Source organism: Mchenga conophoros, linkage group LG3, assembly GCF_057382185.1.
Source record: "Mchenga conophoros isolate Kocher_MC1m ecotype Shallow Benthic linkage group LG3, M_conophoros_male_GT1.1, whole genome shotgun sequence".
In the NCBI taxonomy this organism is placed as follows: domain Eukaryota; kingdom Metazoa; phylum Chordata; class Actinopteri; order Cichliformes; family Cichlidae; genus Mchenga; species Mchenga conophoros.
Window position 1 is genome coordinate 40234774 of NC_140528.1, and position 71287 is coordinate 40306060.

The 71287-nt window shown below is 39.7% G+C and overlaps 5 protein-coding genes and 1 long non-coding RNA gene across 8 annotated transcripts in view; 1 reads left to right on the top strand and 5 right to left on the bottom strand.

The window, feature by feature from the left end:
- Positions 1-3533: 3533 nt before the first annotated feature.
- Positions 3534-5047, bottom strand: LOC146578624 (high affinity immunoglobulin gamma Fc receptor I-like). The gene is made up of 5 exons (XM_085269009.1): positions 4989-5047; positions 4561-4596; positions 4124-4390; positions 3799-4044; positions 3534-3712 (listed from the first exon to the last, which is right to left on the bottom strand). The coding sequence occupies exons 1-5, from the start codon at positions 5017-5019 to the stop codon at positions 3534-3536; spliced, it is 759 nt and encodes a 252-aa protein (XP_085125135.1). The 5' UTR covers positions 5020-5047.
- A 6602-nt stretch (positions 5048-11649) lies between these two features.
- On the bottom strand, positions 11650-17783 carry LOC146578625 (uncharacterized). The gene is made up of 3 exons (XM_085269035.1): positions 17052-17783; positions 12910-13245; positions 11650-12671 (listed from the first exon to the last, which is right to left on the bottom strand). The coding sequence occupies exons 1-3, from the start codon at positions 17107-17109 to the stop codon at positions 12430-12432; spliced, it is 636 nt and encodes a 211-aa protein (XP_085125161.1). The 5' UTR covers positions 17110-17783; the 3' UTR covers positions 11650-12429.
- Positions 17784-27708: 9925 nt separating this feature from the next.
- LOC146578626 (Fc receptor-like protein 5) lies at positions 27709-45172 on the bottom strand. 2 transcript variants are annotated; one of them, XM_085268963.1, is made up of 7 exons: positions 45109-45172; positions 44279-44314; positions 43835-44098; positions 43510-43755; positions 36846-37022; positions 36037-36135; positions 27709-27752 (listed from the first exon to the last, which is right to left on the bottom strand). In XM_085268963.1, exons 1-7 carry the CDS (start codon positions 45137-45139, stop codon positions 27709-27711), a joined length of 897 nt encoding a protein of 298 aa, XP_085125089.1. In that variant the 5' UTR covers positions 45140-45172. The 2 variants fall into 2 exon arrangements, with proteins under 2 accessions (XP_085125089.1, XP_085125090.1); XM_085268964.1 differs by lacking the exons at positions 27709-27752; positions 36037-36135; positions 36846-37022 and adding an exon at positions 43218-43423.
- LOC146578627 (uncharacterized) lies at positions 30291-33092 on the top strand. 2 transcript variants are annotated; one of them, XR_014891570.1, is made up of 4 exons: positions 30291-30587; positions 32004-32149; positions 32246-32338; positions 32489-33092. It is a non-coding gene; the product is annotated as an uncharacterized LOC146578627 (long non-coding RNA). The 2 variants fall into 2 exon arrangements; XR_014891569.1 differs by having other exon boundaries at positions 32246-33092.
- A 3341-nt stretch (positions 45173-48513) lies between the features above and the next one.
- LOC146578628 (junctional adhesion molecule-like) overlaps positions 48514-71287 on the bottom strand; it is a 23139-nt gene continuing 365 nt past the window's right edge. Inside the window, exons 2-5 of the mRNA XM_085267830.1 lie at positions 69778-70138; positions 50006-50341; positions 49658-49767; positions 48514-48588 (exon numbers count right to left, since the gene is read on the bottom strand). Coding sequence (XP_085123956.1) covers positions 48514-48588; positions 49658-49767; positions 50006-50341; positions 69778-70138 — 882 coding nt within the window. The remainder of the gene's footprint in view (positions 48589-49657; positions 49768-50005; positions 50342-69777; positions 70139-71287) is intronic.
- LOC146578629 (Fc receptor-like protein 5) lies at positions 63031-66912 on the bottom strand. The gene is made up of 5 exons (XM_085250188.1): positions 66849-66912; positions 64408-64443; positions 63669-63932; positions 63344-63589; positions 63031-63257 (listed from the first exon to the last, which is right to left on the bottom strand). Exons 1-5 carry the CDS (start codon positions 66877-66879, stop codon positions 63031-63033), a joined length of 804 nt encoding a protein of 267 aa, XP_085106314.1. The 5' UTR covers positions 66880-66912.

A 71287-nucleotide genomic window follows, 5' to 3' on the forward strand; every position in this document is an offset into this window, starting at 1 on the left:
TCCAGCAATTGTTTGTGATTTCTTAGTGTTCTGTCCTAACAACCTTGTCTTCTCTATATTCAGACTTCCTCTCAGGAGACAGAAGCTGGAGGATGTTTGGTCATTTACCCTGACACAAGCTGTTGGGAATCACATAATATTTTTAATCAGCTTATGAAAGAGTTTCCAAAATCAAATTTGTGTAAAGTTGCAAATAAAAATTTCCTTTCATGAAACCAATTTTGCCAGGATGTTTTATGAGGGGGGTTGTCTTCTCTAATCTTTTAGTGAAAGCTTGCAGATTATTTGAATGTCAACTTTAATAAGGAATGCTGGCCAAAAGCTGGTGGAAAACAGGGTTTTGGCAGGATACCATTTTTCTCAGAAATTAAAGTATAAATGTATTACATTCCATGACATAACATTCGCTAGTCTCAGTACTCAGGGATCAGTCTGCCAGCGTTTCCACCCTTTGCCATGGATGAATGCCCGGCCATGAGGCACTCACCCACTGGTACCCTCCACAGGGTAAGGTAACCCTATCCTGGACAGGGTTAAAAGTTCCCTAGATCTTTCACTCGTAGGGGTGTTCAATCACTCTTTGTCTGGTCCCTCTCCAAGGGGCAGTCAATTTTACGTAAGAGAATCTAACAAGAGGGAAAACGCCCCCTGACAACATAGCCCGTGGGACATACTGATCCCTCCACTATGATAGAGTTGTGATTCAATGAGGGGCATTTAGAAATATTTCTTAATAATTCCTCTTTTTCTTGTATATTTTCCATTCATGATCAAATAATGAATTGCTGCATGAATGTTTAATAAGGCAGCTATGTTGGGCGAGTAGGTTAATCTTTGATGTCTAGTTTTTCCATCTCCCAAGGATGTAATTCAACAGATCTCAGTGGGATATATACTGAACTTAGGAATAGAATCCAAACATCAGTCCTTTCCAAGTAGTTTCAATTCAATACCAATATTAGGGGCAGTGTCAATACTATTGAGCTTGAGCTCTCCTGTAACAGTCATTACTCCAGTAAATTGCAGCAGATTTTAAGTGGTACTTATTGTTTTATAAAGCTTCACTGAGGTGTAACACAAGGGTCTCTGAGCTGGTTCAGGAGATAAGCCTGCCGTGTCCGGTCTGAGTCACATGTTCATCAGTTTGTAGTTCATCTCTAAACTCTTCAGCTCTCTGGCTTCATGTTAAAGCTCTGAGTGTTACACTGTGAATGTTCCCAGATGGAGGAATGATAAATGGACACTCAGTGACTTTCTAGTCCAAGTTAACACAATTAGATTATTTTTTGTTTAGCAGACAAAAGTTTCAAATGTGAAGTTTGTAATCAATAATAAAGATAAAGGTAAAGACTCACTTAAGAAGAATGTTTAGGCTGTTATTTGTATTTTAACATTGATAAGTTAATTAACGAAAATAAAATGTTCTGCCATGAAAGCAGCTGCTGGCTGGTTTCTGTGTGATTTAAAACAAAGCTCTTTGCGTTATCATTAACAAACACTAAATTGTTTTTGTTGCTGTGGTTTAATGCTTCTTTTTTTCTTTTTAGCCACAACCAAACCGGAAGAAGTCAAATTTTCCATCTGACATCTTAGTGAGACCCACAAAACCACACGTGGAAAATAAGAAAGAATAAAATTTTATTAAGGCAGAGAAACTAAATTGTTGATGGGGAAATACAAACGATGGTCTGAGACATATTTTTGAATATAAATAACAGGGAACTTACTGTGGCCATAAGAAACATTAACACATTTATATTTTCATTGTTGATTTTGCAGGAAAAACACTTTTAAAACTCCAGTTAAAAATACATATTTGTGATTTTTGAATTGTAATATTCTAAATGAGAAAAAGACAAAGAAAAATAACAGCATGTGGATGTCCTCTGGTCTGAGGTGCTGGGGGGACCAGTTAGAGACCAGCAGCTGGACGTCAGTGGTTGGACTGGTGGGCTACTTCAGTGAAGAGTAGACGACATCTGGCTCTGGTTTAATGTCTGAACACAAACACACAATTTTAAGATTATTTTTTTGTTGATTGTTACACAAATTTGGAAACTAGGGGGCGGTTGCTTTTTGAGGGACATTAGTTGAAAAGGATTCTGGGAAATCTCAAATGTTCCTGGTGGTTTTTCTACAGTGAATATCTCAACCCCTAAATTATGTCAGGCTGCATAATTAATGCTGAAGCATAAACAAGGGTAACATTAGTATGTGAACGAAGCCGCAGCAGAGCTGTTGGGACTTGAATCTGTTTTTAGCACAAGGCTTTCAAATTGAAAGTTACATGCTATAGCACAGAGTAGCAGCTTTTAGGAAAGTTGTTCCACTGATCATCAGCTAGCTTGCATCTGTCTACAGTTAAAGATACAGAGTAGCTGTACCTGGGTCTCCTTGGTCTGATGGTTGTTTGTTTCATGACTTCTTCAGTTCTCACAGCTGGAGAAATTGCAGCTAGATCAGCATCTGCAGAATAAAACACATTAAGGTTACTGAAGATAAAACTGCAACAGTACTGGTTTGAAAAAAAAAAATGTTGTTTGTAATGTTCCATTATAAAGGGACTTTGGGATGATTGTTATACACAACAACACCTTTTTACAGACTTATAAATACCTGTGATACACAAAGTGACCACGAAGAACTACTTATGTGATATGAATGTATGCTTTCTTTCAGTGCAGTCTGACACCTTTAACCACAGAGCAAACATGTTCTCACAACATGAACACTCTCATTGGCCAGATCGGAACACACTGCAGTGAGAAGTCTCATCAGCTTCAGGCTACAACTACAGTTAACTAAAATCATCTTCAAGATGAATGTTAAACATGTCAGAATGCTACAGAAACTCCAAAATTAGGTTTTATTGAAATACTTTTTCAAAATATGTCTCCACGATCCTTCGTATTTTAAAATGAGCAGCTCTGTGTTGAAACACCTGCAGCTGAAGTGTTTTCTTTCTATCAGAAACAGGATGCTGGACGTCTGCAGAGCTGTTCGCTTCAGTTAACCACAGACCACAAACACAGTCCAGCTCACAGTGAACAACACTCAGTAAGTACAGAGTTAGACTTAAATATTGGGATTTTAGCTTTTGATCAGGCAAACATTTTTAAACTTCTGATCATCCCTCTGATTCTACATGTCCTCATAATCCATCAAAGTCAGCAACAGTCTTCATGACTATAACATAATACACAACTATTCTATTTTCCTTATCTATTTTCACAATGTAAAGCTGCACAAAAGTCCTTCTAGAAGCAAATTTAACATCTCAGTTATGTTGTATATGTTTCAAAGTACTACCTCTGTTTTGTGTGATTGGCTGTTGATAATTTGGTGTTTTGACAAAAGAGTACATGACATGAGTGATGATTTCATCTTCTTCAGTTTCTTCTTGATCTGTTGAAATGATCCAAAATAAACAATAATATAAGTTAAATAGCTAAAAAAAGATCACATTCAAGAAAGTTACTGTGATCATAATTAATGTGAACTTTATTCTACTAAACAAACTCGAAAATGAAAGATCAGGAAGTCTGAGTCTCACCTTCAGGTTTCCTATGAACACATCGTCTCACCAGCAGAACCAGTAACACCAGTAGAACCACAACACAGACTAATCCAACACATGACAACACAGAGAGAACAGGAGGAGAGAGTGATGGAGGAGAGGTGGATGTAGGTGGAGGTGTGGTGGTGTGTTTGTCTAAAATAAAGCAAACACAGTCATTAAGTTGTCGTCACATTGTGAATGTTGAAAGCTGCAGAAACACAGACAGGTGAGTGTGTCACCTGTGACAGTGATCCAGCTGGATGGAGACTCTCCATGACCGCTGATGTCACACTTGTAGAGGCCTTCATCAGACCTGGAAACATGCTGGATGGTCATGTGACCTGTAGGCTGCTTCCTGATGAGGGAGCCATCTTTATAGAAAGCAGCTGGGAGGTTGGAGGGAGTGGTCTTTGTTTTACAGAGCAGAGTGACGTCATCTCCCTCCATCACAGGGAGGACAGGACTCTGCAGGATCACTGATCCACCTCAACACAGAGACAAACTACAGCATTTCATCCATTTACACACAGCTTCATCAACACTAACTCCACACACTCAGCTTACCAGTGACTGTCAGGTTAACCATGTTACTGATGGGACCCTCTCTGGACTCACACCAGTAAACTCCACTGTCGTGAGATGCTGTTATACTGATGTTACAGGAAGAGTTAGCTGGTTTCCCCCACCCATCTCCTCCACACTGAGTCCTCTGTCCTTTGCTTGTGTTTCTCCTCAGAGTCCATCCAGCAGAGCTGTCGTCCTCCTCACAGCTCAGAGACACAAAGTCATATTCAAAGAACTGAGAGCTGCTGGGACTCACAGTCAGACGAGCTGTGAGGGTTAATACTGGTTTGGTTATACTTTTGTTAGAACTGTTATAATTCTGTGATTAATCATTCATTTAATACGTTTTATATGTGAGCACCATCGTGACTATATGAATCAGGTCATATCAGTGAGCATTTCTCAGGTTTAAACTGTGACAGAAGAAGGTTACTGACCTTGGTTTGTTGTGCAGCTCAGCAGTGAGATCAGAACTAAAGAGAAATGACACTCAGGTTGATTTGAGGTGAACATAAAGAACAACTCCACTGCACCACCTTTATCTTAAAATGCAGCTCTTTATGTGAATTGTTTACACTGTTGGTATGCACCAAATATTTATTATTAAAGTTAAAGTTATATTTGTGTCCACTGTGCAGCTGTGTTGATATAACGAGTGAATGATTTGATCTTTTCACTGCCTGCTGTGTTTCCTCGACTCCTGAGCAAAGATAAAGAGTCAGTTCAGACCTGCAGTTGGTCCTCGTGGTGTTTGAACTTGAATTCAGCCTGATTTGTTTTTCATGTCTTCTCCTCCATCATCAGTTATCAGGAGAGCAGACAGTCAAAGTACAAGAATTCAAACAAACACAGAGATTCTACTTACAGAGCAGACACAGCACAGATGTTTCCTTCATCGTCCTTCTCACTCATTTGAGCTTTTTTTCATTTCTCTCACTGACACCAATTAAAGCCCGCCCTCTTCCTCTGAGCACCAGCTTTCTATTGGTTCAAACACAGACTCACTTATTTTTTTCTTCATTTAAAGATGCAAGTGTTAAAACTGTAGAGCATCCTGTAGTGTTTTTATATAACAAAAACCTTACAAAAAATTCTTAAAGCTGCTACAAAACAAGCAGTAAAATGAAAACGAAATAAAATATAAGGATTTTTTTTTAACAGAATCTGGGTTTAATCAATGTGATTATAATTCATTTCTATGGTAGCCATATATCTCAGACATGTGTTCACTTACAAAATCAGATGTCCTTTGCTCTCAGTGATCTGTAGTTTGGTTGATGAACAAATCCATGTCCATGTAGTGGACGTCCCCCTCAGTGAGAGAGGCAGATATGAGCTGAAACACAGGAATCAAACCAGGGACGCTGCTGTTATGGAGCTGAACTGGAACCATTCAGACACTGAGGCCCTCTGAACACATTTTAATTACAGCTGTGCAGAGACACACTGATGACTGACTGGAACACCATGATTCACATTTACATTAACACCATCCTCACACATGGTTTACATATGGACACTAGAGGGAGATGTTGGACTTTAAATGCAAACTAACCAGTAATGTCAGATGGTCACCACCAGTGTTGGTCAAGTTACTTGAAAAAAGTAATCAGTAACTAATTACTGATTACTTCCCCAAAAAAGTAATCCTGTTACTTTACTGATTACTTATTTTCAAAAGTAATTAATTACTTAGTTACTTAGTTACTTAGTTACTTTTTAAAAACACGATTTACAACCTGAAGAGGTGATAAAGCGATAGATATTTCAGCCCAATTCTACTTTTTCTACATAATCCATCATACAAAATGTAATCAAATGGAAAAGTCTCTTTTTTTAACTTGTTTTATCAGTTTTAATCTTTTAACTTTATGCATCAAGCAAAAATTTAATTATATGCAACATTCACTGACTGGAAGAAATTAGTTTAACATTTAAACCTATTTTCTGCACATTCCAGCACATAAAATAAAATATTTTTTGTGTTTACACTCAGTCTTTCAAATGGATGCAAGTAAAACACAGCAGAAAATAAATGAAGTCAAAGACTCAGCGGTCCTGTTGCTCTATTTTCACCTGTAAAGCAGGACTTCGGTAGGCGGAGGTTTACGCTGGTGCAGGTGTGCCGCGGTCAGTGGAAGAATCCGCGAGTTTCTCTGTGAGTTTCCCATTACGTCGTTGTGCACTCGGTGCTTGCTTGGAAGTTTAGGGGGTTTTTTCGCTGTAAAAAGAAGTTTTCTTCCCACGCACGATGGACGCTAATGTTTTTGTCACTTTTTATGGATTCAAACTCAAAGTAAGGTCAGTGCTGCACGCTCATACTCTCTCCCACAATCGATATGTGATCCACTGTTGATCTGCACACAGCTGTTGTCACTAACAGTGCACTCGCTTACGTCACTGTCGTGAGACATTCTCGCAAAAAATCACGGTTTTAGTAACGCAGTAACGCAGCGTTCCTACGGGAAAGTAACGGTAATCTAATTACCGTTTTTGCAATAGTAATCCCTTACTTTACTTGTTACTTGAAAAAAGTAATCAGATTACAGTAACGCGTAGTCTCCACTGCCTTAACCTGTTTCCGCTGGAGGTTACTTCCTTTTAAAAGAAATGTTCTCCTTCTCACTTTCGCCAACGTCCTTGCTCATAGGAGCTCATATGTATATTGGGGTTTTCCCATTTTTCTTGTATTATTGTTGAGTTTTTACTTCACAGTATTAAGTCACACATGGTTTACATACCATATATATACCATATATATAGTATATATATATATGGTATATATATGGTATATATATATATATATATATATATATATATATATATATATATATTAGGGGTGCAATGATACACAAAATTCACGGTTCGGTTCGATACTTTGGTGTCACGGTTCGATATTTTTTCGATACAAAAAAAATGTTCATGCATTTTTAATTTGTCATTTATTAAAATTATAAATATATATTTTAACTCAAAAGTACAGTTTTTAAATTTAACCCTAACCCTTGTGCGTGTTTTTTATTTTGACAGCGAATGCGCACCTGCGGACCACTTATGTGCAGCCCTGGTTATTTAGCTCGTCATATTGCAGCCACAGAAATTATTTTGTCCATGAAACCATAAAGCTGCACTTTCTTTTTGCCTTATAGTCTGATTTGTCATAACTTCTCCGTTTTGTGGTAAGCTTTTCTTTGGCTGTCACTTCTTCACCCTGACCTGTCTTATTTGGCTCAGCAGAACTAAAATATATATCCTGCTGCTTTTACACACGCACTCACATAAGCTCAGCGATTCTCTGCGCGATCAACCTCTCACATGTTTAAGCTTGCTGCGGGAGATTTCACTTGTCATGTTTGCATAGTAAGCTAACAATTAATAAGATGATGTCAGAGGAATTGGTGCACAAATTTTCATCACTCACAGATCAGTGCTGTCGCTCTCTATACACAGTTCGCACGATTGCAAAGTGAAAGCAAAAAAAACAAGCGCAAATTCAAACGCGACTTCAATATGTCACATATTGACAGTGGCTCACCGATGCCAATGACATAATTACCCAGCTACATTTCTGAAAGAATGCAAAAGCATTGACATATATTTTTCCTTCCTACAATAGCCCGACGGGCAGGGTAGCCCGACTGAAAAAATCGCTAGCTCCGGGACGTCGGGCTAGCGATATTGCAAGCCCTGTATCTGATTGAGGAATCACTCATCTTTGGAAAAGAGAGTTTATTACAGAGAAATGTCTCTTTCCAAAATAAAAGCTATACTATCCGCTTCTTCTGGGCTATATTCTCAGCAGCATAAGGAGAATCATGTGCTAACAGCTGTCTAAATGACTCGGCTAAAGTTAGTAGCATGCTTGTTGTTTTTGTCTTTGCACTAGGATGATGTCGGCGTAAATGTGCAGTCATATTCGTTGTGTTCCCACTAGTGCTTTCAGGTTAATCTCGTTGAAATGACCTTAACACCACAACACGGCAAATCTCCGTTAACGAGCTACCGCCGATCGCCCCGTGCATGGGGCTAGACGGCCAACACGTTAACGAGCTAACTGCGCTAACACACTAGTTCCCACCCATGTAATTGAGCCTTGCATGGCACATCCAACATACTGTTTTACTTTAGTCCATGACTCGCTTACCTTCAGGGTCATACGTCACATGAAAACCAAAATAATTCCAAACGCCAGATCTGAATGAGGGTGGGGGAGGTGCCCTGCGCTCTTCCTTCTGACTATGCTGTCTGTGTGGAGCACTCAGTGGATCTGCGCTCGACAGTGCAGCCTAGGCGGAGTAGTCGAACGCAGATTCACTGAGCGCTCAACACAGACAGCATCGTCAGAAGGAAAGTTGATAAAATAAATTACAAATGTTGTATTGTTCGATACATATGCGTACCGAACCGAAAGCACTGTATCGAACGGTTCAATATCGATACGAATATCGTTGCACCCCTAATATATATATATATATATATATATATATATATAACACCATCCTCAGGCGTGGTTTATATATGGCCACTAGAGGGCGCTGTTTTACCTTACAGACTAACGTGGACACAAGCAGATCATCAGTGATCATTCAAGAGTGCCGAAGTTTCTCTGACACTAATTCATTCGGTTATGTCTAGTTTGGAAAAAAACAAACAAAAAGAACATGGCCTCAGACCTGAAGGTGCTGATTCTAAGGCCAGACTGCAAGTTGCTCCATCACCGAGTGCTGGAGGTCATCACTCAGGTTGTTAATTAACTCAGTAATCAAGTCAAAGGAGCTTGCAAAGAAAAGCGTCTGGACTTACTTGAAGACGTTTCACCTCTCATCTGAGAAGCTTCTTCAGTTCTAAGGTCAAATGGTGGAGAGTCCCAGATATAAACCTAGTGGGAGTATGCCCCCCCCCAAAGAGGGACAAAGGACTGCTGAGTCTTGTCCTGTGGAGGTGGCTCTTCTGTGTTGTGCCATGCGCTTGTGAAGTGGCTGTTTGGTCTCTCCAATGTAGAGGTCTGGGCATTCCTCGCTGCACTGTACAGCATACACCACATTGTTAAGTTTGTGTTTTGGCGTTTTGTCTTTCGGGTGAACCAGTTTCTGTCTGAGCGTGTTGCTGGGTCTGAAATGCACCGGGATGTCATGCTTGGAGAAAACCCTCCTGAGTTTTTCTTATACACCGGCTACATAGGGGATGACAATGTTGTTGCGTCTGTCCTTCTTATCCTCCCTCGCTGGTGTCTGATCTTCTTTTCTGTGCCTCTTTGCTGACTTTATAAACGCCCAATTACATAACTGCACGTTTTGAGTGCTTCCTTTACATGTGTGTGTTCCTTCTTTTTTCCTTCAGGCTTAGAGGGAACATGTTCTGCCCGGTGGTGTAGGGTCCTAATTACTCCAAGTTTGTGTCCCAGAGGGTGATGGGAGTCAAAGAGGAGGTACTGGTCCGTGTGTGTGGGCTTCCGGTAAACTTCGATGTTGAGGTTGCCGTTCTCTTCAATGTGCACCGTGCAGTCCAGGAAAGGCAAACAGTTATCCTTTGTGTCTTCCCTGGTGAACCCGGTGTTTTTATCCACGGCGTTAATGTGCGCAGTGAAGGATTCCACTTCTTGTGTCTTGATTTTTACCTAGGTGTCGTCTACATATCTGTACCAGTGGCTGGGTACTCTCCCTTTGAAAGAGCCAAGAGCCTTCCTTTCCAAGCTCCTTACACTACGATGACGTGGATGACTGAGAACCTTCACAGACTTACAGTATTATTAAGTGTCTTGGGGCAAATGTTGCAATTTGACACTATATTCATAAAATTGAACATCGGATTTAACAAACAATGACTTACATGTACTTCTAATTTTCAGTATATCCAATAACACTGAGCATTACTGAGCCTTTATATCGGTTTTTCCCTTCCTTTATTTCTTACATATTTTTCAATCTTTGCGTGATGTTTGCTCATTATTTTTTATGGCTGTAAGAAATACAACAGCTGCACCACTAGCTAGCAGTCCCTGTCATAGTCCCTGTGTCTGCCCAGCCTGCCCCGCAGTAAAATGCTTTGTGTCCAAGCTGTGGACAGGCAGCAGCTGTGCCATTCCAGCTCATGGTTTTAGCACTACACTATCCAGCATTAGGGCTACACTAAGAAAAAATATCTTATCGATCATGTTGAGAATTAAAGTAGAAAATCTGTTTTGAGAAAAATGTCCAAATGTTTACATCACTGTTGTTATTTCAAGACACATTTCCACGATACCCTCTGAGTTAGTGAAATTGTATTTCAGAATAAGTTTTAGTCAAAATGAATAAAATTCTCTTTTAGTGCATAAAAACAGTGTGTGGTGATCAGTACAGACTTTCAACATATGGTGCAGAAAGACCATATAAAGTGGTGAGATAGACATTGATGGTTATACTCTTGTGTAATAGAGGATGTGTGTCGTATCACAAGATGGCTGATCAATTGACGTCACTAAGCTGTCTACAAAAGCTATTTTATCGAGGTTATAGCAGCTGTGACAGAAACATGTTTTTTTTTCATTAAAAAACAAAAACTTGTTTCTAGAAATTGAATTACAACTTTAATCTCACCCCCCTAATAATTCTGTGCTCTGTTCTCCATTGAAATCTCATTGTAGCTCAGGAGCAACATAATTTGTTTAAATTTACTTGAGCACATCAAGACAACTTTCCACTGGCTAGTTTGTGGTTTCTTGTTAAAGGGAACAAATTCAATACTCTGTTTCATTTCTCTATCTGCTGCAGGGAGACAGTTTCAGGATTATTTGTTTGTTATTCCTGGCTCTGTTTAGTCCAGCTGAGGTCAAATCTGCATCAACTGGTTCTACAGATCTCCCAAATAAAAAAAAAAAAAAAAAAGTTTTACAGCCACAGAAAACAAATTGAATCAGACAATATAGAAAAGACGACAATACAATACTGTAAAACTTTATTAGCAAAAACTCAAATGAAATATAAAAAATACATAAAACAAAATATGCACCCAGCCCCATCAGAAAGTAAGCATAATTATACTGTAACAGCTGATCAATACACGAAATTCACTTTCAAACGTCAAGTCAAACAAGTTTGATCTTACAAACAGCTGAACCTGATCCTGAAGATCAGACTCATTCAATGATTCTGATTCTGTAACATTCAAGGCACAGCATTCATGAATACCGGGAGGAAACAAAAAGTTATTTTTTATATCAGTATAAGTTAAGCTTTTTGGACAGTTGAGTCAAAATGAACACCCTCTGTGGGGGGAAAAAAAAAAACAAACAACAAAAAGTTATTTGAAGATTTCCCAACTTGACTTTTCTTGAAAACATGAACAAACCGTTCCACGTACAAACAGGATGCAAATAAAACAACGGAACATGTTACACTGAGATGATCAGCTACAGAGTTGTTGACTTGTTTGAAGATTTGTTCCTTGACCTCATGTTACGTCCCCCCCACCATGGCGGAGGCAAAGGTAGGAAGGAGACAGCAACACTGGACAACCACAATCAATGAAGGAGGAAGACCACAGAACAGTTAAGTATCAGGCAGGATTTATTGGGTGCTTGCCTGGATAGTCAAATTTAACAACAGTAAAGAGGTGGGGGAGGAGGACTGGGCGGTTGATCCAAATCAAAGAAAGTAATAAAACAAAAAGAGGTCAGTAGCTTCCAGGGCCTAGCCTAACTGAAAGAAAAATGCAAAACAAAAGGCCTACCTAGCTACTCGATAAAAGTCAGTGAAAACATACAAGGGTGGCATCAACCGCATAACCTAGTGTGACTAACAGAGTAAAATCTACAACCAGTGTAGAGGGTACCCCGGCTTACCTGTCCAGCCTCCCACCACACACAACATAAAGATGCTTGTTCGCAAATGTTTGTCAAAGCAGAAGCCAGCAGCCACCAGCTGGCCAGGGAGCGGCTCATTTGTAGTGTTCCTTGGAGTGTGATTGGCCAACTGAGCCCAGTCCAGCCAATAGACACCTGCCAATCAACTTCGAACTGGCCAATCAGAGGAGGCCTGACGCCTGAAAGATGAATAGAACACAAAACAGAGTACAAAAGCAAAGCCACACCCCTTGGCACATAACACCTCAACTTCTGTTATTCTTGGTTTTATAAATCACGTTTTCAGTCTTACTTGAGGCAAAGTGAAAATATTGAGGGAATGATGTTCTCTCCTCTGTTATTTAAGCCCAAGTATTTATCAAATACTTGTCCAAATTGTCCATCCTGTGAAATATCTTTGGAAACGTGTGACTCTTCTGGTTTTCTACTTGGATGTTATCTTTTTAGTTTCTTCAGTCACAGATTATCCTTCTGTTTGTTTTAGCAATGCAGGCTTCTCTGATTCTGTGTGAATAGCTGAGCCATTTCCATGCTGTAGTTCATCAGGAGGCTGGTATGAATGCTGACTCTGTTTTGGTTTTTTACAATTTCTGTATATCAAAAAACCAACAACAGCAACAAGAAGCACAGCAGGAACACTCAGACCAGCAATCAGTCCAACAGATTGTTCCTCCTTCCCTCCATCCTCTATATCTCCTGGCTGACCTGCAGGTGAGAAACAGGTGTGAGGTGTCAGCTGTCAGGTAGGTGATGAGTGAAGAACAGATCAGAATCCATTTCCTCTTCAAACTGCTGTCAGACATTATCTACTGCACTCTGATCACATCACTCAGACCAGCTGCTTTCTACAAAGTCTCATCAACAACATCTTTAGAAACAAACATCAACAACCAGGAAGCACCTTCACCTCTGATCACACACACACTCAACTCTGCTCACTCACCTGGAGGAACAACAACAACAACAGTCAGGGAGATGCTGCAGAGGAGCTTCAGTGTTCCTGTCTGGATGACACCACACTTGTATGTTCCATTGTCATTAGTTGTCACATTGTTCAGAATCAAAGACACGTCTCCATCCTTCATCTGTCTGTCCTGCAGATCCACCCGGTTCTTAAAAGATGGATGCTGGTTTTCTGGATCAAACTGCTCATCTCTGTAAAAAAGAACATATTCTGGTTCCAGACCAGCTCTGCTCCACTTCACACCTATGATGATGTTTGGAGCTCGACATGGCAGAGTGACATTCTGTCCAGACTGAGCTGTGATGTTTTTGTGGTCTGAAAGAGGAAACAACACAGAGCAGACAGGTTGAAGGTCAAAGTAGTTTGCAAAGCTGCCAATCAGAGAGAAGAGCAACAAAAGACCAGAGTAGAAGAGAAACCAGTAAACAAAAAGACAGGATTTTGTGTTTTGGTTTTTATATTTAACATGTTGCTTTGAGTGTTGTATTAAGTATTGTTTAAGCATCACATCAATGGAGAGTGCTGTGTGCATTTTATTTGTAAAAAATGTTTGGAATCATGTATGATTTTCGTTCCACTTCTCACGTGTACATCTTATCATCAAGATTTCCATGCAGCACAACAAGAACAGGTGTAAAGCTGTGCCTTTACAACCCTCTGCATCTACAATTCCTGTGGCCTTTACTCCTCTTATTAGTGCAGCCTGTTCCTCCTGCTTCACCGCTGCCTCCAGCTACTGCTATGATGCCAATCTATAGAATGTATGTGGATACTGAAACAATATGGCTTCATAATCGCTGATAAGGAGACTTTGTTTTTCTTTTTTGCATTTTTTCCTCAAGTTTAAGGGTGAGCATAATGGCAGCATCACCTGGTGTCTCCTGCAACACCGCAGTCAGAGCCATGTGCATCTTAACCATTACAGCCTGCCCCACCAGAGCAGCAGTATAATGAAGCCAAATGCAGCCAAATTCCTGCAGTCATTTTGACAGAGGTCTTTGGCTTGTTCTATCCTGCAGTGTTCCAACAAGTCTTCACACACTAAGCTGATTTTACTGTCCCACAAATCTGTCCATCCACTTTTTGGTTGAGGAGGGTCACCCACCCCAGATGTACTCCGGTTCAGTTCTGGCAGTACGTCATTGGAAGCAGATGACGTAGGCCATTTCTGAATGTGCATTGGTTGGCAAATGGTCCGGAAAAAAGAGAGCAGGAAGTAATGGCAAAGAGAACAAGAGAACCTAAAAAAACTCAAAGATCAAAGACTAAAGCACGAAAAGCACAGACAGTGACTGTAGCGATACTTGTCTTTGTTTTTAACACTCGGGAGCTTTTGGTATGTTAGCCCTTCGCTCTGCTCCCCGGCTGGCTGACAGACCACCAACAACACGAGCAACAGACGGCACAGACCGATTAAAGCACAGAATTTGTCTGCCATTATTTCAACCACAGATCTCACTTTAGTCAGACGGACAGTCCTCACAGTGGTATCGATAGTCAACATGCTAACTCTACGATAAAACAAGACTCCGCCCAGCCTTGTGATGCAATCACGGACACAAACAAATGGAATCAAGACGAAACCAAATATTTGGGAAGTACTGCCACCATTTAAACCACAAGGATAAAAGTTTGTCCTCTTTAGAGGGAATCAGCCTTTGATTTTTAAACCTCACCTGTGGAGACAACCATGAAGACACATACAAACTGCAAAGCCGAGCTGAGTGACGCAGTTAGAGCAAACATTTCCGTGTTCTGTTTGTAATAAATATCCTCTCCTGACGGTGTTTTCAGTAATTAACAGAATATTACAACAAAGTAAACTACATAACATTAAATTTGAGTTTTAAACAAAGTTAAATATATTTGTCTTTCAGCCGCTCGTTCAAACTCCACACTTCCTTTTCTCTAAGTTAGTCGCATTAGAGTGACGTCAACTACGCTGAGCTATACGATCTAAACCAGGTCTGAAGGGGAAAAAAAAAAAAAAAAAAAAAAACAGGTCTGAATGTTTCTGGAATGGTCTCCGTAACCTCTCTCATCTATCAATCATCAGCTACATGCTGAAGACCAAAGGACTTCGAAATTGTTCCACTGTACAAACATGTACCCCATCTTTCTTCTTAATAAGTTAAAAAAAAAGGAGATTTTTATTTTGTAAAGCATCAGATTTGACTAAATAGTAACAGATGTGAACAAAACTTTTAAAGACTCCATTAACCACGAAGCTGTGTACACAACACAAATTCTTTACAAAATTGTGCACTTTTTATTTTACATACAATTTGTTCTTTTTATTGAGAAGAAAATCTCCCAGTTTTAGTAATCATTTATTTATTGTCTTTATGTTAACCTTGTTTCTATCTTACTTCACTATATTTTGTAATTATAAATAACACCATTATAAGTCCCTTGCCAATTCTGTTAATTATCATTTACAACGATAAAAGAAATATTTTCACTATATAAAAATGTAGATTGCACTATGTAGGAGGCAGCATTTAGCTCCATGAAACCACCGCTATTCTAGAGAACTAGTCCCAATCAAAAGTTTAAGACCACTTGAGAAAAGGCAAAAATTCATATTTTGCATGGTGCAGATTGCAGTCCCATAACCATCAGCATCTGAGCCTGAAGGGCTTCAAAAACAAAATGTGTTTTCAAAGACCTCGTCTCCTTGAACGCCACAGAACTGACCATTTGGACCATTTGTCCAAACATTGGACATTGAAAAGTGGAAGAGAGTTTTATTCTCTGATGAGTTGTTGTTGTTTTTTTAACGGGCCGCCATATTGGTCTGGAGTGCTTTTTCCTTCAGGAGGTACAATGGAGCTTCAGGAGGCGCAGGGGCATCAAACGCTGGCTAAGTCCACATGTTGCAGAGAACATCCCTCATAACTGAGGGCCCCTTGTCTCTGTGATAACGACTGAGTTTTTCAACAGGACAACACAACAGTACACAATGCCCACAGGACAGGGGACTTCTTCCAGGAGAATAACATCTCTTTTCTTTACCATCATGCGTGTTCCCCTGATATAAATGCAATTGAGAACCTTTGGGGATGGATGGCAAGACAAGTTTACAAAAATGGACAACAGTTCCAGACATTAGATGCCCTTCGTGTGGCTATCTTCACTACATTGCGAAATGTTCCCACTCGCGTCATGGGAAATGCTTGCATCAAGCATGCTGTAACAAACTTTTGAAGTGATCAAAAATAACAGTGGAGCTAGTTCATTTTTGGAACTTTGATTTCTGTTTTGGGGGGTTTACAGGTTTTTTGAAGGTGTTAAACGTTTGTACATGGTTGTGTCGGCTCCTCCAACCAATGGCCGCAGCAGGCTAAACATGAGGACACAGATGACGCGCAACAATACGCATAAAATACATTTCTGTAACATTTGCTCCTTTTATTCCACATGCAGCTGTCCAATATACAAATCAGTGCCTGGGATTAACTATTAAACAAATGCACAGACTGCACACACAAATAACTGCAACTCACCAATAACTGCACTAATTACAATGCCAACTTACAACTTGGCCTATGGCATCAATTTGTGCACAAATATACAAAAACTAGTGATGGCCCGCTTGAAGCTGACGCTCCGGAGCGTGTGTCGAAAAAAACAACACACTGGTTCAGAAGCACTGTGTCGAGGCTTGCTTCGTTTGGCAAAAGTCACGTGACCAGTGACGTCCGAAGCTTCATTACGCACGTAACTGCTTCGGTACCTGATTCAAACGGATATAAGGAAGTGAATCATCCACGGGATTCGTGGAGTGTGTTGATGGTGACAGATAGCGACGAGGTGATCATTCCACTGACAGATATGGAGCCAGCGAGGAAGAGAGGACGTTCTGGCGTGTGGGAATATTTTGAGTTGATTTTGCTCAATTCATTTTATCTGCCGAAGTGAAAAACTTGAAATGTCCAAAATCATGTTTTCATAATGTAAATATCATTACAGCATATGACTTTAGGAACACTTCCATGTGAATTAAAGCTAATGAAGACTACAAAAATGTATTTGACACTATACGTACATTACATTGCTACAGTTTAGAAAATCATTTTGTTTATTGTTTTTAGGTGATAGTCTGCAGGACCCAGGAATACCTGCATATCTACCAGCTTGCAGTGTGGTTCCTGCACTCCACAGCCTCTTCTGTTCCATGCAAGTGGATTTTCTCCAGGGCAGGAGAAACTATTTCTAAGAAAAGAAACAGACTCAGCCAGCGCACAGTAACACTAATCCTCTTTTTAAATGTAAATAACAAAAGGGCTACCTGACATAGATCATGTTTTTACTTTGCAAGTTCTTGATTAGGGGTGGGTTTTGATTATCGCCTTTCTGATTACAATCCATGCTAAATTGAATAAAGTGATATTGATTCATTACAATCCTGTGTCGATTTGTAAATTAACGTTATTATGCCTGAAACGCCAGCATCTCAGGTTAAACCTCACAACATGTCGTCAAACACCATGCAGCTAAAACAGTAACTGGGAGCAGGTTTACGGATTCTGCATACAAACGTAAACACAGAGCGCGGACCCGACGCGTCAGAATCAGATTTTGGTGTGTCGTCGGGTCCGCGCTGTGTTTGCCTCTTTTTTTCGCTGGCTTCTGCAGCTGCAGGTTTCATAACTCTCTGTTTACATCTCTAATTAAGTCTCACATGTGTCAGCTTTCTTTTAATAGATACGAAATTATGGATATATACTGTTAAATGATCAGAATTGTAATATTTCTGACTGAGGCAAAACTTTCCAGATTCCAATCAAATTGAATCGGATCCTGTATCGAATCAAAATGATTCTACAAATCAGTGACGATGCAGCCGTACTCAGCCCCCTAAGCATTTTCCCTTTCCAGTTCACAATCAATCCCACCCCTAGGTCAAAAATATGTATAGGAATTGGCCTAATCTAATATTTTGTATGAACCTGTCCAGCTGTCCAGTGATTAAACGACAAGTAGATGGAGGCAGGACTCCACAGCAGGGGCATACTCCATAATGTGCTGTGCATTATCATATGTATATTATATATATTGCTCACTTATTGTATTTACCAACATCAAGGAGTTATGAGCAAAGAAAGGCCACACCATAGTGCATGTTTAAATAGGGAAAGTTTATTGATCAAAATGTATTACGCAGATACGCATTACATTTTTTTCAGCCCCCCAATCGAGAAAAGAAAACCAATTACATGTTCAAAGCAACGGAACGGTGGCCCAATATCAGAGAGAACTCCACTCTTGAGTGAGCAGTGATAATTGAGCAGTCCGTTTTATTTTGCAGATTCAAGCTGCTCTTCAAAATTTTCACCACCAGATGTCACCGGAGAGGACTGTGTTGAAAAGCTTCGAGTAATGAACCGTTTTTCAATACAAGCTTCAGTGCTTCGGAAAGTTTCATTTGGCCATCACTAACAAAAACCATCAAGTTCCAGTCAAAATACATCAAAATCATTCAAGCTGCGGTCAGCAGAAAGTTTTGCTTCATGCTCACCCTACCTTTCTGCTCATCAACATCAGGTGCCGTGAACAGGTGAGTGCAACCACATTTATCATCTACCACACCCATGAGACACGCCCCACACCCGTGCACCAATACAGTGAGTCCATTTAAACCAACCCACTTAGTCAAAAAGGAACAACTCATATGGCTCCTACAATGGTTGTAAAACAGCCTCTTTCAGTTTAAGTGCCGTTTTAAATAAATTGCATGCTCACTTCCTTTTCATCTTGTTGCATGTTGAAGCTCTCATTGGAGGCTTGTTAAAATCCAATCATGCAAAATATGATATTTTGCCATTTTTCAAGTGGTCTTAAACTTTCAATCAGGACTGTGTTTTGGATACAAAAAATGACAATGAATCCACATTTTTGCACAGATTTGGCCTTTTAAAGGCATGTGGTCCTAAACCCTGATGTATCAGTCAAACCAAATCTGCTTATTATTCTACCATTGTCTGTTCAAGTGAGAACACCAAGACCCTATTCTCATTATTCAACTCCTTTAACAGGCCACATGATTCTCTGCCCGCTCATCTCTACTCATCTAACTTCTGCGACTCTCTAATGCTAATCTTCACTGAAAAAAATCATAAAATACACCTAGACTTGGTTCCTAATGCTCAATGTAGCTCCTCTGTCTTAATTCCACCCCCTTCTCACTTCCTCTCTGGTTTTCAACTTCCGTCTTTAACTGATATTGCTGATCTCATCCACAAATCAAAGCCTTCTACCTGCCAGTTTGATCCTATCCCCACTGTCCTTGTCAAAGCCTGTTTACCCCCTCTCCTTCCCCTCATATCTGCTATTATTCACTCTTCACTCACCACTGGAACTGTTCCTGCTTCTTTCAAAGTTGCCGCCATTACCCCAATCCTGAAAAAAACAGGTCTAGATCCCAACAACTTTAACAATTTTCATCCTATCTCCAATCCACCATTCCTCTCAAAAATTCTTGAAAAAATTGTTGCTTCACAAGTCCATCTACATCTAACTGATAATAACCTTTATGAACAGTTCCAGTCTGGTTTCCGTCCTCTGCATAGCACCGAAACTGCTCTTATAAAAATAACAAATGATCTTCTTATGGCAGCTGATTCTGGTCTCCTCTCCATCCTTATTCTCCTTGATCTGAGTGCAGCCTTTGACACCATCTCTCATCCCATTCTTCTAAGCAGATTAGCTTCTATTGGTCTCTCTCATACTCCATTGGCCTGGTTTAAATCATACCTGTCTGACCGCACTCAGTTCATTCAATTAAAATCCTTCACTTCTCAGCCTTCTCCTCTATCTACTAGGGTGCCCCAGGGATCTGTCCTCGGGCCCCTCCTTTTCCTCATTTACCTTCTTCCACTCGGACATATTTTTCGTAAATATAACATTCAGTACCACTGCTATGCCGATGACACCCAGCTTTATCTCTCTACCAAACCTGATTATACCCTTCCTCCACCCTCCCTCACCCTCTGCTTAGCTGAACTCAATTCCTGGTTCTCCTTCAACTTCCTTAAACTCAACAGAACTTCTCCTGGTCGGCACAAAACGATTGCTATGCAGAATTAACGATTTCTCTCTTACTATCAATAATTCATTAAGTAATGACAAAATGAATGTGTTTATTGGTCCTCCCTTCAAAAATGATGTAGAATTTGAGATTAGTGACGAAATCATGTAATTAATCTTGAAATCCTCAACACCTTTGTGTTAGTGGAAAAGAGGTGTTTGTGTGTGTGTGTGTGTGTATGTGTGTGTGTGTGTCGCTATTATTATCCTGATTAAACTGGTTCAGCAGTGAGGAAACTGTGTGAGTGAGATGTCCTACTTTTGTGTACAGTTTGATAAACTATAAGATAAAAATAAGCTCTATTGAAGCTCCGTTTTTATTTTGTGTCAGTGCATCTGTCTGGTTAACATAGTTAACATAGCTCTGGTTAGTTTAGACTGCCTAATACATCCAAAGAGTTTCAGATTTAATGTATTTGATTTTTTCTCTAGGGTTTGTTTTCATGTGAGTTTACAACAAAGTGACTTCATTTTCATTTTCAAAAAATAAATGTTTATTTATTTTTTATTTAAAAACCCGTGATGTGCTCAGCTTCTCTGATATTTTCTACTAAAGGGCTAAACGATTAAGTAATGGACAGAACATTAAGCAGCAACTACTTTAACAATCATGTGAGTTTTTTTTTTTTAAAAAGAGAAAATATGATGTTTTACCTCCAGGTTTATTTAATCTAAATGTTTTCCTTTTTTATGTTTATGTTTTCTCCTTGTGTGCAGTGAAAGAAAAAGAAAGAAAGAAAGAAAGAAAGAAAGAAAGAAAGAAAGAAAGAAAGAAAGAAAAAAAGAAAGAAAGAAAGAAAGAAAGAAAGAAAGAAAGAAAGAAAGAAAGAAAGAAAGAAAGGACAAATATGACGAAACTCAGCAGAAGAGAAGTGAAGTGTGATCAAGAGGAACCATTAAATGTTAACTTCCTGTATTCTTGCTGGCAGTGAGTTAACACTAGAAATGAAACTGTTTTATTGTCAGTGGTTGCTGTTTCATCATTTTTAATCCACCTGTTTTTTGAGCCAGTGCCCAAATACTATAGGTATGTGTAGTTTATACTTTATGTATGCATTTCTTACGTGTATGTTATATTTTTTGAAAAAGTTAGAAACACACCTTAAACTTCTGAAAATATATTATACTACCATGAGGTCAGAGTGAAACACTACATTGGATTAATCGAGCAAAACTAGAATTTTTTTTCTATATCCTATGTAGTATGATATATATATATATATATATATATATATATATATATATATATATATATATTATTGCAGAGAGGATATTTTGTGAGGAAACACAAGCAGGACAACACATGTAAAACATGATTAGCAGCAAATAGTCATCATTCTTCAGATGATAAAACACATTGAATTCATTTAATATGATGTTTTTTCACAGATGAAACCAACCAACAGTAAATCTGATGCTTTACACTAACTCCACATGACATTAATCTGTAACCAGTAACCAGTAAAGTGAAGATTTAATCCCGGTGTAGATGGATTAACATGAACAATTTGTTAATCCATCTGAAGCTCCATCTGAAAGACGTCATTTTATACACTTACTGTTGTTCTGAAGGATCTCTGAAGCCCTCCAACATTCTTCTGATCATCAGGATGGAAAAAAATAGGATTTACATGAATCAATCCATCCATTTTCTTCTGTTTATTTGGGGGCAGCAGCCTAAGTAGAGAAGCCCAGTCCTCCCTCTTCCTACTGACAAAAGATATAATCTCTCCAGCGTGTCCTGGGTCTGCTGCGTGGCCTCATTCCAGTGAGATATCCAAAGAACATCTCGCCCAGGAAGCGTCCAAGAGGAATCCTAGTCAGATGCCCAAACCACCTCAACTGGCTCCTTCCGATGTGGAGGAGCAGCATCTCTATTCTGAGCCTCTCCTGGAGGACTCAACTCCTCACCCCATCTCTAAGAGAGAGATCTGGTTTACAAAAGTAAATGTTTCCAACTAAAACTGTAAAGATGATCTGTAACAAGTTTCCTCTGTAGCAAACTGACTGAACTGACCAGTAAACTGCTGTTTTAAACAGACACACCCAGATCTGACATCTTGCCACAGAGAAACCACTGTACGCTCAGAGATTTGATTAACAAATTTCAAAAATGCAAACTAAGGTGTGACCATAACAGGAAGTGAACTTATTTCACTGACACAGGTAGATGTGGAGACAACTTCCCACTGCACTCTGTGAATTTACATCAACTTGTTCTAATGAATAACAATAAAACCCCATGTTAACATAAAATATACACTATTTATATTTAATTGTACACACACAACTCAAAAACCTCACATGAGAATTAAGGTCTCTGTTGGGTAGTATTTACTTTTATGGGAGCAAAATTATATATTTTTATATAGTCCTTAGTTTTCTTTGTTCTGGTTAAATGTACAGAAATTTGTAGTGCAGCAAGACTCAGATAAGAGCAGCATGAGAGATGTTTACTTTGATTAGACGAACAGTATTTAGGAGGAGGAAATGGATAATAGGTATTGATGTGTATAGAACTGGAGATGAACAACTTAAGCATATTATATATAATATTATATTACAGCATATGTTTAACTGATATTATCTTAAAATACTATGAACCAGGATAATTTGATAAATATGAATGCAAACAATTTATTCAATGTTTTAAAGATAAAATTAATTTTAGGAAAAATTTGTCCTCATTTGACCTTAAAGAAAAGGTCAGAGGTCCAAAGTAACATTATATATATGGAATCCCAGATATTATTCCCTACAAGCTGGTACACATCAATACAAACAAACGTTTACGTTTTATTGAACTTTGACAGACATGCTAGTGCTACTAAACACATAACCTCCTTGGTGAAGGTAACAACAGTAATAGATGCAGAAAAAAATGTTCACAAATGTAAGAAAACAAACAAAAACATTATCAGTAAACATTTTAAACACACTGACTGTGATCAAAGCCACTTACTTTATTCTGTTCTTGTCTCCATCTGGTAGTTTTTCTCAGCATAACGTCATCGGCTCATAACCACAATCATGTCAGAAACATCTTCAGGCTTGAAAAACAGATTTAAATCAGAAAAAAGTTACAATTAATTTAAAATCAAAATGAATCAGTTTTACACTGCCCACTCCAGCTGTCAGTGTCTACAGACAAAACTTTGCCAAGTCTATGAATACGAGAACAGAAACAAGTAGTGGTTTGTGCTTTCTCAGTAAACTGAAGGCTCATATGACTACGTGAGATATGTGGCTGCTCAAAACAAGTTACAGCAAAGATCTATTCTTGCCTACATTTCCTGAAAAAATAAAACAATAACACATGGATCTGATAGTGTTTACTCTGAAAACATCTGGAGGAATCTTTAAAGTCAGCTTTGAGTTTGTGGAGAAGTGAGTCTCAGAAAGACGTGAAAACTCTTCATGAAGTCGTCACCTCAGAATGATCTGATCAATAAATCAATAATTTACTGATTACAATTGTCCGATCATCAGCAGCACTGAGCATGTGTGTGTTTGCATGTATGTGTGTGTGTGTTCATCAGTATCCTGGTCAGACTGGTTCAGTGAGTATTATTGGTACAGATGGACTCATTCATTTCCTGCTAGTGTGTACAGTTTACGTACATCATCATCTGTAAAACAAGCTCTACCTAAACATGGAGTTATTTTTAAAATATTTCTGTTGTTTTGTCATCATCTCTCTGTTTGTGAAGTGATTTCAAAGATTATTGTTAATGTGTGTACTTGTGAATATTCACTTCCTCTCTCGTGCTGAAGTGGGAGAACAGACAAAAGAAGCTGTTGTCAGATTAACAGTAAACACTTTGGAATTAGTGACGGGAAATAAAACAGAAACAGTGGTTCATGGGATTTTAGCACATTTGTATTTCTTTAAAATGAACAATTACATAACCATAAAACATTTGAGCTTTGATACATTCTAATTACTTAAAACCAACAAAGAGCTTTGATTTCCTACGTGTGAGATTTGTTGTAAAGGGCAGAAGAAAACTTCAGATCTCTTTGAGTCCATCAAAAAGTGCAAAGCTGAGCAGACAGCTGCACATAATAATCTGTAAGTAACTGTGTAAACATTTGCTGCATTATTCTTTATTTGACTTAAAGTCCAAATACTAAAACTGAAAATATTTTAAGTCACCAATTCCCAAAAAACAAGGGTGGTGTTCCTCCCACTCAAAAAACAGAAAATCACACACACTCCACCCAAAGCTAAATCCTCAATCTAATCAATCAAACGCAAAGTGTTAAAGTCAATGTGTGACCCACCTGCCACTGACACACAAACTTCTGTGTTTCATAGTTTTTGTAACAGTGACAATAAAGATCTGTTCTTACATAGCAGTGAATATAGGTCAGAGTAGTCAGTGATATCACCTCCTTTTATTTTTAATTCACTTTTTATATAAATAAATACATTCAGATGAATGTGTAATTTAACACACTTGTGACTAATTTCAGCCTGAATTTCAGTTTTTACTGTGGCCCACCTGTAGTACCTTCATGACTCACTGGGGCATCCAGACTTTCTCCACCCTTATAATATCAAATTCAGTGAAATATACATAGTGATCTTGCCAAATTAATAAAACATTTACCTTAATAAGAATATCACAGAAACTGATATGGCGTGATATGGCAGCCAGGGCAGCTGTGGCTACAACCGTGGATTGCCTCCACCAATGTGTGAATGTGAGAGTGAATGAATAGTGGAATTGTAAAGCGCTTTGGGTGCCTTGAAAAGCGCTATATAAATCCAATCCATTATATTTTAACTCAAAAGTACAGTTTTTAAATTTAATGTTGCTGAAACAACAAAATAAATAAAAATAAATAAATCTGATGGAGAAATCACTCATCTTTGGAAAAGAGTTTTTTACAGAGAAATGGCTCTTTCCAAAATAAAAGCTATACTATCCGCTTCTTCTAGGCTATATTCTCAGCAGCATATTAAACATATCAGGTCAGATCCTCATAAGGAGAATAAGTGGTAAGTAGATAAAGTTATACAGGCTGGTGACACAGAGACATCCAGGTCAGTAACTGTACAAATAGAAGGCAGAAGACTAGACACTGAGAGGGAGAAATTCAAAAATATATATATTGACTAATCAAAACCCAGGCTGTGTGGCCATGTGGCTAACGGCAGAGAAGAAGCAGTTCAGAAGAACGGCTGCCAGAGGTGTGGCAGGGCTGGAGGGTAGTCGAGGTGTGGGTGAAGACCTTTGGGTCTCTTGGTAGGTGGAGACGGTACCTGGAGTGGCAGGTGCAGGAGGTCCTGGTCGTGCCGTGGAAGGTCCAGGCAGTGCCGAATGCGGATCAGGTTTGGCAGGTGCAGAACCAGATAGCGGAGCGCAGACCTCTGGCTGAGACGTGATATAACCAAACATCGCTGAGGCCTCTGACTGAGACTGCAGCAGGCTCTGGAGATGGGCGTCCTCCAGCCTCAGCTGGAAAGGGACCCATTGGTTTAATTCCCAAAGCGGGCGATGGCATGGAGTCTGTGGCAGGCGGTGGCATGGACCTTTCGAACTGGGGTTAGCAGTGTCTGTCCATATTTTTTCCTTTCTCCGAAAGAGCACGAACAAAGTCTCTGTCACTCACCACAGCTGGCTGCTTTGGGGAAGTGTCGATTAGACATGAGCGCTGGTGGCGGAGACGCCAAAGTTGCAAGATTAGCAAAAAAAAGTGCAAAAGCAGACAGAACAGAATTTGAAGGACGGCCCCTTACCACGTTCACTGCTTTGCTGCACCAGCCCAGCTACCACACCAAGAACCATTGTTTTCATAAAAGGCACTTAAACCCAAATGACTTCAGTGGTCATCTGATAGATTTCTGAACGTTAAATCTTACGTCTCTGTCTAGGAGGACCAACATAAGGGTTAAAAAAGGTGTCTCTGCCCCAGTCCCCAAAGCCAGACCCAAAAGCCAACATAACATACGGTGAGGTTTATTCCTACTAATAACACCAAAACTGAAAGCATTAACTCTGGGGTGAACAAAGACCACAATAATAAAGAAACAAGCTATTCCAAAGAAGTGCAACCTAGCTCTGTGTGAAACAAAACTAAACTAAACAGCATTTTCAGCACTACATACAAAACCTAATTATTCTCAAAAGACACACAAAATTGATTACTGAGGGTTTGGAGGCCAAGAACAGGTCTGCTGCTGTCATGAGAACAACTGCTGGTTTAAGGGTTTTTAAAACACCCAGTTGTTAATAGGGAACCAACCAGCAGCTGCCAGGTCAACGCCATCCCAAAACTGCTCCCCAGATCCTCTCATAAAGACCACATGGTCAGGGTTCTAACATTAAAGTATTGTCATGTATAAAGCAAGTGTTCCGCTTAGTGCTGTGCAGTACTACAAATTCTGGTATAAGTCTGATACCAAGTAAATCCAGGGTCAATATTCCTGATACCAATATTGATGCTGTTGACCTATAAAGGCAACTTATGTTGGTGAGATGAGTCTGTCGTGATTTATGAGATAAATCAGCATCTATTTGTTAGTTCAAAAAACATGCATTGACCACTAAATAATTCCTGGAGTGTAAAAGTGTCTGACTCTAAAGTGCTTTGGTTTAGCTTTTGTTGTTTAAAAGTATATAAACAAAATAAATTTTCCATAGTGTGTCTTTTGTTTTGTTTTTAATAAATGAAAATATATATTTATTTAACAGATTTCAGTCAGCTACATGCTGAACTTGTGTGATAGAATCAAAGCATCAATCTTTTAACACTAGTCTTTATTTAATACCAATATCAAGATTGTCATCAAAACTTTTGAGCGCAAGCGCTGATGTAATACCCAGTTTTACCAGTAGGTGGCAGCAGACCTCATATGTGAATCATTCCCTTTTGAAGCTTCACTGTCATCCCTCACAAACTCACTCGCAAGCTGGCAACACTCGGCCTGCATCCCGTCAGTCTGTCAGGATCGGCCACAGGACTTCAGCCAGCATTATTACAAACACTGGCGTCCCACAAGACTGCGTCCTCAGCTCCATCCTCTACACTCTGTACACCCACAACTGTGTCGCCTCCAACAAAGATGATATCATTTTGAAGTTCGCGGATGACACTGCAGTGATCGGTCGCATCACTGGAGTGGACGAAGCGGATTATAGGAGAGAGGTCTGGTGTCATGGTGTGAGGACAACAACCTCACCCTCAACACTGACAAGACAAAGGAGATGATTGTGGACACGAGGACGAAGAGGAGGCCTCACCCACCGCTGTCTATCCAGGGCCTTGAAGTGGAGAGGGTGAGCAGCTTTAGGTACCTGGGCGTCTACATCTCTAAGGACCTCACCTGGACACTGAACACCACACAGCTGACATCTTGCTTGAAACCCATAGAACCACATGAATAACACAGAATAAAATCTTTTAATGCAGATAAAGTTAATAGCTGGGGAAAAAGAACACGGTGTTTAAGGCACATTTAAAATAAAAAACAACAAGGAAACTTAACATATGTTTATTGTTATTGATGATTTTACAGGAAAATTGAATTTTAAAACTCCAGGTAAAAATACATACTCATATTTTAATCTTAGTTGTTCAGGTAAGTAAAAAAAATAAAGAACAACATGTGGATGTCCTCTGCTCTGAAGGGGGGGACCAGTTAGAGACCATCAGCTGGACGTCAGTGGTTGGACTGGTGGACTACTTCAGTGAAGAGTAGACGACGTCTGGCTCTGGTTTAACGTCTGAACACAAACACAGTTCAAACAACAGGAAACATGATTACAAGCTTTGTAGTTCAATCAAGACCTCCAGTCTCCATCTCTCTGCATCACACGATCCCAGTTCAGACTGATTACTGGGAACCAGCTCAGATACATATCACAAAGGTTACACACTGCTTTCATTTTAATTTAAAGTTAAATTAACAAAACCCAAACCTTAAACCCACAGAGCTGAAACAATCAGATTTGCATTAAAAAGTCCAATATATGCTGTTTTAGTTCACTTCATTGGTTCTTGGTGACTCCATGAACGATTTTCAAAATACATTTGAAAAACTGTTGACATGTAAAAGTGTGTAGTTCACCCCTCACCCAGACAGCTATGATAAGCTCCAGTTCCCATGTGACCCTTAATTTGACAACTCAAAAAGAACACAGCTTTATTGCTGGCGAGGAGGCGACACAAATAACAATACAAAACTAAACTGGGGAAAACTAATGCACAAGGAGACAGGGGGAGAAACACACAGCTATAAGGGCTGATGCAACAGTAACAATGAAAAACACAGGGCTTAAATACATTGAGGGAAAACGAGGGGATTGTGACACAGAAGGAGAGCACAGTTCTCCTTCTGTCTTAGGCTGGACGAGACAAGGGAGGCAAAAAAAAACAATGACACGAGACACAGACCTTCAAAGTAAAACAGGAAACACACTGACTGAACTCTAGACATGTAAACTTAACAGACTGGGGAGACACAACATAGGGACCTGAAAATGGGACAGAAAGGCACAGCACACACAACACGGGAAGCCATCACACAAAACCTAAGAACTAAATCCTTGACAACCATAACTGAAACCTAGGGAAATAACAATAATCAAAACAGTACAGCCAAGGACTCAGAACATAAACCATAATATGAAAGTACAAGGCTGGTCACAAGGACCCAGAATTTTTAGGTTTCTGTGTGGATGTAAAAATGCAGCACACTACACTTCACTGTGCCCTACAGCAAAGTTTAATAAAACATATAGAAAGAGACATGGTGTTATTGACTTGTGTTTGTTCATTGAAGCTTGTATATGATTTGTACTATGCTTGAATGAGAAACTGTCTGTTTCCACTCTGGAAGGAGATGACAGATAATCTATAATATCTATAATAATCTATCAATATTTACAGTGAAGCTCTTCATTTCCCGAGGAGCGTTACATGATACAGGGTTTAAAATAATCATTCTTTAACTTATACTGAACTTTTGTACAGCCTCTGGTTTTAATCTCTGCCTGAAATAAGGTGATTTAATATACCCTTGTTCAAGAAAACATTGTTTTAATTGGCTGCTGGTTTTTTTTTTTTTTTTTTGCCTGAGAAAAGCATATTAGGGATATATCACCTCTCTATAATACCATACAGATTATTGGGAAAGACAACATGTGAGCAGGCTGCAACCTCAGCTTTTGGCACACAGGAATTACTGTTCACACAATCACCTCATCATTTAAAAGGTTTGATGTGAGCATGGCCTTTCCAAACCAGTAAATGAATGCTTGGCTGCATTTGAATGGAAAGCAACTGTACCTCTTTTTCTCTTTGGTGTGGCAGCATAATTGTTCATAACTGATGTTTCCTGTTCTCAGTACTGAGTAGCCTGCAGCTGAATAAATATCTGCAGAAAAGAAAAACACAGAAATTACTTCACAACAACAACAACAGTACAGTGAAATAACGTAGCCATGATGGTTATACTGTATGCAGATTAACTAAACATCACCTCTGTCTAAAACTTCAGAGTTAAAGTAAATAAAAAGAGGGGAAACTGCAGTTTAATAGTTTAACTGCAGATTAATGCAAAGTTATGCCACTTTAATATTTTCACATTTTCATAATTGGTGCAAATATGTAAAAAACAAATATGCATAATCTATACATACAAGGTGTTTGTAAAGTGTTTTGTATGTTTGCGTGAGATTCCGTTTCCTAAGTCCTGATTGGTTGGTCAACCATACTGGAGCGAGGAAGTGGGTGTGGTCAGGCCACGGTGGCCCGTCCCCTACTGGACTGGAGTAAGCTGTTGGACGTCTACAGGTAACAACTAGCTGACAAAGCTTCAGTGACACCCCTTCTGTGTAGTGATGGGCAGATGAAGCCTCATGAAGCACTGAAGCTTTTCATCCAATTGGTTCATCCCAGCACAAAGCTTCTTGAAGCTTTATTTGCTCTAGCAGGACACCTACTGGACGTAAAAATATTAGTTGGCATGAATTTGAAGAGTGTGGCCTTTTGCACACAGCCTGTAAATGTCAACAACAAAAGGAGCGTGTAAAACATCTATATTGTAGTGATGGCAGTATACTGTGTATATTTATGCTGGCAGTATGGAAAATGATTATTTGCGGCAAAGTTCGAACCGCTTCCTGAACCAGTCACGTGGTACAGCCGGGCAGCGAGGCTTCGGACGTCATCATTTTCAGCTCCTCCCATAAATGAAGCAAGCCTCCATACGCGCTTCGCGGAAACGCCCCCTCCACTCGACACACGCTCCGAAGCCTCAATACAGAACGTCACATCACTACTGCTGTGGTCTATCCCCACAGTAGCCTCAGTGAAGCAAAAGCTTACTGCCGTGTTTTTCCTGAGGCAGAGTTGGACTGTGGAATTTTTTATGCTAAATTTGAGTTGGACTAGGTTTTTGCACCACCAGTGCGGAGCTGTTTCCTTCTTTGCACCAAGATTTAACAATGTGGTTTGCAGAACTGCTAGCAACACTAAAGAAGTGTTGACTGCTGCAAACTAGCAAGGATGGTGTGCTGTCAAAATACTCAAGCATCTTCTGCTGAGGCCTGCAACAGGTTAGTTTAATTATTTTCTTTGTGTTCACGTGAGCTGACAAATGTACATGCGGTTAATGTTTAAGTAATCCCTCCTGCTTCACTGATTTATTACCACCTGGCTGAATGGGAAGGGCTTTTGTTGTGTGTCTGGGGATGCATCATCTCCTAGCTTAGGTAAACTATTTTGTTAAGCTATTTAGCATTGCTGGCTTAATAGGGGTTTTATTTTCTTGAGTCAACCACCCACATATTATTGTTGTTTTCTTTTGTGGTGTGTAGTTTATTTGTGGTAAATAAATGCCACCATTTTCCACTATTTTCCTATTTTATTCCTTTTACCACCACTTGATTAAATCCATGGCTGCAACATAAAAATTCTAATTTATTGATTAAGATAGACCTTCTAAGTTGCAAACTTAATTTTTTTGGGTTGTGTTGAATTAATAATGTTGGTAATTACATTAAATTAATTTTATATGTAGTTTGAAATTCCAATGTTAGTGGGTTCAAAATAAAATTCAAGTTGTAATTACTTAAAGAAATTTAATAGATGACTTATTTTTTTCCACTGTAACTTCTGATTTCAAATTCCTTCCCCTACCGACTTAACTACCACATGTAGCTAATGCTAGCCATTCTAAACTTTAGCACAGGAGAGGATAAGACTTATAAAGTTTCATTTGACAAAAGTCTTCAGCTAGAGAGTGCAACTGTGGCTAGGAAAAGCATGGTTAAAGCTTTGCTACACAGTGCAATCTAATTTCGATCATAGGCTGATTTTGTTTTTCTTTTTACCAAAATTAGAAGCCTTTAAGCTGTGAACAGTTTTGTCAGAGGGATAACCTAGAGGCTTCTTTTTTCTGTCTGGCTCACCTATTTTATATCTTTATAAAACTTGCATGACCTATACGTAATATTACATTGATTTTGGTTAGTATTGTGATACAGCTTAAAGTAAGTATTGTTCTTGATCTTAAGAGTTGTAGCTATCTTTGTTTTTTTTTTTTTGTTTTTGTTTTTTTAAATCAGACTGTGTGAAATATTGTTAAATTCATTCCAATAGCATTATTCTGGCATAGGCTATGTGAATCTACTTAACATTAAGACTTTATGTAAGCAGTTAGTATAGTGTGATAATCTAGGGTCATTAGTGCTTTGTTAAGTTGGGACACAATTTTTACAAAATGGGCTGGGAGTGAACAATGTGTAAATTCGAAACCTCTGCAAAAACAGGGTTGCTAAAACATTAGAGATTACACCACGGTTATGGTGGGGAAGTCTCCCTTGTCTTCACCAAGATTGTTTTTGTTCCCTCAAAACTTGGGGTAGCCTTAGATCACTTCTATCCTCTTTAAATAATGTATTAGAGCATTCATTAATGCAGTATAGCTAATAGTCTGCAAGATTTAATTCTTCTGTTTGTGTGGTCTACAGATAAAGGAGGAGTTCAAGAGAATAACCACTGTAAGCCTTGAATGGCTACACTTGACCATTGCACCCCAAAACTGATGGATGTCATTTTATCAAGGGGAGGAGCTAAGGGAGTGAGAATCAGGCAGATCAAGGACATGCTGCTTGAGGTAGGACAACTATTTAGACTTTGGGTAGCTTTGAAATGCACTTTGTTGGCAGTCACCCATGTATTTTATACTCATACTTTATTTTTTCTTAAATAGCACAATACAATTGAAACACGCAGAGAAGTAGCCATCTGCTGCCTTATCACTTTCCTTGGAGAGAAGAAGGAGGACCTTTTCATGGAGTTTGGTGTAAGTAATTCAGCATTGTGTGTGTGTGTTCCATTGATCATCTGAATTCATTAAGATTCAGTAAGTATAAAAGTCTAATCTATAATTCACTAACCTATTTTTTTTTTTTAAATAGGTTAGTGAATTAACCTATTAATTCCTTAACTTAAGGTTGGCCTTAAGTTAACACTGAAGAACTTAAGGCCAACCTTGAAAGGCAGGTGATGAAAACTGCCATCATCAGTGACCGGTACACCCCTAGATCTAACCATAAGACTGCAACCATCGTGGTGGAGGAAACAAAAATCATGGAGGGCCAGAATTTCCCAAGGTGCTGTGTTTTGCTCATGGGCATAATATATGCTCTCAATCTGAGCGAATGCAAGGATCTGAAATATACTTTTGAAATTGTTCAGAAGCTGTTCCTTGACCTTGATGGAACCATCATTATGTTAAAGATGTTGACTCTGTTTCAAAAAGTGGTAACTGTTTTGAATCCTGTATGTGTAACATTGATCTTAAAGGTGTTTGCTGCATTGTGTAATAGAAAGATGCAAGATCTTGTAAAGTTTGGTAGGCATTGAAAGTTAACATTTACTGAACACTTGCATGGAAGTATTACTGTAACAAAATGTTTTCTAAGTAGATTTTTTACCAATTGAACACATTTGTTTCTGTGGTGTTAAATACATAAAGGCATATTCTATAACTTGGCTGTGATGGTATAGATCTAAATTTCTGGTTTATTTTCACTTTTTAAATACAAAGTGTTGAAATGCCTACAGTTAAAAGATAAAGTTTTTTGATAAAAAAAATGTTGAATTAATTCCTTAAAAGCTATTACAATAAAAAAAATAAGAAAGCTAAAATGATGATAATAATGATGAAAATCAGCAACTTAATATTTTAAATAATGAACTTTAAAAAATTGTTTTTGTAATTGCTGTAATTAATTACATAACACTTAAAATCATATAAAATAATGTGGAACAAGCAATTGGAGGAACATAATTTTTATGAGTAAACAACTTAAAAATATGTTTTAAGCTACCAAATATTACGTAAATGGTAATTAAAATCACCTTTGATTATGAAGGAAAAGTTAATTCCCCTAACTCAATATAGTTTGTTGGTTCAATCTGATTTCAACATAAGTTATCATAACTCAAAAAGAGTAATGGAAATTGTTTCCTTAATTTTTTTTTTTGTTGAGCTTAAACAATAATTTTTAGAGTGTAAGAGAGATATGAGATTAATAGTTTTAAAGTTTTAAAGATCACGCAATTGGCCAAGCTGCCTCACTCTGAACACACCTATTTGAGAGCGTGTGTGTTTTTGTTATTGATTGCTGTTAAAGAGACAAGAACCTGGGGTGATCCAATATCATGGCAAACCATGTAATAGTCAGGCTGGTCTACCATGTACATTTCATACTTTGCCTCTTCAAAATGTGAAATGTACACCCATGCAGAAGTTCCAGTAAGTTGCTGTAACAGCAGAGGTAGGCATTTCATTTCAAGCCAGTACAAAAATAATCATGAAAACAGACATAACACATTTACATGTATATACATATTATCCTCCTAACTTAATTGTTTCCAGTTATCAAGGTCCCTACCTGACTTCATCGCTTTAAATAAACCATCTTCACTGCTGGTAACTTCTGCATGCATGTCCATTTCATGTTTCGAAGAGGCAAAGCGTGAAATGGATACAGTGGACTGGCATGTCTATTTCACATTTAGTCATGATACTGGGTTGCAAAGGCAGCTAGAAAGCGTGGACACAAACACACCAGTTCAAGTCGTTGTGGGGTGCATCGACTTCAGGTGTAGTTAAATTTCTCAGGCGATGGACATGTAAAATTTAACTCTAAGACATCATTATATGAGTTAATCAAAAAGTTAAAATCTTTATGTAATATTTTTTCAATTTATTTTTATTTTTTTATTATTATTTTAAAAGGTATTGATTGGTTTATAAAGACAAATTATTTGTTTGGGTATATTATTTAACAGGTTGATTTTTGTACATTTATAATCTGAGTTAAATTTCAATAAAGGTTCAGCCAGTGTGGTTAATATTAAAATTGTTATAAGATCACTGCAAACAACAGAACATTTGTGGTATCTGCTTTACATTGAATCCAACACTAAAGCTAGTTTGGTCAAAACTGGGGTACCAGGTTTTGCAGACAGTATAGAGCAGTTAGACCACAGATGCAACGATTAACATATGTATGTAACCTTAGTAAGTAGCGTTTGCTTTTCAGTCTTCTTTCCTAACACTGCTACTGAGAAACAACAACTGCTGTAACTAGTTGAAGGTGCACGACAACAGATTTTTTTGGGTTTTCTGCTTTTCATCTAACCCACCACTCAACCTAGTTCGATCAAAACTGGTGTACCAAGCAGTACAGAGCAGTTAGAGCACAGCTAAAAAGACTGTGTGAAGATTAACACATGTATGTAACTTTTGTAAATAGCTCAAGCTTTTCATGGTCTTTGCATTTCTCAACACTTCTGCTGAGAAACAACAGCTACCCTAACTAGTTGAAGGTGCACAACCACAGATCTGACACCTTTTTCAGTGCAAACTGATGCTTCACCACAGGGCAAGTTCTCACGATATGAACTCTGTGCTTGGCCAAACCAGAACAGAGAAGTGTCATCAGCTTCAGACTACAGGAAGGAGCTGCTGTGGTTTTACATGCAGAACATTTTTAGGTAGTTTAAAAAGGACAAACTCCCTTTTGACAAGAAGAAAACTTCAGCAGAACCAGGCACAGGGAGGGCAGCCATCACCTGTGACTGGTTGGAGTGAGGGGAGGAAGACATTGTTAAGGACACGCTGTAGAGATAAAGCAGACACGTGTGAGCCTAATCTGTTCAGTTGTAGCACTGTGAACAGTTATAACACACCTGACATCTATATAAAACAGAACTGTGGCTGAGTCGATGTTATTAGTAAAGAAACAGATACATCAAGAAAAGAGTATGTGGTGGATGTCTTTGTCTGTGTTTTCAGCAGCTCACTCTGAGTTGTTTGTGAGAAAGGTGGATGTCAAAACAATTGAAGCTACGTCAGAGTCCTGACCCATGGGTGCATGAAGGCAAGTCCTTAACCTACTATGATAGAATTTAACAAATATCTGAGGACAGGAATTATAGTAAAGAAATGGACAATAGAAACAATCAGAAAGGGTAAAGGTGAAAAAAAAAGAACAATACACAAACAATTAACCAGTGACTAGATTTGGGCAGGTTTCACAGTTTGGAATATGCGAGTTGTTTATGCTCACTTAGTTGTTCAGGAAAAGTCAGTGATGAGAATTTGCTGAATATCTTTATTTTATGTTCCAAAGAAAGAAATCTGCCTGTATGTTATAGATTGAGTCTAATGTATATAACCTCAGGTCTGCATTTTGCACGACTGACCATCAAATCCTGATTAAAAGGTGGTGGTATTATTTGTAATTTAGCCACAGCTTAAAATTTCTTTCAATTTTTAAATTTCTATTGTCTAATGTCAGACAGACATATCACCACAGACAGGAGAAGAGCAGCTGTACCTCTCATCTGTGATATAATCTCAGGTCTGCATTTTACACGACTGACCATCAAATCCTGATTAAAAGGTGGTGGTATTATTTGTAGTTTAGCCACAGCTTAAAATTTTTTATTGTCAGACAGACAGGAGACCAATAAGAGCAGCTGTACCTCTCATCTGTGATCTGGTTTTCTTGTCTTTGATGATGATTCGACCATAACTGATGTCTTCTGTTCTCACTGCAGAGTAGATTACTGCTGCATCACTGTCTGCACAATAAAACACACAAATTGTTGGTCTAACATAAATATGAAACAGTAAAGTCATTTAAACTTTGAGTAAAGCTACATATGTTAAACTGAGTTAAGCTAATTATAAAAGGAAATTATGAATAAAACTATAGTAAGTTTACTTAATGAGAATATGAATTATTAATTTCTAACGCCTGATAGAGAAACACCTGCAGCTGACTTTAAAAACAATCATAAACAGGAAACTGTACGACTGCAGAGGTGTTAGCTTGTGTTAACCACAGACAACAACACCTGCTTCATAATATCCTCATAGAAATCTTTTCATGAGACATAAAATCTCTATGAATATAATCAGAACTTAAAAGTATTTTATAAAATTGGAGCTGAATAAACACAAATAAATAACCAACAAAGGACCTCAAATTACCGTTGTTTTGTTTTTTTGGATGTTGATGAGTTGATATTTTGACATCACTGTACAAGATGTCATCTGTGAGGCCATTTTCCACAGCTTCATCTAGTGAAATTATTAAAATTAAGAAAATATTTACAATCACAACATTTTACAGTGAAGAGTCCAAATAAAAACAAAAAATAAACGGTTTTACATTTTTAATGTGAAATTAAAATTTTAAAAATCATCAAATCATAATAAACATAATAAACATAAATAGCATAACACATGGATTTACATAACCACATATATTGAAAAGTCTGAGTGTCACCTTCAGGTTTCCTGTGAACACATCGTATCACCAGCAGAATCAGTAACACCAGTAGAACCACAACACAGACTGATCCAACAGATGACAACACAAAGAGTACAGGAGGAGAGAGTGATGGAGGAGAGGTGGATGTAGGTGGAGGTGTGGATGTAGGTGGAGGTGTGGTGGTGTGTTCCCCTAAAATAAAGCAAACACAGTCATTAAGTTGTCGTCACATTGTGAATGTTGAAAGCTGCAGAAACACAGACAGGTGAGTGTGTCACCTGTGACAGTGATCCAGCTGGATGGAGACTCTCCATGACCGCTGATGTCACACTTGTAGAGGCCTTCATCAGACCTGGAAACATGCTGGATGGTCATGTGACCTGTAGGCTGCTTCCTGATGAGGGAGCCATCTTTACAGAAAGCAGCTGGGAGGTTGGAGGGAGTGGTCTTTGTTTTACAGAGCAGAGTGACGTCATCTCCCTCCATCACAGGGAGGACAGGACTCTGCAGGATCACTGATCCACCTCAACACAGAGACAAACTACAGCATTTCATCCATTTACACACAGCTTCATCAACACTAACTCCACACACTCAGCTTACCAGTGACTGTCAGCTTAACCATGTTACTGATGGGACCCTCTCTGGACTCACACCAGTAAACTCCACTGTCATGAGGTGCTGTTATACTGATGTTACATGAAGAACCAGCTATTCTCCCCCACCCATCTCCACACTGAGTCCTCTGTCGTTTGCTTGTGTTTCTCCTCAGAGTCCATCCAGCAGAGCTGTCGTCCTCCTCACAGCTCAGAGACACAAAGTCTCCTTCAAAGAACTGAGAGCTGCTGGGACTCACAGTCAGACGAGCTGTGAGGGTTAAAATGAAAGACTGATGATCACGTCTTTGAGATCTTTACTGAAAGTTTTAATCCAAATGTGTAAAACCTGTCAGAGTTTATCAGGTTTAAACAGCTCAGCAGTGAGATCAGAACTAAAGAGAAATGACACTCAGGTTGATTTGAGGTGAACATAAAGAACAACTCCACACAAACAGCTGACAAACACACACATTCCTCTCTCCCTGACAAAATAATAAATAAAAAGTGCCTGAAGCTAAAATACATCTGGTAGAATCAATCCTTCAATTTTCTTTACCAATTTTTAAAATTAGGGAATCTATCTCAGCTTCTTTAACATGACTACAGGTAATTACAGAGTAACACAGAAGGACTAACATTCACACATACAGCCAGTTCAGAATCACCAGTTAACCAAACATGTCTTTGGACTGTGGGGGAAAACATACAGAGACACTGCAGCTGTGTGACACTTCTACTATTAGATATAATGTATACTCTGTTCATTACCAAATCTCACAACATCTAAAATTTTTTGGAGAAACTTCGTTACTGACATGAAAGTATTGAGACAGTTTTGTCTTTTTGATTCTCCTCTACCCCAGTTTTTATGTAAAATCAACACTCACTAATTATCATGCACAGTGACTAAACTTTGACTATACACACAACCGCTACATTTAAATAACACAGTAAAGTCATGTGTCCACTGTCCAGCTGTGTTGATATAATGAGTGAATGATTTGATCTTTTCACTGTTTCCCACTAAGGGAAAAGACTAAGAGTTGAGATGACCCGTTGTTTCAATCTCTATGTTAACAAACTTGAATAAAATTTTGTTTGCTTACTTAAAATGTTTTATATATGTTCATGTTTAAGTTTATTTTTTTAAATGGCAGTTTAAAAGTTTAAGTTTTACTTGCAGTCTTCTCCTCCATCATCAGTTATCAGGAGAGCAGACAGTCAAAGTACAAGAATTCAAACAAACACAGAGATTCTACTTACAGAGCAGACACAGCACAGATGTTTCCTTCATCGTCCTTCTCACTCATTTGAGCTTCTTTTCATTTCTGTCACTGACACCAAGTAAAGCCCGCCCTCTTCCTCTGAGCACCAGCTTTCTATTGGTTCAAAGAAAGTGGTGGGGCACTCACTTTTATTTATTACTTTGTTTAAAGATGCGAGTGTTAAAAATAATTAAAAATAAAAAATAAGTATAAGAACATCGTAGTGCCTTATGAATGAAAAAAAATACAAATTAAAAAAAACAGTGTCATATTATTTACTTGGCATGAAATGACTAACATGGCTTCTTTTTTATAGGGTATGGAAGAACGTGCCATCAGTGAGACTGTTGAAGACACCACTGTTTGAATTTATCTTCTTAAAGAGCAAACTTCAGCAGATGAACAAGAGTTGTCCTTGCAGGCATCAGGGTGGCGAAGAATTTGGATAATGTAGCATTTGCTGTGATAATGCTATTTGGACTCATGTATGCATTAAACCTTGCCTACCCTGCTGACCTTCGCTACAACGTTGACATTTTCCAGAAGGTTTTCATAAGTCACTTGAATTGGCAACATCAGCCTTTTGGTAATAACATAGATGGACTGGAAAACTGACAGCTTCAAGTTTACATTGAGCTCTCTCTTCACCACAACGGACCGGTACAGCCTCCACATCAATACATATGTCAATGTCACGCTTAGCTCCCCCTTCACACTCAAACTTCACTCAGGGCAGGAACTTGTCCTGGATTGCCCACTTCATGCTTTTACTGCTGAGAATTAAGCCCTTAGATTCTAGGTGCTAATTTTCATTCTTGCTGCTTAACACCACATTAATTAGAGTTAACAAAAGCAAAGCTGATATCCTAAGGCAACTAAAGTGGAGACGCTCCACTTCCTGGCTATGCCTTGATTTCCGTACCATTAAAATTATGAACAGAATTTGTGAAAAAAGGCAGCCATTACAGAGTCCAACATGGACCGGAAGAGAGCAATATGAGCAAATTCACATACACCCTTGGATATTTTTTTAAGGATGAAGAGCTCCAGTGTTCCACAACCAGGATGAAGACTGCATTGTTCATCTCCACTCTGAGATTCAACTAACAGACAGACACTCCTCTGCAGTACCCCGACATAGACGAAGTTAGGGAGGTGGAAAACTATGTGTTGGACGGCACTCTCTGGTGCCCATCTGCCAATCCACAGCCATCACCCAAGACCTCCACAGAATGTTGCAGAAAGATCAATCAAGACTGCAACAGAACATCCAGAGTTTTAAAGAATTCAGAGCACACCTTGTCCTCCTCACAAGCTCTTCCACCAAGCAGTTGCATAACTAGAACAGTGACCTTAACCCACTGATAAGCACAATCACTGGACACTGCTTCCATAGTCTCAGTACTCAGGGATCAGTCCGCCAGCGTTTCCACCCTTTGCCATGGATGAATGCCCGGCCATGAGGCACTCACCCACCGGTACCCTCCACAGGGCAAGGTAACCCTATCCTGGACAGGGTTAAAAGTTCCCTAGATCTTTCACTCATAGGGGTCTTCAATCACTCTTTGTCTGATCCCTCTCCAAGGGGCAGTCAATTTTACGTAAGAGAACCTAACAAGAGGGAAAACGCCCCCTGACAACATAGCCCGTGGGACATACTGATCCCTCCACTATGATAGAGTTGTGATTCAATGAGGGGCATTTAGAAATATTTCTTAATAATTCCTCTTTTTCTTGTATATTTTCCATTCATGATCAAATAATGAATTGCTGCATGAATGTTTAATAAGGCAGCTATGTTGGGCGAGTAGGTTAATCTTTGATGTCTAGTTTTTCATCTCCCAAGAATGTAATTCAACAGATCTCAGTGGGATATATACTGAACTTAGGGATAGAATCCAAACATCAATCCTTTCCAAGTAGTTTCAATTCAATACCAATATTAGGGGCAGTGTCAATACTATTGAGCTTGAGCTCTCCTGTAACAGTCATTACTCCAGTAAATTGCAGCAGATTTTAAGTGGTACTTATTGTTTTATAAAGCTTCACTGAGGTGTAACACAAGGGTCTCTGAGCTGATTCAGGAGATAAGCCTGCCGTGTCCGGTCTGAGTCACATGTTCATCAGTTTGTAGTTCATCTCTAAACTCTTCAGCTCTCTGGCTTCATGTTAAAGCTCTGAGTGTTACACTGTGAATGTTCCCAGATGGAGGAATGATAAATGGACACTCAGTGACTTTCTAGTCCAAGTTAACACAATTAGATTACTTTATTTTTTGTTTAGCAGACAAAAGTTTCAAATGTGAAGTTTGTAGTCAATAATAAAGATAAAGGTAAAGACTCACTTAAGAAGAATGTTTAGGCTGTTATTTGTATTTTAACATTGATAAGTTAATTAACGAAAATAAAATGTTCTGCCATGAAAGCAGCTGCTGGCTGGTTTCAGTGTGATTTAAAACAAAGCTCTTTGCGTTATCATTAACAAACACTAAATCGTTTCTGCTGCTGTGGTTTAATGCTTCTTTTTTTCTTTTTAGCCACAACCAAACCGGAAGAAGTCAAATTTTCCATCTGACATCTTAGTGAGACCCACAAAACCACACGTGAAAAATAAGAAAGAATAAAATTTTATTAAAGCAGAGAAACTAAATTGTTGCTGGGGAAATACAAACGATGGTCTGAGACATATTTTTGAATATAAATAACAGGGAACTTACTGTGGCCATAAGAAACATTAACACATTTATATTTTCATTGTTGATTTTGCAGGAAAAACACTTTTAAAACTCCAGTTAAAAATACATATTTGTGATTTTTGAATTGTAATATTCTAAATGAGAAAAAGACAAAGACAAATAACAGCATGTGGATGTCCTCTGGTCTGAGGTGCTGGGGGGACCAGTTAGAGACCAGCAGCTGGACGTCAGTGGTTGGACTGGTGGGCTACTTCAGTGAAGAGTAGACGACGTCTGGCTCTGGTTTAAAGTCTGAAGACAAACACACAATTTTAAGATTTTTTTTGTTGATTGTTACACAAATTTGGAAACTAGGGGGCGGTTGCTTTTTGAGGGACATTAGTTGAAAAGGATTCTGGGAAATCTCAAGTGTTCCTGGTGGTTTTTCTACAGTGAATATCTCAACCCCTAAATTATGTCAGGCTGCATAATTAATGCTGAAGCATAAACAAGGGTAACATTAGTCTGGGAACGAAGCCGCAGCAGAGCTGTTGGGACTTGAATCTGTTTTTAGCACTAGGCTTTCAAATTGAAAGTTACATGCTATAGCACAGAGTAGCAGCTTTTAGGAAAGTTGTTCCACTGATCATCAGCTAGCTTGCATCTGTCTACAGTTAAAGCTACAGAGTAGCTGTACCTGGGTCTCCTTGGTCTGATGGTTGTTTGTTTTATGACTTCTTCAGTTCTCACAGCTGGAGAAATTGCAGCTAGATCAGCATCTGCAGAATAAAACACATTAAGGTTACTGAAGATAAAACTGCAACAGTACTGGTTTGAAAAAAAAAATGTTGTTTGTAATGTTCCATTATAAAGGGACTTTGGGATGATTGTTATACACAACAACACCTTTTTACAGACTTATAAATACCTGTGATACACAAAGTGACCACGCAGAACTGCTTATGTGATATGAATGTATGCTTTCTTTCAGTGCAGTCTGACACCTTTAACCACAGAGCAAACATGTTCTCACAACATGAACACTCTCATTGGCCAGATCGGAACACACTGCAGTGAGAAGTCTCATCAGCTTCAGGCTACAACTACAGTTAACTAAAATCATCTTCAAGATGAATGTTAAACATGTCAGAATGCTACAGAAACTCCAAAATTAGGTTTTATTGAAATACTTTTTCAAAATATGTCTCCACGATCCTTCGTATTTTAAAATGAGCAGCTCTGTGTTGAAACACCTGCAGCTGAAGTGTTTTCTTTCTATCAGAAACAGGATGCTGGACGACTGCAGAGCTGTTAGCTTCAGTTAACCACAGACCACAAACACACAGTCCAGCTCACAGTGAACAACACTCAGTAAGTACAGAGTTAGACTTAAATATTGGGATTTTAGCTTTTGATCGGGCAAACATTTTTAAACTTCTGATCATCCCTCTGATTCTACATGTCCTCATAATCCATCAAAGTCAGCAACAGTCTTCATGAAACTATAACATAATACACAACTATTCTATTTTCCTTATCTATTTTCACAATGTAAAGCTGCACAAAAGTCCTTCTAGAAGCAAATTTAACATCTCAGTTATGTTGTATATGTTTCAAAGTACTACCTCTGTTTTGTGTGATTGGCTGTTGATAATTTGGTGTTTTGACAAAAGAGTACATGACATGAGTAATGATTTCATCTTCTTCAGTTTCTTCTTGATCTGTTGAAATGATCCAAAATAAACAATAATATAAGTTAAATAGCTAAAAAAAGATCACATTCAAGAAAGTTACTGTGATCATAATTAATGTGAACTTTATTCTACTAAACAAACTCAGACATGAAAGATCAGGAAGTCTGAGTCTCACCTTCAGGTTTCCTATAAACACATCGTCTCACCAGCAGAACCAGTAACACCAGTAGAACCACAACACAGACTGATCCAACACATGAAAGCACAGTGAGAAGAGGAGGAGAGAGTGATGGAGGAACAGCGATGGAGGTGGAATCAGGAGGAAAGGTGGATGTAGGTGGAGGTGTGGTGGTGTGTTTGTCTAAAATAAAGCAAACACAGTCACTAAGTTGTCGTCACATTGTGAATGTTGAAAGCTGCAGAAACACAGACAGGTGAGTGTGTCACCTGTGACAGTGATCCAGCTGGATGGAGACTCTCCATGACCGCTGATGTCACACTTGTAGAGGCCTTCATCAGACCTGGAAACATGCTGGATGGTCATGTGACCTGTAGGCTGCTTCCTGATGAGGGAGCCATCTTTATAGAAAGCAGCTGGGAGGTTGGAGGGAGTGGTCTTTGTTTTACAGAGCAGAGTGACGTCATCTCCCTCCATCACAGGGAGGACAGGACTCTGCAGGATCACTGATCCACCTCAACACAGAGACAAACTACAGCATTTCATCCATTTACACACAGCTTCATCAACACTAACTCCACACACTCAGCTTACCAGGGACTGTCAGGTTAACCATGTTACTGATGGGACCCTCTCTGGACTCACACCAGTAAACTCCACTGTCATGAGGTGCTGTTATACCAATCTTACAGGAAGAACCAGCTGGTTTTCCCCACCCATCTCCACACTGAGTCCTCTGTCGTGTGCTTGTGTTTCTCCTCAGAGTCCATCCAGCAGAGCTGTCGTCCTCCTCACAGCTCAGAGACACAAAGTCTCCTTTAAAGATCTGAGAGCTGCTGGGACTCACAGTCAGACGAGCTGTGAGGGTTAAAATGAAAAAATATTTGATTTGTTATACTTTTGTTAAAACTGTTATAATTCTGTAATTAATCCTTCATTTAATAATTTTTATATGTGAGCACCATCGTGACTATATGAATCAGGTCATATCAGTGAGCATTTCTCAGGTTTAAACTGTGACAGAAGAAGGTTACTGACCTTGGTTTGTTGTGCAGCTCAGCAGTGAGATCAGAACTAAAGAGAAATGACACTCAGGTTGATTTGAGGTGAACATAAAGAACAACTCCACACAAACAGCTGACAAACACACAAACTCATCTCTGATATATCTGCTCATTTTCTATTTAATGCCAGCAACATGTTTCTTTTTTTTTTTTTCTTGTGTCCCGTTTGGATCTTTAGCCATCAGAATTGTTGTCTTAAGGCCAAGAAAGATGCCAAGCGGATTTATTTTACCAAGTGGATCATCATGGCCTTGCCAAATTGGTCCATTTGATTGACCTTTATTATATTTATGAATTTATTTTATTTTCGGTTGCTACAAACGGGACAGCAACATGTTTCAATAAAGTTTGGACAAGAAAACACTTAAAATCTACCCATTTTCATAACCGCTTGTTCAAATTTCATGATACCATCAATGTATTCGCACATTTTGGACTTTTCATGATCCTCTACTCCAGTTTTTATCCAAAAAACAACATTTAAATTAATCATTATGTCCAGTGACTAAAGATTGAGTATAGACACAATAACCACTACTTTTAAATAACCCAGTAAAGTCTTGTGTTGACTTTCAAGCTGTGTTGATATAACGAGTGAATGATTTGAGCTTTTCACTGCCTGCTGTGTTTCCTCAACTCCTGAGCAAAGATAAAGAGTCAGTTCAGACCTGCAGTTGGTCCTCGTGGTGTTTGAACTTGAATTCAGCCTGATTTGTTTTTCATGTCTTCTCCTCCATCATCAGTTATCAGGAGAGCAGACAGTCAAAGTACAAGAATTCAAACAAACACAGAGATTCTACTTACAGAGCAGACACAGCACAGATGTTTCCTTCATCGTCCTTCTCACTCATTTGAGCTTTTTTTCATTTCTGTCACTGACACCAAGTAAAGCCCGCCCTCTTCCTCTAAGCACCAGCTTTCTATTGGTTCAAACACAGAGGTGGGGGACTCACTTTTTCTAATTACTAAAGAGACATCATCATCGAAGCTTTTTCATAAAATATGAGTTGCAACTTTTTGTCTGTTTTCCCAAAATACTTTAAAATAAAATATTCATTGGTTAACCAAATGAAAACAAAGTAAAAAAAAAAAAAAAATAAAACAAAGAAAGTTCAAAAGTCCTCTGCTCTCAGTGATCTGTAGTTTGGTTGATGAACAAATCCATGTCCATGTAGTGGACGTCCCCCTCAGTGAGAGAGGCAGATATGAGCTGAAACACAGGAATCAAACCAGGGACGCTGCTGTTATGGAGCTGAACTGGAACCATTCAGACACTGAGGCCCTCTGAACACATTTTAATTACAGCTGTGCAGAGACACACTGATGACTGACTGGAACACTATGATTCACATTTTACATTAACACCATCCTCACACATGGTTTATATTTGGCCACTAGAGGGAGATGTTGGACTTTAAACACTAACATGGATACAAGCAGCTCATCAAATTGAATATGAACGTAAACACGGATTAATTCAGTTTTAATGATGATCATAAAAGTGAAACTTGTTGTATCACAATGAGTATGCACATCTCAGCACTTCCTGCATTGTTTTAAATATTAAATTGTCAAATTTCTCTTTGCGTACAGTCTTCATTTCTTAACAATGCTTTTATTTTGAAACAATTAAAGGGAACTTAAAAAAAAAAAAACTTAAACTGATCTCAATTAGAATTAATATCTTATAGCTATAGAAGTTATTTTTGGATTGTATATCACCCACAAGAACGTTTTGCCACATCAGAGAATAGGGAGGGTGCAAGTGGGAGCATATTTGGCTTCCCATTATACAGCAACATGGCTCAAACGGAAGAACAGTGAATGACTTAGACACACAAACACTCAAACAAATTAATCGGGAAATCAGGAAGATGTGAAAACATGTTTTACATGTGCTTTGTGCTGAATTATTGATGGTTACAAAAAACATCCAATATCCGACACCTCAGCAAGTGTCTCAGAAAGTATGAATGCACTTTGAATAGCCTTGCTGTTGAATTCTGCCATATAAATAAACTTGCCTTGCCTTTAATAACTCCATGATCATGACAAGAATTCCATCATATGTTTCAGTCATGGTTTAATTTTGTGCATTTTATGATGAATACATGTTCCTCATGAACTGAATTCCCCATCCATCCATCAGCTCTGCAAATATTTACCATATTAGTTTACAATACAATGAAAATAAACTTCTGACCAGTCATCTGTGCAAAATGCTTGTAAACCTTTTGAAGTAAGCTATTCAATTTTTTTTAACAACTGTTTCATAGAGCAGTTTGTTGGCAGTAGCATTTTTGAATGACTAAGCAAAGCAAAAAAAGTTTGGATTTAGGCAGTGTTGTCTTTAACTTCACTGAACGCACGACCCCAACAATGAAGGTCTGATAGGTGAGCATGTTGGGATTTTGTAAAAAGCTGAAATGTTATTATCACATGTGTTGTAATGCGTGTGTGTGTGTGCATGGTATATGTAGAATCTGGTCCAGTGATTGTAGACTGAGGATTTCTATAAATGAGTGAACTCTAAACCTTAAATAAATGTGTCTGTTCCTCCAAACTCTGATTGGGGCTGCCACCCATGGTACGTCAGCAAATTTCAGATAAAAATAGTGGTACATCTACAGAAAATAAATAAACACATTTCAGACAAACATAAAATTTTGCTGTTTTTATTATCATTTGTCTGGGGCGCCCCAGGGTGGCTGTGGCTACAATATAGCTTGCCATCACCAGTGTGTGAATGGGTGGATGACTGGATATGTAAAGCGCTTTGGAGTCCTTAGGGACTAGTAAAGCGCTATATAAATACAGGCCATTTACCATTTTTTACCATTTATTTGCACATTTCTAAAATATTATGGGCCATTTATACATATTATTCAATTAAATTACACACACAATACAAAATATATAAGGAAAGATGTTGGCTTTAACTTTAGTTCATTATATTCCAGTAGGCAGTATTTTTTTTTTTTGGAACCTTTTCAGCTCAGTGTTAATTAGAAAGACTAATTCTTGCTTGACCAGACTAATTTCTTGGGACTTTCCAAGAGATGCTTGAGAATAGGGCTGGGCGATATATCTAGTTTTTTAAAAATATATTTTTATATATTTTATACGAGATATAAGATGTGACAATATCCTTTATATCGATATAATATATGTTACGTTATAATTATACTTGTGGAGCCAAGTTTGCCTCTCTTTCATCCACTTTTGTCTGTTACTCCTATTTTTCGTAATAATAATTTTTAATAGTTGTTTGATACTATATGTCCCCCCCTCTTTCTTGAGGGACTCTTAGCTTTTATTTAACATTGTCTCTGCTGTGAAATCTTTTTGGTATAAAGCAATTCTTATGTTTTTTTGTTTTTTGTTTTTACTTGTAATCTGGTGTTTAGGTTTCTTCAGTGAGACTAGTAATGTAGGTTTCTCTCACCCAGCGTCACCATGTGAGAAGCTCTGAGACATTTCAAACATCAGGATGTTAGTTAAAATTCTGTTTTTGTCGTGTATGCCAGTAGATCATAAAACCAACAACAGCAGCAAAAAGAAACCCAGCAGACACACTCAGACCAACTTTCAATCCAACAGATCCATCCTCCCTCTCTCCTCCATCCTCTGTGTCTGTTGGCCTCACAGATTTGATGTTCCTGGACCATGACTTGTGTTCTTCCTTATTTTATAATGTTTTTGTTTTCTCTTACTTGAGGCACGGTGTGTATCATGGAGGAATTGACGTTCACCTCTTCTGTTATTTAAGCCTAACATTGGCTTACTTATCAAACCATTGTCCATCCTGTGAAATTTCTTGGAATATATGCTATTATTTTAGTTTTTCCAGTCAGATCTTCTCCTGATTTTCTGGCTTCCTTTTCCAGCATCATCATGTAAGAATCTCTGGGACATTTCAAACAGGTTGCTGTTCAGCTGGCGGCTGGTATGAATCTTTACTCTGTTCTTGTTTACATTTTCTGTAGATCAAAAAAACTGAAACTGACTGCAGCTGAGATCAAATTTGCATCAACTGCTTTAATAGAGAAAGAGAGAAAAGAGACAACCCGGCTCAGAGGAAATGACAAGCAAGTGGGAGACCACACACAGGTTTTTAAAGGCTGTAAGACATATTTAATGAAAATAAGGTAACACAACGTAAACACAACACAAATGATGGAGAGAGCCAGAGCAACACAGCTGGTTCCGTCAAGGTGTCTTTATATGCACTGGGACTGGCCTTCTCAGGTGTGCTGCATCTATAATTGGGTCAGCTCCACCTACCTGCAAGAAACAGGTAACAGAAAAAGCAAAACACAAGGCCAGCCCACAGAGCAAAAAACATTTACAGCCACAAAAACACATGAATAGACTCAGTTAAGACAACAATAAGGCTAAAAAGAAATTATAAGTAAAAACATTCAAAAAGAGTAAAAATGAATAACAAAAATGTGACCAGCTCTTGAAATATTTAAACTGACAGCCAGAAAACAGAATGTAAAGTTCAAAAAGCTTCACAGATCACAGGAAACATCTTAGTGTTACAGAAATAATTTTTAAATTTTAAATCTTTGGTTTTATTACCAAAAGATTTAAAATTATAGTTGTTAAATAGATCCCGAACTCCATCAGATTGTTATTGATGACCTACGATCCACAGTAATTCATATGTTCATCTTCACAGGTTTGTGTTGTTTAGCTGGTTCAGTTACTGTTTGTAGTAACAGCTACGTGAGGATCAGTCTGTGTGGTATAAACAGCTGTTGAAAATTCAGAGAAGTGTTGGAAGTAAGCACACAACAATACATGTAAAGAACATGAAATGCTAACAGAAATGGTTTAGAATATAATGTTTTATTCAATATTAGGCAGCATCTAGCATAAACTTTGCCTGTTGATTAAAATGTCTTTGATTTTTCTTGGATCATTTTGGGTCTAATTTCTGAGGTCTCTCCCACAGATGCTGGAGAATTTTTAGTTTTTAATTGCATTGTGATATTACAGTTAAAATAACCTACAAGTTTTAATAATTGTAGTTTCCCATTATGGATTGATTAACTGATCCTTGTCATTTTTTCCTGATAGTAATACTACTACTACTACTAATAATAATAGTAGTAGCTTTTTATTTAACATTGTCTCTGCTGTAAAAAATTTTTTTAATTGAATCAACTCTTTTGGTTTTGTAGATGTTATTGTTTTAGGTTCTTCAGTCAGATTTACTCCTGCCTTTGTTGCTTCTCTTACCAAGCATCACCATGTAAGAAGCTCAAAGCTGCTGCATTTCACTGGGAGGCTGGAATAATTCCCGACACTATCGTTGTTTATATTTTCTGTAGATCAAAAAACCAACAAGAACAACAACAACAACAACAGAAATGCACAGGATAACGATCAGTCCAACAGATATTTCCTCCTCTCCTTCCTCCTTCCCTCCATCCTCTGTGTCTCCTCCTGTCTGACCTGCAGGTGAGAAACAGGTGTGAGGTGTCAGCTGTCAGGTAGGTGATGAGTGAAGAACAGAACAGAATCCATTTCCTCTTCAAACTGCTGTCAGACATTATTTACTGCACTCTGATCACATCACTCAGACCAGCTGCTTTCTACAAAGTCTCATCAACAACATCTTTAGAAACAAACATCAACAACCAGGAAGCAGCTTCACCTCTGATCACACACACACTCAACTCTACTCACTCACCTGGAGGAACGACATGAAGGTGGATGATGCTGATGACCTTCAACGGTTGTCTGACTCCCAGGACGACACGACACATGTATGTTCCAGTGTCATTAATCGTCACATTGTTCAGAATCAGAGACACGTCTCCATCCTTCATCTGTCTGTCCTGCAGATCCACCCGGTTCTTAAAAGATGGATGCTGATTTTCTGGATCAAACTGGCCATCCCGGTACAAAAGCACATATTCTTTTTGGAAGGTCATATATGTCCACTTTACAACTATGATGTTGTTGTTTGGGACTCGACATGTCAGATTGACGAGTTGTCCAGACTCAGCTGTGATGGTTTTTTGGTCTGAAAGTGGAAACAACACAGAGCAGAGAGGTTAAAAGTTAAAGTTCAACTGTTGACTTCAACAACACGTGCTGATAATAAGTGAACATAATGTGTGAGAGAAAGCAGCCTCTCATTATAAGACACTGTGAGTCTCTGCATGCTGCCTTTATGGAGCTACAGCTGTTTGTATACACTGAACAAAAAGCTTTGTAGCTGTATACTGACTCCTAAAACTACAACACATCACACTGACAAACACATTACACTTCTTTGTCTCTGTGCTGGGAACAACACCGCTCACCAAGCGGGTGAATCCACACAGAAACCACCACATCTCGAGATGCCGTTACACACACAGGCAAACTGAAACGAATTTTTGGGAAGTACCATGTAAACCAGACTGATGTTTATTCCTCTTTATTTTATTCCAGAGGGTAGCACTGTTTGGTTAAGACACAGAGACCAACATGAAGACATCGACAAACAGCAAAGTCGAGCAGATTGACGCAGTTACAGGAAACATTTCCGTGTTTTTGTTTCTGCTGATCTGACTCTTAGTTTGTTCTAAAAGTCTGAGTCTGTTGGTATTTTCAGTGAATAACACAACTAGAGTTTTAAAACTGCTTACATGAGGTTAACTTTGAGGTTTAAATAAAGCTGAAACATTAGTATTTCTGCCACTCGTTCAAACACCAGACTTTCGATCTCTTAAGGAAGTCGCATTAGATTGACGTCTGTTACGCTGCGCTGTAGGACGATCATAAATAAGTGCGTCATTACTAAAGCGGTGAAATCTAAAGCAGGTCTGAGTGTTTAACAGGTTCAGTTCATTAACACTATAATATATATATTTAGTTTTAAAATTTATATTCAGTGTTAATAGTAGCTGGATTCAAAGTGTTGATGCTAGCTTGTTTTAATAAAAACAATATAGATACAAAATTACGGTGGCACTCGGGGTGCCAAAAGATCATTTTAGGGTGGCACCTGCCACCTCTGTGGATCTGCCCCTGGCTGTATACTGACTCCTGAAGCTACAACACATCACAGTGACGAACATCTTACACTTCTTTGTCTCTGTGGTGCAACGTCTGCTGGAGGGCCCGAGTCGCCCGTCCAGCCTCATGCCACGTCTGCTGGAGGGCCCGAGTCGCCCGTCCAGCCTCATGCCACGTCTGCTGGAGGGCCCGAGTCGCCCGTCCAGCCTCATGCCACGTCTGCTGGAGGGCCCGAGTCGCCCGTCCAGCTTCAAGCCAAGTCAGCTGATAGGTCCGAGGAGTCCACCCAGCACCACGTCTCGTCTGCTGGGGGTCCTGGAGGACCCAGCAAGCACATCCTCATGTCTGCTGACGATCCGGGGAGGTTTGTTCAGCCACCACCTGTTGAATCATCCCCTGTGACTTCTACACCGTTGCCTGCATCCACATCACCTCCAGCAGCATCACCACTGTCAGGTTCCGCAGCCGTCCCGCTGCCATCAGGTTCCGCAGCCTCTGTGTCTTCATCCATGCCTGGTCCGGCCTCAGCTCCGCCTTCATCTGGTCTGGCCTCAGCTCCGCCTTCGTCTTCGTCTGGTCTGGCCTCACCTGGTCCTGCGGTTGCCACACCGCCGTCAGAGCCAGCTCGACCTGTTCCGCCTCGCCTCTGCCAGCCGTTTTCTTGGTATCATGGCCTTCGGGGACGGCCCGGAGTTCGTCGCCGCTGCTGGCATCGTCGCCGCTGCTGGCATCTCCAGACCTGCTCAGTGGCCGCCACTGCCTTCCAAGTGGTCGGCCTCCTGATTGGTTTTGCCTGCACCGCCGCCGTTGCCGTGTGCACGGTCGGCCCCCTGAACTTTTCGTGGACTCATGTTGAGCTCTGGTTTCGTTTTGTTTCTTGATGTGCTTTCCTGCGTTTTTGGACTCTAGTGCTCCTTGTTTTTTGTTTGGTCTCTGTCCCTCCATCCTGGACCCCCTCCGCCCACCCTGGCCTGGTGCTTTGTACTTTTTTGTTTTGGGCTGTCAGGAGCCAGCCCTTGAATGGGGGGTACTGTCACGGTTCTGGGTCAGTTTGACCCAGTATTTTGAGTTGTCATGTTTTTGCAGGTTTAGTTTAGTTCCATGTGTCATTTTCTGTCTCTCTCTCTATGTCGAGTCTGCGTCTTAGTGTGATGGTTTCTTGTTCCTGTTTTATTGTGAAGGTCAGCGTCTCATGTGAGTGTGTTCAGTTTTACCTCTGTCTCGTCTTGTTGATTATTCCCAGCTGTGTCCACCACCTGTGTGTAATTCCCCTGTGTTTCTCTGTGTATTTAAGTCGTGTCCTCTGTCATTGTAGTTGCTGGTCTGTCTGTGTATCCACCATGTCTCACCCGTGTGTTCTCCCTGCTGTTCATCTCCTCTGCTCGTTCTTGTCCAGGTTTGTGCTCTTTAGTTTAGTTGTTTCCAGTCTAGTTTAGTTCGTGCTCCATTTGCTGTTTGTCCATATTTATTTTTGTGTTCAATAAACCACATTCACTTCTCCACTACTACCCAAAAAAAAAAAAAAAAACACCTGGGTCACCTTTATGGAGAAAAAAAAACAGAAGAGAAAGCAAACAACAAAGAGCAACAGAATAAAAAAAAAAGGCACCATCACAATTAACTAGCTAGCAGTAGATATCAGTAGATACTAAATAATAAACGATATTGTGCAGCACGCAAGATAGACAGCGCACAATGTGCTTTGAGGCAGCAGCCAAGAAAGCTGTAGTCCGCGTCTGTGAATACCCGTGTGTACACCTGTGTGCATACCTGTGTGGATCAGCATGCTTGCATTCCAAAGGTTTCTCCATGTAACGATCTGCTAGGGAGTGTGGGGAGCCACAGCCCCGTCCTCCAGGGTATGAAGCAGGTATGGAGGAGATCAAAACTGCAGCCATCCAGAGGCCCCCAGAACACAAGAGACCAAGGAAGACCAACAGAGGGGCAGCCGCGCCACTGTCCCAGTAAGAGCTGAGGAGAGTCCCAGGTGAGGGCTCACTCAGCAGCCGCAGAGCAGAAGCCAGGGGGAGTTGCAGTGACGCGCCCGTGAGCTCCGCCGGCAGCCAGCTGTGCCTGAGTGACCGAGCCCCAGGCCGAGAGGCCGGGGGCACCCCACTTCCGAAGTGGCCCGAGCGAGCCCCAGGTTCCAGGCCCCGATAAGCGACCGCCAAGGAGTGAGCCGGTGTGTACCCGGACGCCCACCCCCAGACACAAAGAACCACCAATGCACCGACACCTGAGGGAGTCCGCCACTGGCAGGGGAAGTGGTGGTGGGTGGAGATAGGCCTCCAAACCTTGGAGGGCCTGAGGTGTCCCCCGAGAGGTGGCGTCTGATACCCAACCTGACATATAGACACAGACATACAGGCACACACAGACACAAACATCCATTCCCACCCTCATGCTCTCATAAGCACTTACTCCACACTCAACCAACGTGGAGACAGACATAAAGAGACGCTGTACACACGATCACACTCCCCAAGCGTACTCTACGAACCGGGTCTAGGTACCCTTGCCCCTGGAGGGGGGAACTGCACCCAGACCCAGGTGGTGTTACCCTTTTCCCTGCGGTGGGGAGAGGCAGACCGCCCTGACTCCGCAGCAGCACGAAGGCCCCACACTCCAGACCGCAGTCGGACGGCCAACTCCTCCTCCTAGCCCCCCCGCTCCAGCAGGTCGCAGAGAATGGGGGTGAGAGAAGACTCCAAACCTCCCTCCACCCGCTCATTGTAGTGTTAATGCATGTGTGTTCTAAGGTGCAATTAAAACCCAGGAGGGCATGGAGCTACCTGCCAGAGAGCAGCAGGTAAGCGCATAGTCCCTCCTGCTAGCCCTCAATGTCTACGTGTATTCAAAATTGAGAGGTGGGCAACGACGCCAGGGGTGAGGTATACAACCTGATGGTAATTTGGACTCCGTGTATCGTGCCCACCCCCAAGATCCTATATGTATGTGTAATGAGAGTGTGAGTAATGTGAATGTCTAAGTTGTGGGATAAAATTGAGGCAGAGACAGCCAGAAGGGGACAGAGGGGGGGGGGGGGGGGGGGGGGTAGCCTCCTCTGCACCCTGGTGACATACCCCTACTCCAAAGCCCTGCATGTGTGGGTGGTTGTGGTGGAGCGGGAGGAGGGAGGCAGCTGAAGATGGGGAGTGAAGGAAGGGAGGGGCAGGTGACCCCTCCCTGGGGCCAGCTCCCCCGCTGACCCCAGTAGGCACTCCCATACTCCGCGACCCGCCAGGGAAAGGGGGCCCAGGCCCATCAGACCGGGGCCCAGCGCAGCAGCGCCCCCCGGCCCCACAGAGCCCGGGACAGTCCACCCAACCCCACTACAGAGAAAACTGCACCCACCCCACCATTCATTCATCTTCCAGACTACATGAGACAATGGACGCCCAGGCTGAGATCTTCCTCCACCTCTCCTGTATCTCCCCCTCCTGCAGAGAGTTCCTGAGGAGAGGAAAGCTCCTGCAAGGTGTGACAATCTCCCCCACCAGTTGAAGAGCCCCCCAGGCGACTCGACGCACCGGCGTCACCCTGCGCCAGGGATGGGCCCCCATGCACCCACCCGCCCACAACCCCGGCAACACACAAACCAGGACCCAAGGCCCCGAGTCAAACTTTTCAGGCTTTTTGTAATCCTTTACACACCATACAAATGAAAAAAACCTCAATTGTTCAAAATATATGTTACCTTTAAAAAGTAAAAAAAACCCAAATCATTCATCATTAATCCAGCAGGAATAATCGCATATTCAAATAACATGAAAAAAAACCCCACTTACACTTACCAATGATTCCCTCATTACATTATCAAATTATAAATTATGAAATTATCATGGCTAAAAAACACCAATTTGTGTTGTGGATGATCAACATGAATGCAAAAAAAAAAAAGGACTTTGATTCTTTCTTTCTTTACGTCATCAAATATTAAGCTATCAAATCATTAAGGCTAAATACATACTTAATTTAAGTTGTGCAAAAGAGTTACAACCAAATTAATATATTTTACAGCATCCACTCCAACTGTCACAATCTACAGACAAAACCTTTATCAAAGTTTCACATTTTTAATAAACAAGTCCAGGTTAAAGCAGTGCATTCTGGGAAACTTTGAAGGCTCATATGACCATGTGGGAAATGTGGCTGCTCAGAGCAGTTGATGAGTTACTGATTACTGTTACTGTTCACGGCGAAAAGGTCAGTGTATAGGAATTTCTTTTACTTATGAATTAAATTTCCTTTATGAGATTGTTACCTTAAAATAATTATTTGATATTCTGATTATTCATCAAATCCTCACCAGTTTTGTGTTGGTGGAAAACAGGTGTGTGTGTGTGTGAGTCAGTATCCTGGTCAAACTGGTTTAGCACAGTGTTTGTTGAGGGAACACATGGATGCTGTGTGTTTTGTATGTGATACAAAACATAAATTCTTTACAAATCCTACTGTGTGAATTCATGGATTTTTTTTTCACATTCTGTCTCTCACAGTTGAAGTGTACCTCTGGTGCAAATTACTGACCTCTGTCATCATTTTAAGTGGGGGAACTTGCACAATCGGTGGCTGACTAAATACTTTTTTGCCCCACTGTATATACATTGTCAAAGAAACCTGTCTTTGAGTGAAGATTTAAGGTGACAGGAAATATAAATAATATAAATAAATGCAGCTTGAATCTTTACTGAAGCTCAGTATTTGAAACAGAGTTCATTCACTGCTGTAATAACTAATAATGATTGAAATTATAACTTTAATATTGGCCATATTATATTTACATTACCAAAGTGAGATGACTTTAGTCTCATGAACAACATTAGCTAATTGTCATTTACTAGCTAATCTTAAATGACTGTTCAGTACAGAAGTGAAGCCCAATAATCATGATTTCACAGTCCTGTGGTCTCAGCCTCAGATACTTATCAAATCAAAGCTCATGTAGAAACAAACAAACAAATGAACAAAAGATTTTCTCCTTCATTTCTGTCAAACAAAGCTGTGTCAAACGTGTCCAGCTGTTAGTGTCATGGTTGCTAGGCAACCTGGGCAGTGTAACGGAGTCTAGACGGTCCCATTTCACAAGCCTCGCACTTCCGGCCTTAGTGGTCTTTGAGTACGCGGCCCTTGTGGGCCGTTAAGGCTGCAGACCCTGAATTGGGATACAGCCTGTGTGTTGTAAAAGGAACAGGAAGTGATAGTGACACACAGAGAGTAAGCACTAATTGAGAGTGCTACCAAACTGTTCAAAGGCCATTTAACTCAAATTACTTCACTGGTAAGCTGAAGTTTAAACGCTAGATGGCAGCAAATTTTCAACATGACCTTTCAAGTGTCAGCTCTGAGCAGATGAGATCCAGAAGGAAGTTCCATATGCATTACATGTTCATTGGTTTTTAGTTTATCTCCAAACACTTTAGCTCTCTAGATTTGGGTTAAAGTACTAAGTGTTAAAGAAATTCATTCAAGTGGGTCAAAGGCTATTCTGGAAATGAGTAGAAGACCTTTTGTTTGTAGATATCTGAGAAGTATACACAGAATCATTCCCAGGAGGAGGAACAAAAAAGAAATCTGTTTATCAAAATGAAGCACCCTGTAGTCCAAGTTAACTACAAGGTTGGAATTAACTTTTTTTGCTCAGTAGTAAAAAGTCCCAGATTTGAGATTTGTAATACATATTGATTGTAAAGAATCACACGAATCTGCAACCAAATAATGTTTAGATTGTTATTATTAGGTTTCCTTAACATCAAACAGTCAGCTGCTGCCGCTGGTTTCAGTGTGAATTAGAACATCAAGGTAAGAACTCTTTCCATGTTGTAGCTCTCCTGCAGGTTTAATGGGGTTTTTTCCCTCTTCTTCTTCTTCTCTGAAGTGAAAAGATGTCTGCATTGGTTACCCACAACCAAACCGGAACAAGTCAAATTTTCCATCTTACATCTTGGTGAAGCCCACAGAACCACGTGAGAAACACAAGAGAACAAAGGGTTCTTAATCCTGCAGAGAAACACCTGTTTGCTGTGGGAACAAGAGCAAGTTATTTCTCATATTTTTATTGTAAATAACAGTGAAGTTACAGTGTCTATAAAACACATTCATATAGTTATATTAGCACTGATGGTTCTGTGTCAGTAAAAAAAATATAATTTCTGATTTTTTGAATCATAAAAGAGTAAAAAAAAAACATGCACATATATATATATATATATGTATAAAAACTTTGTTAACATGTAGATGTCCTCTGGTCTGAGGTGCTGGGGGACCAGATAGAGACCAGCAGCTGGACGTCAGTGGTTGGACTGGTGGACTACCTTAGCGAAGAGTAGACGACGTCTGGTTCAGGTTTAAAGTCTAAACACAAACACACACAGTTCAAACAACAGGAAACATGATTACAAGCTTTGTAGTTCAATCAAGACCTCCAGTCTCCACCTCTCTGCATCACACACAGTCCCAGTTCAGACTTGAATCAATTCAAAAACACTTGAACCTGAAATCCACAGAGGTGAAACAATTAACTGATAAGCTAAACTGCACTAAATTATATTCAAAAGTCTAATATGTAATTTTTGTTCACCTAATTGTTGCTTATTTTGTGTCTTTCTTGTAAGATTTGGCCTCATTCAAGAATATCCTGTAATAAACTGGTGACCTCTACAAGGGAGTATCCCACCTCACCTTTACAGCTGGGAAAAGCTCCACCATGCAAATGATCCTGAACAGGAGAAGCAGCAAGAAACTGGGTGGATTGACGGAACTGGCAAAACATTTATTCAAAATATGGAACTAACTAGTCTTCTAACTAATCTAACTATTCTTTTGCTCTTCTGGCATAGAAACAGTGCGAGAAGAGCTCTCTCTCTCTGTCTCTCATTCACTGGGTGGGCGAGCAGCGAGACTTCGGAGAACAAAGGTGAGCAGTGGTGCACAGTGGTGTTGCAATGAAGCAAGGCATAGGTGAGTGAAATTTGACCTAGTTAAGTGCACACAGAGGAAAAAAAGAGGACCTAACACTGAACTGTGTGGTGCGTCACAGCTAGATGATAACTAAAAAGCTGATTTCTAAAATATATGAATGAAATATATGAAATCAGCAGCTGATAAAAAATGTTCAGATCTACTGAGTCAAATGCTGCGGTCATGTGTGAAAGAAAGCAGCCATGCTTCAGTGCAGTAATAGGTTTATTTCAGTCTGTTAATGAGCCCTAAACTCTCATTTTCCACTGTGTGGCAAATGTTACTGAACTGCAGCAGGTACTATGTAATGCACATGGTGTAATACAGCAAGGTTTACTAAAATATCAGGATTGAGACAGTGTTACTCTATTTTGGTTTGGTTATAATTTGTAACCAGTCGGAATCAGCAACGTGTTTAAAATGATTACATTTGTCATGCTTGAAGGGGGATGGCTGCTTCCACTTAGCACATCTATTGTGCTATCCTGTAATTTCCACATTTCAACCAAAGCTCTTGTGCAAACTTGTGATAACTTTTGACCCACTTGAACAAAATCATTTCTGTTTAAGGTAATTTAAGTCAAGGTATATTAAATTAATTTACATTTTTCATTGACTTCACAGTTTGCTTTGAACTTCGAATGAATAGAGCAACTTTGCAGATAAAAAAAAAATATATATTTCTTTCTGAAATTATACCAAGAAGTTTGAAATCTTGAGTTTTAGTCAAGATCTGGGTTGCTGATCTTTGTGTGGAGACCAGAACAACTTGTGTCCAAAGTCAGACGTAAAGATCATCTGTACCTCTTTTCATCTTTGGTGTGATGATTATGTGTTCATAACTAACATCTTCAATTCTCCTTGCTGAATAGATTACAGCTGGATCACCTTCTGTAAAACAAAGCAAACACAGATTACAGAAAATGCAGCAGCAATGTTATACTCTTTCACTTTTTTTTATTTTTTCATTATACAGACATTAAATGATTACTTTTGTGACTAGCAGGAGGTTTTCAGAGGTTTTTTCCACTCCTTTAAACCTCTGCTGAGAATCATGAAATGATTGCAGAGAACTGGTAGGTGTTTGTGTAAGAAGAACATGCACAGCCACAAAGATGCCACCTTCTTTAAGTGCCGTCTGACACACTTCACCACAGTGCACCAAGCAAACAAATTCTCACAAAATGAACACTGCCATTGGCCAAACCAGAACTCTCTGTGGTGAAAAGTTTCTTCAACTTCAGACTACAAGAACAAACTAAATATAACAGGAAGCAGCTGCTGTGGTTTGACACAGACCTTTAAGACGACAAAAAGACCCATTGTCTTATAGTTGTCTCTTTATACACTTCATATATCCAACACATTCACCACTCTAATAACCTGTATGTGGGTCAAGAACATGTGGCGAACACAGCTGGACTGCCGTCTACCCATCTTGGTTTACTTGTGGTTCCTAGAGAATTTTAAAGTAGAATGGGAGGCAGAGCCCTCGTTCTTCAGAACTATGTTCCAGTTTTGCTTAAGGAGACAGACACAATCTCAACTTTTAATATTAGACATGTTCAACCGATCTTGGCAAATGAATTGGTGCTATATGAGTAAAAGTGAATTGAATGGAATCTGGGCACCTCTTCATTGATGGTACTACACAAAGCACACTGTAGATTTCTACTCTGGTATGAACTTTCAGATAGATGGGATCATGTTACAGTGGACAGTGGCTTCTTGGACAATGGACTGAAAGAGCTGAAGACATTGTTAGATGGTTGCAGACAAACATCAGTGAACATCAGTGAGACGAGAATGAGTCTGGACAGTCTGAATTGTAGATTGAACACAGGAGGTCTCATTACCAAGGATATGGGCCTGAATGTGGTGGATGTAAGGATAATTATGATGATGCTTGTATCTTAAGTCAAAGTAAGTCAAGTCAAAAGTAAACTTTATTGTCAAGTTTTGTTTGGTCTAAATTTCTGGACAATTTATTAGAAGCTAGGTTATTTTATCTTATAAAATTTGATCAAAAATAATGAGTTTATTTAGAGCTCAGTGCCAATAAGACAGGTACAAGATGCTGTGCTAGAAAATGTGGCCATCCTCAGGAATGAATGATCTAATATCAGGAAGATTCTGGGTCTGTTTTCCTCTGCTCATGTTAGCCTATAATTTTCAAACAGTCTCTGTCCTTCAATACCTCTTTATAGTCTTTATAGACTTTATAGTCTAGTTTTTGTGTCTTTGATGATGTTTTGTCCATAACTGACATTTTCTGTTCATATTACATTCGCTTAATATGTTTGTTTAATTATTATACGCTTCTAACCTGCTTTAGATGAAGTTTAAAAATGTTTAAAATGTTTGATTTTTTTTTAAATCATAAACAGGAAACGGTACAAATGCAGAGGTGTTAGCTTCTGTTAACCACAGACAACAAACACAGAGACCAGCACACAAAGAACATCACACAGTAAGCAATGAGTGATTCGATTGCAAAGCGCCTTTTTAAAATACAACACTATGGGCCACTTGACCTTAATTAATTAATACTTATACCAATATTATGGGGCCTCTTTGACAGACATGAGCCTCGGGACAAAGGTGGCTGAACTGCTAGCTGTCTGCTACGTTTCACCTCAGCTAATTGGAGTCCCTGAACTTGACTTCTGGACTGTGTTTGTAATGTTGGAGCTTCAACAGTTAAATTTTCACTCACCAGTTTTAAATCTAAGATTTTAATATATGTTATTTACCAAGAACAGATGTTCTTTTACAGTATATTTAAACGTTTCCTAGCTTTTTAAAAATGTCAGGACTGTTTCTACTTTCTAAATCATACTTGTCCACACACCCAATATTACCTCCGACTGGCTGTTGTTGATGATTTGATATTGTCGTATCTCTGTGCATGTTGTCATCTTCTGCAGGTTCACTGTGATCTTGTGAAATGTTTCAAATTTAACAGTGAAATATGTTATTGTAAAGAGTCTAAACAGAGCCTTAAAGTATCAAAAAGTACATACATATATATATATACATATATACACATATACAGGGAGTGCAGAATTATTAGGCAAATGAGTATTTTGTCCACATCATCCTCTTCATGCATGTTGTCTTACTCCAAGCTGTATAGGCTCGAAAGCCTACTACCAATTAAGCATATTAGGTGATCTGCATCTCTGTAATGAGAAGGGGTGTGGTCTAATGACATCAACACCCTATATCAGGTGTGCATAATTATTAGGCAACGTCCTTTCCTTTGCCAAAATGGTTCAAAAGAAGGACTTGACAGGCTCAGAAAAGTCAAAAATAGTGAGATATCTTGCAGAGGGATGCAGCAGTCTCAAAATTGCAAAGCTTCTGAAGCGTGATCATCGAACAATCAAGCGTTTCATTCAAAATAGTCAACAGGGTCGCAAGAAGCGTGTGGAAAAACCAAGGCGCAAAATAACTGCCCATGAACTGAGAAAAGTCAAGCGTGCAGCTGCCAAGATGCCACTTGCCACCAGTTTGGCCATATTTCAGAGCTGCAACATCACTGGAGTGCCCAAAAGCACAAGGTGTGCAATACTCAGAGACATGGCCAAGGTAAGAAAGGCTGAAAGACGACCACCACTGAACAAGACACACAAGCTGAAACGTCAAGACTGGGCCAAAAAATATCTCAAGACTGGTTTTTCTAAGGTTTTATGGACTGATGACATGAGAGTGAGTCTTGATGGGCCAGATGGATGGGCCCGTGGCTGGATTGGTAAAGGGCAGAGAGCTCCAGTCCGACTCAGACGCCAGCAAGGTGGAGGTGGAGTACTGGTTTGGGCTGGTATCATCAAAGATGAGCTTGTGGGGCCTTTTCAGGTTGAGGATGGAGTCAAGCTCAACTCCCAGTCCTACTGTCAGTTTCTGGAAGACACCTTCTTCAAGCAGTGGTACAGGAAGAAGTCTGCATCCTTCAAGAAAAACATGATCTTCATGCAGGACAATGCTCCATCACACGCGTCCAAGTACTCCACAGCGTGGCTGGCAAGAAAGGGTATAAAAGAAGAAAAACTAATGACATGGCCTCCTTGTTCACCTGATCTGAACCCCATTGAGAACCTGTGGTCCATCATCAAATGTGAGATTTACAAGGAGGGAAAACAGTACACCTCTCTGAACAGTGTCTGGGAGGCTGTGGTTGCTGCTGCACGCAATGTTGATGGTGAACAGATCAAAACACTGACAGAATCCATGGATGGCAGGCTTTTGAGTGTCCTTGCAAAGAAAGGTGGCTATATTGGTCGCCGATTTGTTTTTGTTTTTGAATGTCAGAAATGTATATTTGTGAATGTGGAGATGTTATATTGGTTCACTGGTAAAAATAAATAATTGAAATGGGTATATATTTGTTTTTTGTTGAGTTGCCTAATAATTATGCACAGTAATAGTCACCTGCACACACAGATATCCCCCTAAAATAGCTAAAACTAAAAACAAACTAAAACTACTTCCAAAAACATTCAGCTTTGATATTAATGAGTTTTTTGGGTTCATTGAGAACATGGTTGTTGTTCAATAATAAAATTATTCCTCAAAAATACAACTTGCCTAATAATTCTGCACTCCCTGTGTGTGTGTGTGTGTGTGTGTGTGTGTCTGTGTGTGTGTGTGTGTGTGTGTGTGTGTGTGTGTGTGTGTGTGTGTGTGTGTGTGTGTGTGTGTGTGTGTATATATATAGCAATTTTAATATATTTAAAACACCTTGCACATCTAAAATGCAGTCATCTGGGTCTCACCTTCAGGTTTCCTGTGAACACATCGTCTCACCAGCAGAACCAGTAACACCAGTAGAACCACAACACAGACTGATCCAACACACGACAACACAGAGAGAACAGGAGGAGAGAGTGATGGAGGAAGAGTGACGGAGGTGGAGTTAGGAGCAGAGGATGTAGGTGGAGGTGTGGATGTAGGTGGAGGTGTGGTGGTGTGTTCCCCTAAAATAAAGCAAACACAGTCATTAAGTTGTCGTCACATTGTGAATGTTGAAAGCTGCAGAAACACAGACAGGTGAGTGTGTCACCTGTGACAGTGATCCAGCTGGATGGAGACTCTCCATGACCGCTGATGTCACACTTGTAGAGGCCTTCATCAGACCTGGAAACATGCTGGATGGTCATGTGACCTGTAGGCTGCTTCCTGATGAGGGAGCCATCTTTATAGAAAGCAGCTGGGAGGTTGGAGGGAGTGGTCTTTGTTTTACAGAGCAGAGTGACGTCATCTCCCTCCATCACAGGGAGGACAGGACTCTGCAGGATCACTGATCCACCTCAACACAGAGACAAACTACAGCATTTCATCCATTTACACACAGCTTCATCAACACTAACTCCACACACTCAGCTTACCAGGGACTGTCAGGTTAACCATGTTACTGATGGGACCCTCTCTGGACTCACACCAGTAAACTCCACTGTCATGAGACATCATAGTGATGGTACAGGAAGAACCAGCTGGTTTTCCCCACCCATCTGTTCCACACTGACTCCTCTGTTGTTTGCTTGTGTTTCTCCTCAGAGTCCATCCAGCAGAGCTGTCGTCCTCCTCACAGCTCAGAGACACAAAGTCTCCTTTAAAGAACTGAGAGCTGCTGGGACTCACAGTCAGACGAGCTGTGAGGGTTAAAAATGAAAAAAATGATGATCTGTTAGACTTCATTTATTTTATTTCTGAGATTTTACATCTGCAAACATGAAGTCTATCCAGCCATCCTCTTCCGCGTATCCAGGGCTGGGTCGCAGAGGCAGCAGCCTAAGCAGAGAAGCCCAGACTACCTCCTCCCCAGCCAGCTCCTCCAGCTTGTCTGAGGAAACACCAAGGTGTCTCTGAGCCAGCTGAGAGATACAATCTCTTCAGCGTGTCCTGGGTCTGGGTTAAGGCCCCAGGCCTCTTCCCTGTGGGACATGCCCGGAACACCTCACCCAGGATGCATCCTTGTCAGTGTGGATGCTTCAAGTGTGGCAACACCTTGAGGTGTTATATTAACATATGAAGCGCATGAAGTTTGCGTTGACAAACATGAACCCAATCAGGTCATATCAGTGAGCATTTCTCAGGTTTAAACTGTGACAGAAGAAGGTTACTGACCTTGGTTTGTTGTGCAGCTCAGCAGTGAGATCAGAACTAAAGAGAAATGACACTCAGGTTGATTTGAGGTGAACATAAAGAACAACAGCACTCTCTGCCAGTTGAGTGTATTTAAAACATTTTTTTCCTTTATAAATGATTAATCCTCACATCAAATATTGACTTAAATTTAATTCAGTTCAATTTTATTTTGTTTAAAATGCCAAATTTTAAAGCTGAAAGTTCTTTGCTGAGAAACCCCTCAAATCAGAGAACTCCTCATGACCGCGCAATTTGGATACACTGGAAGGAAAAAAAAGCTTAAATAAGGAAAATAGAGAGAACTAGGATCTGGGAGTTGTGGAAATGAAGACAAAATAAAGGAAATGGCATAAAACAGATGTTTAATATGTCCCAATTCGGGGGACCCAGACTTTGCGGTCTACATGGACCAGGTCCTTCGAAATGGGACACCCTAGCCTTTAGATATGCATCACTACTGTCTTGGTGGAGTTTAATGAACTCGGCTGTCTGCTCCTTGCTCACTAAAATATAACAGGACACTGGAATATATTCTCGAGCATCTCACACTTCTGTTTAAAATGTTTTCTGTTTGACGTTTATTCAGCTGTGTGAAAACTAGAACTTTAATCTCAGCCAAATTACTCGGGAACAAATAAAACACTGAAAAAAGCCAAACAATAACATTTGTAAGTTATCTAAGTAGCTTATATATCATGTTTAACCTGAGTAGTGAAAGACTGCGGGGATGAGAATGATGTGCCGGGAGTCGAGTGTTCTCACTGGCTCTAGTGAGCCTTGACCTCCCAGTCAGCTATCAAGCTGGCGGGTAAAGACGTCTCCGAAAACGTCAGAGTACTTTTGCAAATATGTGATGTCTTGATAAACTGAGCAGATATTTGAAGTTTACACAGCTGCATTCTCGCCTGAAAATATGTTAAAAGTTTGTTTTGTGACCCAGAAAGAGTGATATTTCAAACTCTTTTGCCTATGCCATTGCCACATTTGAAAAGTATTTTTATATTATTATAAAAATATTATAAATATTATAAATACTACTTCAATTAATAAAGTGTTGAAAAGAGAAATAAGAGTAATATTAAAACTAAGTAGCTGCTGTCATTGTTGGAGACTGGAATTGGCTGGGCTGCTTGAATTCTGGGATAGGCTGGTCCATGAAGTCGGCTGCATTTGAAGCAGCCCTCGAATTTGGACAGCCTTTGTCGCGTCACTGTGACGTAATCGGTCTTCAAATGCGCCCCCCAAAGGATGCAGCCCTGAATTAGGACATGGCAGTAGTCTGTTACAGCCCTTGGCCTTGGAAGAAGGGAGCCAGCCTGCCTTCAAGCAAATTCAAGTGTGGCAACACCCACAGACGATTGGCTGACTGGGAACCTGTGGTTTGCACCTCCAGAAAAAGGGACCAATCAATGGCTGATCTGGCACACCCGTGTCTTTACAATGCAATGAAGAGCATTGATTCAGGCGCTGCTGTTTAGAACTGAGTGTGCAGTATGTGAGTCTCTGCAGTCTTCTCTCTGTGAGCCTAAATTGTGATATTCTCTTGAGTAATGTTAGTTGTGTTACAACCTGTGAGGCTAGTTTTGATTTCTACAGGCTTTAAGCAAGCAAGCTGTTTTTGCATTGGTTATTTATTTGTAGTAGATGCCTGTATCATTCTTTAGTGTTTTGTAACAAAACTTTTTAACTCCTCTGACTCCCTAGCAGAGCTGGGTTTATTGGTTTATTGAAACATAGACAAATCAATGTTTCAATAAAGTTTGATCAACAAAACACCAAAAGGTGTGTGAAGTTAAAAGCTGCTGTTGGAAGTATCATAATCATCATCATCATCATCCATACCTTCCCCAGTTAACCAAACATGTCTCATGTGTATATTTAACCCCTGATTTTTAATCAGTCCCTATCCTGATCTGCTTCATGTTTTGTGCTCTCTTGTCTGTCAGTTAATCCATGTTTGTTTGGTTTTTTCAGTCAGTCTGCTTCACCTTATATTTTGTTTTAATTTGACAGTTTCCATCTAATAAAGCTGTGTCTTCAGTCTGTCTGCTGAGTCCACGCTCTGCATGCATCACACAGTCACTAACCACAGCACCTCTCTGCTACTAGATCTAATTTTAAAATCTTTTTATATTGTTTTGGAGGAACTTTGTTACTGACAAACATGTTTACGCAGTTTGGGCTCAGCTTTTACCTTGGTTATAATGTTTACAGCAAGTATACAAAAGATATCCTCTACAGCGTTTCCTCGACTCCTGAGCAAAGATAAAGAGTCAGTTCAGACCTGCAGTTGGTCCTCGTGGTGTTTGAACTTGAATTCAGCCTGATTTGTTTTTCATGTCTTCTCCTCCATCATCAGTTATCAGGAGAGCAGACAGTCAAAGTACAAGAATTCAAACAAACACAGAGATTCTACTTACAGAGCAGACACAGCACAGATGTTTCCTTCATCGTCCTTCTCACTCATTTGAGCTTTTTTTCATTTCTGTCACTGACACCAAGTAAAGCCCGCCCTCTTCCTCTGAGCACCAGCTTTCTATTGGTTCAAACACAGTGGTGGAAAACTCACTTTTTTCTTTTTTTAACAATTACGTTATAAAATAATTTAAACATATCTAAGGGTACATTGTAACAATGCACTTTTATTTCAGAAACAAAAAACAATAAATCACAATTCTGTTCTTTTAAACTTATGTACAAGGACTTAAACTTTTTTACATGTCCATGTTTAAGTAGTAACATAATCTAAATTTCACCAGTGAGATTACAATCCATGTCTATGACGCCCACAAACATCCTAGACACTAGCTCATTGAATAAATCAGATGTCCTCTGCTCTCAGTGATCTGTAGTTTGGTTGATGAAAAAATCCATTTCCATGCAGTGGACGTCCCCCTCAGTGAGAGAGGCAGATATGAGCTGAAACACAGGAATCAAACCAGGGACGCTGCTGTTATGGAGCTGAACTGGAACCATTCAGACACTGAGGCCCTCTGAACACATTTTAATTACAGCTGTGCAGAGACACACTGATGACTGACTGGAACACTGTGATTCACATTTTACATGAACACCATCCTCACACATAGTTCATATATGGACACTAGAGGGAGATGTTGGACTTTAAACACTAACATGGATACAAGCAGAACATCAGTGATGTTTGAACAGGAACATCACACTGAGCATTTGCATCTCATAATAATCTCAAGTTTACTTAAATGAAATGGAGCCCACCCGTCATAGGGCCAGAGGTGAATACATCCTGGACAGGTGACCAGTCAATTGCTGGGCTAACACAGAGAGACAGACAACCATTTGAACTCACATTCACACCTATGGACCCACTAACTGTATGTTTTTGGATTGTGGGGGGAAGCTGGAGTACCTGGAAAGAACCCACACATACACGGGGAGAACATGCAGACTATAAAGGCCCCTGGGCCAGTTGGTCACTTTAAGCTCAGGGTCTTCTTGCTGTGAGGCAAAATGATGTCACTGTATAAAAATGTATATTGTACTATATAGGAGGCAGCATTTAGCTGCAGCCTCCATAAAACCACAGCTGTTCTGGAAATCAAATATGTCATTTTAAAACACTTACTGACCTTCTGATGGGAGTGATGCAACTAAACAACCTCAGGATTATTTGAGGGATATTCTTGGATGTTTTATCTGATCTATTTGGACTGACTCCAGCTGAGATAAACTCTGCATCAATTATGTCAACAGCAAGATTAAAGTGATATGAAAAAAAAAAACATTTACAGCCACAGAAAACACATGAATAGACTCAAAACAACTATAAAGTATTATTTAGGTAAAAAATTTATTAGCTCTTGAAATATTTCCACTGCAGTAACAACCAGAACACAAACAACACAAGTGTTCATGGGATTAAAAATTCAATGAATCTTCACAGATCAGAGGAAACATCTGACTGTTACAGAAATCATTTCATCTTTGCTTTCATGACACTGTCAGAACATTCATTCAGTTATAGTTGCCAAATGAGCACCATCGGACTGATAATTGATCAGTTAGTGTCTGTAATTATGTAACAGCTGATCTGCACATGAGGATCAGTTTGTGGTTCAAACTTCACAGAACAAGTCTGACTTTACAAACAGAGGCTGAACCTGTAACAAACTGGGCACTGAACTCTGAAAACTGATGAGAAACAAACCATAAACAAGTAAATTCCTGACATTAGTGGAAATAAAATTTTGCTTCAAACAAGTTCAATTGGAAACAGAATATGTTGTTTGGGAAAACACTGAAATGCATTTGTATTCATTTTAACATATCTTAATTATTGTTTGAAAATATGAGCTCATGCCTGTCTCACAGAAATGTAAAGAATAATATGAGCGACTAACCTCACAAACACAAGTCTGACATTTTCTCTCCACAAACTAATTTAGCTGCCTCAGAACAACATACAATCAAATGATGAAGACCTGTGTATGTTTGAAACGTCACATCATCAAAACTGAACTACTATTAATAATAATTGTCCATTACATCAGAAACCAATAATGCTCAGTGTTAGAAGTAAATACATAACAATAGCTGTTAAAAACAGTAAAGGTGTAGGCTTTAACACTTTTGCAACATTATTCAGTATCTTCTGTCAACTTCTCAGCCTGCTGATTAAAAATGTAAAAAAACAGTGATCCTTCCTGGATGACTTTGGGTTTAATTTCTTAGGACTCTCCCACAGATGTAGGACAATATGATTTATTTTTAACCTGCAACTTTTAATAATTGATTTTCCATTTTTATTCCTTTGTACTTTTGGGACACTAGCTTTTATTTAGCTGTGGAATCTCTGAAGCAACTCTTCTGGTTTTCTACTTTGACTCTAGTGTTTAAGTTTCTTCAGTGTGCTTTACTCCTGCCTTTCTGCCTAATGTAGGCTTCTCTTACCCAGCATCAACATGAAAGAAGCTCTGAGACATTTCAAACTTGCTGATGTTCATCAGGATGCTAGTTAAAATCTCGGTTCTGTCGTTCACGTTTTTTGTAGATCAGAAAACTAACAGCAGCAGCAAGAAGCACAGCAGAAACACTCAGACCGACGATCAGTCCAACAGGTCCTCCTGTCTGACCTGCAGGTGAGAAACAGGTGTGAGGTGTCAGCTGTCAGGTAGGTGATGAGTGAAGAACAGAACAGAATCCATTTCCTCTTCAAACTGCTGTCAGACATTATCTACTGCACTCTGATCACATCACTCAGACCAGCTGCTTTCTACAAAGTCTCATCAACAACATCTTTAGAAACAAACATCAACAACCAGGAAGCAGCTTCACCTCTGATCACACACACACTCAACTCTGCTCACTCACCTGGAGGATCAACTTTCAGTGTGACGATACTGATGGGTTCACTAACTAGATTAGCTCTCTTTCTCACGTTTGTTCCTCTAATGAAGGCCTCACACTTGTACGTTCCAGTGTCATTAATCATCACATCCTTCAGAATCAAAGACACGTCTCCATCCTTCATCTGTCTGTCCTGCAGATCCACCCGGTTCTTAAAAGATGGATGCTGGTTGGTTGGATCAAGCTGGTCATCCCGGTACAAAAGCACATATTCATCTCCCAGGTCAGCTCTGCTCCACTCTACACCGGTGATGCTGCTGCTGTTGTTTGGAGCTCGACATGGAAGAGTGACGTTCTTCTGTCCAGATTCAGCTTTGATGATTTGCTGGTCTAAAAGAGGAAGAGCACAGAGGTTAAAGGTCAAGGTACAATTGTTCATCCATATACACACACAATTATATAAAATAATTAAGATCAATGGAGGGTTCTGTGTTATATAAACATTTATACAGTGAAACGTGCTGAGAGAAAGCAGCCTCTCATTATAAGACACTGTGAGTCTCTGCATGCTGCCTTTATGGAGCTACAGCTGTTTGTGTACACTGAACAAAAAGCTTATCAGTATACAGGGCTGGATGTAATGAAATGTTCTTAGGGTGGCAAAATTAAAGGCATTTCTTTACACATGCAGCTTTTACATTGTGTAATATGCCTTAAAATGTAGCTTGTGACAACCATTTCAAACATTTCTTTACATATAGGCACATATTCATCTCCCAGGTCTTTGCTTTTTCTGTAATATAAAAAGATTTAAGCTGACATTGAAACAACATCCAGCCTTGCTCCTTTTCAGCTTGTGTTGAGAGTTCGGACTGCCTCGATCGGTGTTGTTGATCAATGGTCATGAGAATTTGCATAATTAAGATTAAGGAACTGACCTCCCAGCCCATTGTTCAGTGGGCTGGTTTCAGTCATTATGCAAATGTACTGATTATAAGATTTCGGAAACCTGCAGTCAGCTGAGACTGAAGAAACGTTTCTCCCACTAAAATGAACAGAATCAACCTTTGGAGATGATTAAGCTACTGACAAGAAGAAATAAAGCCAGGTGGAGGGGAGGATAACAATGTGAAATATATTCAGTTTTACAATTTAAATTCAGCATTAATAGAAGCTAGGTTCAAAGTGTTGATGCTAGCTCATTTAAATTAAAAAAATGTCACATAATAAAACTACTCTGGCACAAGGTGTGGCAAGGTAACTATTTTTGGGTGGCATATGCCACTCCATGCCACGTCTGTAGATGCGTCCCTGGCGGTATACTGACTCCTGAAACCACAACACATCACACTGACACACACACTACACTTCTTTGTCTCTGTGCTGGAAACAACACCGCTGACCAAGCGGGTAAATCCACAGACACCATCAGACCTCGTGATGCCGTCACACAAACAGACGCTCAGAAACTAAATGTTTGGGAAGTACCATGTAAACCAGACTGATGTTTATTCCTCTTTATCTCAGAGGGAAA

Excerpts from the sequence above, each read along its gene's own strand:
- LOC146578624 (XM_085269009.1), bottom strand. The coding sequence starts at position 5,019 with ATGAAGGAAACATCTGTGCTGTGTCTGCTCT. Across the intron at positions 4,597-4,988 it reads ATCTGTGCTGTGTCTGCTCT|TTCTGATCTCACTGCTGAGC; the intron begins GTAAGTAGAATC and ends ATTTCTCTTTAG. Across the intron at positions 4,045-4,123 it reads GGTTAACCTGACAGTCACTG|GTGGATCAGTGATCCTGCAG; the intron begins GTAAGCTGAGTG and ends CTCTGTGTTGAG.
- LOC146578625 (XM_085269035.1), bottom strand. The coding sequence starts at position 17,109 with ATGGAACAGAAGAGGCTGTGGAGTGCAGGAACCACACTGCAAGCTGGT. Across the intron at positions 13,246-17,051 it reads GCAAGCTGGTAGATATGCAG|ACCACAAAAACATCACAGCT; the intron begins GTATTCCTGGGT and ends TTCCTCTTTCAG. Across the intron at positions 12,672-12,909 it reads TGTTGTTGTTGTTCCTCCAG|GTCAGCCAGGAGATATAGAG; the intron begins GTGAGTGAGCAG and ends TCTCACCTGCAG.
- LOC146578626 (XM_085268963.1), bottom strand. The coding sequence starts at position 45,139 with ATGAAGGAAACATCTGTGCTGTGTCTGCTCT. Across the intron at positions 36,136-36,845 it reads TGTTCACAGGAAACCTGAAG|ACAGTGATGCAGCAGTAATC; the intron begins GTGACACTCAGA and ends TTTATTGTGCAG. Across the intron at positions 27,753-36,036 it reads AACCAGATCACAGATGAGAG|ACGTTAAACCAGAGCCAGAC; the intron begins GTACAGCTGCTC and ends GTTTGTGTTCAG.
- LOC146578629 (XM_085250188.1), bottom strand. The coding sequence starts at position 66,879 with ATGAAGGAAACATCTGTGCTGTGTCTGCTCT. Across the intron at positions 64,444-66,848 it reads ATCTGTGCTGTGTCTGCTCT|TTCTGATCTCACTGCTGAGC; the intron begins GTAAGTAGAATC and ends ATTTCTCTTTAG. Across the intron at positions 63,933-64,407 it reads GAGCTGCACAACAAACCAAG|CTCGTCTGACTGTGAGTCCC; the intron begins GTCAGTAACCTT and ends TAACCCTCACAG.